This window comes from Oreochromis niloticus, unplaced genomic scaffold (genome assembly GCF_001858045.2).
Source record: "Oreochromis niloticus isolate F11D_XX unplaced genomic scaffold, O_niloticus_UMD_NMBU tig00000768_pilon, whole genome shotgun sequence".
Classification (NCBI taxonomy): Eukaryota; Metazoa; Chordata; class Actinopteri; order Cichliformes; family Cichlidae; genus Oreochromis; species Oreochromis niloticus.
The window spans coordinates 415308-487396 of record NW_020327243.1 but is presented as its reverse complement, the minus strand read 5'-3'; the positions used below and the strand labels follow the sequence as shown (position 1 = coordinate 487396).

The 72089-nt window shown below is 41.4% G+C and overlaps 3 protein-coding genes and 1 long non-coding RNA gene across 4 annotated transcripts in view; 2 read left to right on the top strand and 2 right to left on the bottom strand.

Annotated features, from left to right (window-relative positions):
* The first annotated feature begins 16897 nt into the window (after positions 1-16897).
* On the top strand, positions 16898-17936 carry LOC112844701 (neoverrucotoxin subunit beta-like). The gene is made up of 2 exons (XM_025904329.1): positions 16898-17143; positions 17292-17936. Exons 1-2 carry the CDS (start codon positions 17065-17067, stop codon positions 17744-17746), a joined length of 534 nt encoding a protein of 177 aa, XP_025760114.1. The 5' UTR covers positions 16898-17064; the 3' UTR covers positions 17747-17936.
* An 18831-nt stretch (positions 17937-36767) lies between these two features.
* LOC106096991 (protein NLRC3-like) lies at positions 36768-56307 on the bottom strand. The gene is made up of 7 exons (XM_019352117.2): positions 56272-56307; positions 56135-56201; positions 54201-55998; positions 51239-51412; positions 42910-43080; positions 37455-37501; positions 36768-37306 (listed from the first exon to the last, which is right to left on the bottom strand). The coding sequence occupies exons 1-7, from the start codon at positions 56272-56274 to the stop codon at positions 36768-36770; spliced, it is 2799 nt and encodes a 932-aa protein (XP_019207662.2). The 5' UTR covers positions 56275-56307.
* Positions 56305-59234, bottom strand: LOC106096995 (uncharacterized). Its single transcript, XR_001223331.1, has 3 exons — positions 59156-59234; positions 58972-59076; positions 56305-56335 (listed from the first exon to the last, which is right to left on the bottom strand). It is a non-coding gene; the product is annotated as an uncharacterized LOC106096995 (long non-coding RNA).
* A 10856-nt stretch (positions 59235-70090) lies between these two features.
* The window catches only part of LOC106096992 (uncharacterized), a 4633-nt gene continuing 2634 nt past the window's right edge, over positions 70091-72089 (top strand). The window contains exons 1-3 of the mRNA XM_019352124.2: positions 70091-70365; positions 71490-71614; positions 71890-72089. The exon at positions 71890-72089 is cut by the window's right edge and continues 157 nt beyond it. Of these exons, the coding sequence (XP_019207669.1) occupies positions 70326-70365; positions 71490-71614; positions 71890-72089 (365 nt within the window). The 5' untranslated portion in view covers positions 70091-70325. The remainder of the gene's footprint in view (positions 70366-71489; positions 71615-71889) is intronic.

Sequence of the window (72089 nt, the reverse complement as noted above, 5' to 3'; positions counted from 1 at the left end):
TTGTCTGTACCTTTTACCAAAAGACAATCCAGACCCAGTCTGAACATGAGCTCCGATCCTTCAGTCCCTCTGAAAGCTTCATTATTCTCAGGTTGTTAACTTTTCTTAAACTCCAGGAGGTTTGTTCTTTTTTACTAAAGCGTATTGTTCAGATCCCAGACTGTACCCACATCGTTTTCTGATGTTTGTAATTTAATGTCTGGTTTTTGTCTCACCTTCAATGCACACTCTTCCTTTTTTAATATAAATCTCTGCTATGGCTGTCCTATTTTCATCCAGTATGACGTGAAAATCTTTTGTTTCATAACTGAAATTTCCACTCAGGTTCTGTTTCTTGTCCATAACCATATATAACTGTAAGGCTTCCATAATCAGGGTTCCCGCAGAATACCAGTGGGTTCTTTATGGGTACTCTGCAGTTTCTTCCCACTGTTCAAACACATGTAGTTAGGTTAACTGGGCGTATATACTGCATGCAGGTGTGAGTGAGAATGGTTATCTGTCTCTCTGTGGGCTTAGTGCAAGAGATGCATGGATCTCTGGTTTACTCTTGATATTTCCTGACAGTAAACATTCTCCATTAAGTCTGCATTTCAGCTCATCCCCTTTATACACACTTTTTAACAGGAACAGTTTTATACAGCTAGGATTTAAAATCCAGTGTTACTCACAGTCCGCAGGTAATGAGCATGATAATTACTGAACAGAGGCATCTTGCTGTGAACTTTGTTTTTTGTAGATCTAAAATGTAAAAATGGATCAGAGAAGATTTTATTTCCAATCATGTTTGTATGACGTTTGCAGTTTATTAGAATTCCTAAACCAGAAGGTGGAAGAGATGGAGATCATGATGACTGGCTGCTGCCCTTCAGTGTGTTTTATGAAATTATCCAGTCGAAAGAAAGTTGATACATTGGTATATTCGTGTTTCTATTAATTTAAAATATTTTTTTTTCTCCCACACTTAATTGTTATAAGTTTTTAAGTTAGTTTGGCATTGTTGTGTATACAGACTTTTACATTACATTGATTATCTGGGTTCATCATATAAAGAGATTTCATTTGATCACAAATATTGTTGGGATTTTTTTCAGGCTGAGCAACTGTAAGCTGTCAGAGAGAGGCTGTGAAGTTTTGTTGTCAGTCATGAGCTCCCAGTCCTGTAGTCTGAGAGAGCTGGACCTGAGTACCAAAAGCGTGAATGACTCATCAGTAAAGCTTCTGTCTGCTGCAGTGGAGAGTCCACACGCAAAACTGAATATTCTGAGGTCAGATCAATTTGTATTCTGTTTAGTTTTGTTTGTTTATTTTTTGTTTTTAATAAACTGACAAAATTAACCAATCAAATGATTTAGCCAGTAAAGGTAAACTCTATCAATTTATTGTTGTAATCATTTCAAGTTAAAGTGCAGTTTTACTAACTTGCTCAACACTAGACAATAAGGATTTTTTAAATTACAGGATTAGTTACTGCACCCTGATTACACTTTAACAACAGTCTGTTCATGTTTGTATTTTTAGACTAAACATCTGTGAACTCTCAGAGGAAAACTGTGAAGCTCTGTCCTCAGTTCTCAGCTCTAAGTCCTCTAGTCTGACAGAGCTGGACCTGAGCATCAAAAACCTGCAGGATTCAGGAGCGAAGATTCTGTCTGCTGGACTACAAAGTTTAAACTGTAAACTGAATACTCTGAGGTCAGATCAATGACATTTTGTTTAAAATTAACCAATTAAATATTTTATCCAAGTTCATTCATTCAGTGTTGTATTTAGTATGTTAAGGTTTCCTTTAAAACTAAAAAGACAGGACTTTATATTATGAAATACATTGACAAACTTTACATGAGTGTTTGCTTTAAAGATTATCTTTTATTTTTCAGACTGAATCACTGTAACTTTGCAGAGAGAAGCTGTGAAGCTCTGTCCTGCGTTATCAACTCCCAGTCCTCTAGTCTGAAAGAGCTGGACCTGAGTAATTCTGACCTGCAGGATTCAGGAGTGAAGCTTCTGTCTGCTGGACTAAAGAGTTTACAGTGTGCAGTGGAAACTCTGAGGTCAGGATTCAAACTTTTCCACATATGATCATTTAAAATGTGAATTACATTATTGCATAAATGGGTAACCTTTATTGGGCTGTAAAGTAAACTTTTATATACATTTGAGTGGATTATTAGACTCTGTAATACTATGCAAAATTTGTCATAGTCAACTGTTTGTTTATTTAAAAATTTACTTCATGTACTGGCTATTTTAGAGATTTAGGGTCACTTTGTGCTCGTAATATATACATTTGATTTTTTGGGGAAATAAAACAACCATTAATTAAATTCTTATGTCCTTAATGATAACACATTTCCATATTTAGGTCACTGGTGGTATTGGTTCATTGTTTGTGTTTTCCTTCCAAAGAAACATCTGGAATTTTACAATACATATTACATAAGCTGTTTTCTCAAAAGGTATTTGTATCTAATTCTCTGAGTCAAAAAATGTTAATTCAGCAGAACTTCAATCCAAATTTTCTGTATTTTGATTCTGTGTTCTGTAGGTTTTTTTACAGAGCTGCTGGTTCATGTATTTGAAATTGATTTGTAGAAGATCTTCCTAAAGATATTGCCACATTTACTATTGCTGTCTGGAAAATAAGACTGTCACTTCATCCATTCCTCAAAAAAACTGAGACAATCTGCTGGAGCTACTCACACAGTTAAGGTGTCAGTGCCTGAGTGTTCTGATTACCACTGGAACCACTGTTGCCTTAACCCTCCCCATTCTTCTCTCAGCCCTCAAACTTCTTATGTTCCTTTTCCTCATGTTGTTATCAGTTGTTATAGCTACATCTATCACTAAAGGCGTCTTCCTCTGATTGTCCATCATTATGGCCATTTGGCTACCTATCACTAGTTACAGTCACTGTAACAGATAGGAACACACACAAAAATAAATCTAGCTATAAAAAAGTAATCAAGCAATCAATCAATCAATCGATCAATCTTTATTTATAAAGCACTTTACAATACCCAGAACAGGGCCAAAGTGCTGTACAGTAAATAAGTTAAGAACAATAGAATAAACAAAACAGCAAAAATTGAAACACATACATAAAACATACATAAAAATTAAAAGAGCCCTATATTTTAAAAAAGATGAAAAAGAATACAATCAACTAAAACAACTAAAGTAAAACTAAAACTAAAAACCTCTAAAAAGTCTCATATGGTGTCAAAGGCCAGGGTGAAGAGATGGGTTTTCAGAAGTGACTTAAAAAGAGTCAGAGAAAAGGACTGTCTAATCTCCAAAGGGAGATCAATCTCCTCTAAGTTTACGCTCAGTCCTGGGTACACTCAGGAACAGCTCATCAGCTGACCTGAGAGAGCGGGTGGGCATATAAGGCTGTAACAGCTGAGAGAGATAAGATAAGGCTAGGCCATGGAGGGCTTTAAAAGCAAATAAAATAATTTTAAAATGAATCCTAAAAGGAATGGACAGCCAGTGAAGTGAAGCTAAAATAGGGAAAATGTGCTTAAACTTTCGAGTGCCAGTTAAAAGACGAGCTGTAGCATTTTGCATCCTCTGTACATAAGTAATGTATATAAAGTGCATTACAGTAATCCACCTCAGTGCTAACAAGGTGTGGCTAATTGTCTCAAAGTTCTGCCGTGAAAGAATTGGCTTTGTTTTAGCCAACTGCTTGAGCTGAAAGAAGCTTGATTTTATGACTTCCTTTAACAGACTGTCAGTCTTAAATTCAGAGTCCACTTTGACCCCCAGGTTTGTGACAATTGGCTTATTATACTCAATCAATCACTAAGCCAATCAATCCATTTATTTATGAGCACATTTAAACATTTGAAAACTCATTTAAAAACAACATAGGTTGACCAAAGTGCTGTGTTAAAAAAGTAGAAAGCTTTGCCAAAGTTTGAGCCTTCAGATGGGCTTTAAAGATGTCAATCCTAATTTGAAGAGGCAGATTGTGCAATCGCACAGGCCCGGTCTCCTCTATGTTTTAGTCTGTTTCTAGGAACAGTTTGAAGAGCCTTATCAAATGACCTGAGAGTTCTAATTGGAGTATTTTTAGTTAAAAGACCAGAGAGGTATGACAGAGCTAATCCATTTAGAAACTTAAAAACAAGCAATAAAATCTTAAAATCAATTCTATAACAAACTGGAAGCCAGTGTAAATAATCCAAGCCTGAGGAAATATGGTCATGTCTACGATGAGAGAGCAGAGCCTAGCTGATACTAAAATAAAGACTATGACAGGATGAAATCATCAGGCTTGGATGAAATAAATGCATGAATCATGTTCTCAAATTTGGCAGATGACACAATGTTCTTAGTTTTTGGAAGGGCCCTGAGGTGGAAGAAGCTGGCTTTTACAACAGAGTTTGTTTGTTTCTCAAAGGAAAAACTGCCATCAAATAAACACTCCGAGATATTTTTACAATGGGAGTTCTGGACTTTTCTAGAGGGCTAAGGTCACCCTTAAGAGAAAATGGATAAAGAGACACCAAACCTGACAGAAAAACCTCTATCAGTTAAATATATATAAATAGGATCCAAACCATTCAAGTGCAGTTCCTTTAATACCCACCCAGCTCTCCAGTCTTGATAAGAGATCCCTGTGATCAACTGTATCAAATGACGCACACACATCTAAAAGCACTAAGATGGAAGAGTAATCAGAGTCAGCAATTCATAAAAGATCATTAAAAACTTTTAAAAGCACAGTTTCAGTGCTATGAAGTGCTTTGAAACCAGACTGAAAAGTATCTGAGATGTCATTAATTTCCAGAAAAGCCTGGAGCTGAAGGAAGACATTTTTTTAATATAATAAATGGCACAAAACAAGATTGCTAAGAAAGGTGAAAAGAAAAACAAAGTAAATAATTTAAATATACGCATGTATTTCTATCAGTCAAAAGTCTGGACACACCTTTGCATTTAATGTTTTTTTCTGTATTTTCATGACTGTTTACATTGTAGATTCTCACTGAAGGCATGGAAACTATGAATGAACACATGGAATTATGTAGTAAACAAAAAAGTGAAATAACTCAAAACACGTTTTATATTTTAGATTCTTCAAAATAGCCAAAATAGCCACCTTTTGAATTGACTTGTGTGTGTGTGTGTGTGCATGTGTGTGTGTGTGTGTGTGTGTGTGTGAGAGAGAGAGAGAGAGCATGCGATGTCTTCAGTGATATGTGTTTGTGTGTCTGTGTAGAAAACAGAGGTGAGCATTGATGCTAAAGATCTAATCATCTTGTTAAAGATCTAATCATCTTGTTAAAGATCTAATCATCTTGCACAATGACAATTATATTGATCCACAATTCTCTAACACATGCTGGCCTTTAATTTTGAATATATCAACAACAGTGTTACCAGAGAAGCACCCCCACACCTTCTCCTCAATGCTTCAGAGTGGGAACCATGCATGTAGAGACCATCTGTTCACTTTTTCTGCATCGCACAAAGACACAATGATTGGAACCAATGATCTCAAATTTTGACTCATTAGACCAAAGCACAGATTTCCACCGGTATAATGTCAATCCTGGGTTTTCCTGCCCAAACAAATGTTTTCTGCTTAGTAGTGGTTTCTTACCCACATAGCAGGCAGGTCTGGCCCGGATCCGGTATCAAACTGGCACTGCCGGCTGAATTCTGGCATGATAAGATGTATGCCATCCAGATATGGGCCAGGCCTGGCATAGATGGCACTGTCTATGTGACGGCATGCCATATCTCGCTCGATTGTAGTTTGGTGGCCCAGATCTGGTTTGCCAGATGTGGCACACACATGGGCCAGCACAAGGCAAGTTGTAGACACACTGCTGGCCCTGTGCTGGCCCAGAACAGTTTCAGCTCTGGACCCAGATGTTAGCCTAATGTGTACCTTAATCACGCCATGTAATAACAACATGTGCCAGAACATAATAGTGCAAAAGTAAAATGATGAACCTCTGTTCAGACAGTGAATGGACTGATCCTTATATAACGCTTTTCTATTCTCCCGGATTACTCAAAGTGCCCTACACAACATGCCACATGCACACACTTTGTCTAAACTGAGTACTTCCTAACTACATTCATACACATTCACACTCTTGACATGCAGACTGAAGGAGCTAAGGATCGAACCACTAAACTTCCGATCAGTAGGTGACCTGCTCTACCTCCTGAGCTACAGCCACCCACTGGCAAAGATGAATAAACCCTCACTAGTTTTTGGATAAAGTGTACACTCACAAACCTGTCAAAGCTGCATTTGAAATTTGAAACTATAGCAGTATAGTATTGCAACATGGCATTTGGGTCTTTTAACTAAAATAGGAACATAGTAACATTAACTGTGCCATCATTGCCAGACCAGGCCCACATCTGGTTGGCATACACTCTGCCATGACACCGGTCCGTCAGAAGTGCCAGCTTGATGCCAAATCCAGGCCAGACCTGTTTTCTACTAGCCTGGGCCACATACACCAAACTACAATCGAGCCAGATATGGCATGCCATCACATAAACAGTGCCATCTATTCCAGGCCTGGCCCATATCTGGATGGCATACGTCTTATCATGCCAGAAGTCAGCCAGCAGTGCCGGTTTGATACTGGATCCGGGCCAGACCTGCTTGCTATGTGGGAATCTGAGGTGCTGTTACCTTGTGATTTCTGAGGCTGGTGACTCGGATGAATTTATCCTCAGCAGCACAGGTTTGGTTTACTTTGATTAGCTCTTGCTATAATATGAATTCTAACTCTCTCATCAGTTCAGATGTCACCAAACTATATGATACTCAGATTTAACAGACCTAAGTGGAAAAGTCAGGTTGGTACACAGCTGATAGACCTATTTGACAACAGACAGCCTTTTAATCATTATTTTAAAGGCTGTAGATTGGAGCCAATGCTCTAACAGTCTATAAATGTAACAGGGCTTGGTGCTGATGCTAACAGTGCTAGGTGTGTCAAGCTTTATTTGTACATTTAGCACATTTAGCTCTTTATAACAGCTAGTACTGCTGAGACTTTATATTTTCACAAGCTAACATGAGCCAATGAGTGAAAAGGCTAGCCATGGGAGCTGTATGTTGCTATGAGAGTAATCGTAGATGCCAAGATGGGGCCGGTGTGTATGGGTGGCATTCTTCAACTCTGCTTTCGATTCTGCTTTCGACCTCTCGTTTTTGATCTCTGTTTAATTTTCCTTGTCCTCTTGATCTGCTCTCCAAGTGGCAATGCACTAATTACCTATGACCGGCAAACACTTTTGAATCTTCCATCTTTTCACCACTATGGACCGGATCCATGTTGGAATATAGGAGATGCCACTTTGCCCCGGATGGATTTTTCCACCAGCACACACGTCTTGCCTCTTCCCTTCCTGTACAAGAAACGCATCAGGAAGCTGGGTAAAGGGAGTGGTATTCGTGTACGTGTTAAGCCTTACCTTAAAGCACGGGCTGTGGCTAATCTACATGCTACTATGGATATCCTGCTTCATCCTCCCACTTCCCAGGACCGATGCTCTGTTAGATCGGTCACCCATCGATGGATCCGGCCCGTCGGACAACAGGTTAACTCTGCCTTCCCTATGGCCTACCTGGATAAGGACTTTTCGAGGTGGTGTACACTGCTGCAATTTAGGCTGATTGAGCCGCGCTTCAAGTAGAAACACGGCGCCCTTGACCCAGATGGCGCTACTAAACGTGAGGTTGCTGGTGAAGAAGACTTTTGTTCTGAATGATTTTTTTCCTCACCTCTGGACTGGACGCATTGTTTCTGACGGAGACCTGGATTTCCCCTGGTGAGTCGCTATCCTTCTCTGAGCTACTCCCTCCTGACTGTGGCTTTTTCAGTTCACCCAGAAGATGGAGGTCTTGCCTCGGTTATTAAACATAAACTTAATGTGCGGCATCTACCATCCCTTACCTAGCCCAGTTTTGAAGTTCAAGTTTTGGAACTGGCTGGACCCTCCCTGACATTATGCTTGGTGGTCTACCAACCGCCGAAATACAACAAGACTTTGGTTGCTGACTTTACTGATCTTTTAGGATCTCTCATTTTAAGCTATGGCTGTGCTCTTATTATTGGTGATTTTAATATTCATATTTGCTGCAAGGATGATCTCTTAGCCAAGGATTTTCTCACTCTTTTTGACTCTTTTAGCCTGTTGCAGTGGGTAGACGAACCTACCCATTATAAAGGTCGTACTCTAGATTTGGTTCTTTTGTGTGGCCTGGAGGTTTGTATTAAGAACATTGACAATATTGGGATTTCTGACCATTTTCTAGTTTTGTTTGAAGTTGATCTATGCAAATTAAAGCTTCACTCTGACGGTCCCCGATGCCTGTTGCGCATTATTAACCCTGATACCATGGTCAACTTCTCTGCGGCCTTTGCTGACTCTACAGAATCTGTAATTGACTGTTCTATATCTCTTACGACTGATGATTATGCTAATTAGCTGATATCTACATGCTCTCGTATTCTTGAGGTCATTGCCCCTGTTAAGGTGAAACATCCCAGAAATCATTCTCAAATTTGGTTAAATGACACTACACGTGTCTTACGTTTTGCCTGCCATCAATCCGAGAGGAGACGAAAGAAAGACAGGCTCCAAGTTTCCCTTGACATACTACATATGAGCCACTTGGAATTTCAAAATGCCGCTAAAATAGCTAAAGCAGCTCTATTATTGGACATTATTGCTACCAATGCTCACAACCCCCACATGTTATTTAAAATCTTTAATTCAGTGGTAAATCCTTGTCCCGAGGTGTTGTGGGCGGCCCCCCCAAATCTCTGTGAACAATTTCTATCCAGTATCCTATCCTTAATGAATTTATCATTGTCCTCCGGCTGTGTCCCGACAGTCTTTAAACATGCGGTAGTATAGCCTGTTCTAAAGCAAAGTAACCTTGATCATAATGACCTTGCAAATTACAGGCCCATTTCCAAACTTCCATTTTTGTCTAAAGCATTGGAGAAAATAGTCCTCTTACAGCTGCAGGCCTACTTGGATGCAAAAAGTATCAGTGACAAATTCCAGTCTGGCTTTAAATCGTGCCATAGCACTGAAACAGCGCTGCTGAGAGTCCTAAATGACCTTCTCTTATTTGCTGACTCAGGGTGCTCTATACGGTCTTAGTTTTATTGGACTTGACTTCTGCCTTTGATATGGTGGACCATAATACACTCCTACTGAGGCTTGAACATACAGTAGGCATAAGGGGTAATGTACTTAACTGGTTTAGATTGTATCTATCGGACAGTTCCTACTCCGTCACCATCTGTGGATCTGTGTTGGGTTATATGTTGTTTTCTTTGTATATGCTGCTCTTAGGCTCTATCTTTGAGAAGTGTAATATCTCTTATCACTTTTATGCTGACAATATTCAAATTTATTTTCGGAGTGTAAACGAGTGTAATTGTGGAGTGTTAGAAAACGAGCCTACATGCTGGTAGCACCTTAGCCACAGCTCGGGTGTGGATAAGCTGAAAAAGAATGTTTTCTAGTTTGTAAGAAGGAAAAAAAAGAAAGGACTGAGACAAGAGAGGCTGGGGAGAAACACAGAGCAGCCATGAAAGCTTCTCGAACAGTTTAGACAGTTTAGCATAGAATGTTGTAGTGAGTTAGCTCCCAGCTAACTAGCAGACGGGCTAACAAACCAGCTAACTGGGTAACAAGCTAATTAGTAATCCAGCTAACTGCAGCCACAAGCTGCGACTGCGTCTTTTTAACAAGAGCGTCAGACATTCAGACTGGTTTTCTTTGTGGATGATGATGTATTCTCACAGTGAGCCTTCGTGGTGATGCTGCCATCCACCCACTGCTCCTGGATTCACATCTTCATCATCATTACCATCAGCCCTCACAATACTCCACCTTTGTCAGTTTCATGTTCAGCTGCCCGGGTGGACAGTAATTCTTTCCAAGGGTTATGGTGGGACATTGAGAGCTAAAGTCAAACAGAAGTGAGAAATGAAAGACGGATTCATTTCTAATTTTTCTTGTGATGTGCAGCTTTGTTCAGAGCATTAAGGCCCAGCAAAGATTACTGAGGTCATAGAGTCACTGATGAAACCTGTGTGCTTATAGAGATTGAAACAAGATAAACCAGAATAGAAGGACATTAAAATGAAGTGTCAGCTACACAAAGGCAAATGTATTCATTTGTTGGTGTTAGTTATTTAAATGGAGGATGGAGCCAGACTTTAAGCTGCTGTACTACTTCACTATATCCTGTTCTCCTCATAGAACCTGGATACACAGACAGGCAACAGACAATTGCAAACACTTTTAATCACCATTAATAGCATTATTACAGCAACATTTAATAATGAATTCAAAAATAGTGTATTGTGTACTTATTGTAATAATACTGCAGTATAAGAAGTGCAACATTCAATGTGCAGATGTGAAACAAATCAGGTTGAACTTGGTGTCGAACCAGCTCTGAGTTTCAGTTCAGGAGATAGACACCCTCTCTACTTCGAAGATCAGCTTCAAACTTTCCTTTTTGATAAAGCTTATAGTTAGAGCTGGATCAGGTGACCCTGAACCATCCCTTAGTTATGCTGCTATAAGCTCAGGCTGTGGGTGGACTTCCCATGATGCTCTGCTTTCTTCTCCACCCCCCTCTTTTCACTCCTGATGCTTTTATATGTCACTACTGCATGTCCTTAACTTTTGTCTTCTCTCTCCTTAGTTTGTGTTTTCTTCTTGTCTCTCTGAGCTCATCTCTTCTCTTTCCCCTCACCCTGCAACCAGTCATGGTATATGGTCCTCCTGGAGCCTGTTTTCACTGGGAGGATCTTTGTGTGAAAGGGAGTTCTTCCTTCCCACCATCACCAAGTGCTGCTCACAGTGGATTGTCTGATGTTTGGGGCTTTCTCTCTAATAATGTAGACTGTTACCTTACACTGATGACTGTTGTTGTCTGTTGGGAATTGTCACTTATAACTAAAGTTGCTTTGAATGGATGTAAATGGATAGATGTTATTGTATGTGAAAAAACAGAAAATCATTGTTCACAGATATATTGTTTTTTTGTGTTTCTGCAGTCTGTCAGGCTGTCTGATCACAGAGGAAGGCTGTACTTCTCTGGCCTCAGCTCTGAGCTCCAACCCCTCCCATCTGAGAGAGCTGGACCTGAGTTACAATCATCCAGGAGACTCAGGAATGAAGCCACTGTTGGCTGGACTGAAGGATCCAGGCTGGAGACTGGACACTCTCAGGTAAGGAGAGAATGTCTGATAGAGGAGGAAGAGCTGGAAACATTTCCTGTGTCCTTCACTCACTTTCTGTTTGTTTCCTGCAGATGAGACATTAACAACCAGACATGCAGGAATATTTTCAGGGACAGACACACTAGTCTAGCTGGATAGTACATGGATATTTATGTTGGGGGTGTCCAAGGAGTGTATTTGAACACAAAACAACAGGTTTTAGACATGTTTTCAGGTTGATTGGTGGCTTTTTGAATTGTTACTGGATGGTATTGCTGCTATTGGTTGTTTTCAGATTAGGGATTTCGATTAAGGATTACAAAATTCTGTCTAACCTGTCATCTATTAAGACTTCCAAAATCTACTAATTTATTCATATATAATCCACTCATATGTTTTAATGCACGAGTTAATGTTATTTCTGCGTGCTCATAACTTCCAGTCTGTTCTGTATAGAGATGGACCGATCCGATATTAGGTATCGGTATCGGTCCGATACTGATGTAAATTACTGGATCGGATATCGGCGAGAAATAAAAAATGTAATCCGATCCATTAAATATCAAAAAAGCACCTCACAAAACTTGCGACACGGTGTAACTAACCATAGCAGACGGAGCAGTGTGCTCACGTGATAGAGCGGCTGTGTGTATTTGTAGCCTCGCTAGCAATCCGGCATTTCATCTCCGAGGAAGTTATCCCAGAGAGAAGTAAAGCAAGTGTGTAAGTTCATCTCTGAATGTTTGTAAAAGCGTACCTGCGTTAAGCTTAACCACCGATATATGGAGCGTCTGCCTCTTCTCTCTCTCTCCCTCGCCTGCCGCTACTTCATGAAACTCCTTAATGATCAGCTGATCGGCTTTTCTGTCGTGAGTCCCCACTTTGCACCACAAGATGGAAAACAGCAGCTGAACAACAGCAGCGCGTTTAAGCTTCATAAGCTGTTCTTAGAATTTATTTAATATTACTTTCTACACCAGGATCCTTCTCTACGTAGCTGACGGCTGGTAACTGTGCAGGGGCGGATCTAGCAAAGTTTAGCCAGGGGGGCCATAGGGCATTAACAGGGAAAAGGGGGCACAAAGACTTTTCTTTCTTATTCTCATTTAAAATGTCTAGCTTTTAATAAATAATTATCTGAATCTTACACCCAAAGTTCTCTTTTTTTTCTCTTTTTTTGCTGGGAGTTTGCAACCCTATTAGTTAGGTTGCTTAATATTTCTGCTAAGTACTCTTTAAAATACCAGAATAGGGAGGATGCAGTAGGTTTAAGTTTATTAGATTGATCAGTATTGCTGAACTATGAAATATTTTGGGTGCAGTGTATTTTTTACATACAGGTATAACAGAATAGCTTTAGTGTTGTTGTTTATTTGAACTTGAGTATGAACTTATACAAAATGCAGCAAGATATTAAAAAAACAGTTTTATTGATTAAAAACACACTATATCGGATTAATATCGGTATCGGCAGATATCCAAATTTATGATATCGGTATCGGTATCGGACATAAAAAAGTGGTATCGTGACATCTCTAGTTCTGTATGGACTTTATTAGGTCGCAGGTGTACTGTACCTGAGATAGTGGCCACTCTGTACCTAATAAAGTGCCAGCCACGTCCACAGTCACAATGACAGTCAGTGACATTGATAGAAGGATGAACAGGTTTAGTTGGGTTGAAGATAGTGATGTTCGAATCACGAACGAATCGTTCAATACTCTAGAATCACTTTACTGACTCATGCATCATGATTCACAAGCCCAACTGACTCACTGACTCTGTTAGCAAACTAATTTGATTAGTAGAAATATATCAAGCATAAAATTAAAATTGTCAGGGACAAACAACAGCCAGTTTCTTAACAAAAACATTTCTGCTCTGAACTGGAAGAAAAAACCCTGAGTAGAAGCTCACATCACGACAATAGCTCCTTGGTTCACAGTAACATCGCTCAGCTAACAGGCTAACAGCACATTTGAGCTACTCACCCCCTCCCTCCTGTGCTGAATTGTAGCAAAAACGAATCACTCAGGACACACTCACCCCCTCCCTCCTGGCTCACAGCTTCTTCTTCTTCTTGGTTGGCAACCAATGTTAAGGCGCATTACCCCCCCGTCTCACAGCTCAGTGAACATTTAAATATATATATATAAATATTAGGGCTGCAACGATACACAAAATTCACGATTCGGTTCGGTTTGGTGTCACAGTTCGATATTTTTTCGATCCAAAAAATGTTCATGTCTTTTTATTTTGTCATTTATTAAAATTTAAAAAAAATATTAAAAGTTAAAATATATACTTTAACTCAAAAGTACAATTTTTAAAATTAATGTTGCTGAAAGAACAAAATAATAATAAAAAAAAATCTATCTGATTGAGAAATCACTCATCTTTGGAAAAGAGAGTTTATTACAGAGAAATGGCTCTTTCCAAAATAAAAGCTATACTATACGCTTCTTCTGGAGTATATTCTCAGCAGCATATTAAACATATCAGGTCCCCATAAGGAGAATCATGTGCTAACAGCTGTCTAAATGACTCGGGTAAAGTTTGTAGCATGCGTGCTTGTTGTTTTTGTCTGCTTCCACTTGTCTTTGCACTAGGATGATGTCGGCGTAAATGTGCAGTAATATTCGTTGTGTTCCCACTAGTGCTGTCAGCGTTAATCTCGTTAAAATGACTTTAACACCATAACATGGCAAATCTCCATTAACAAGTTACCGTGGATCACCCCGTGCGTGGGGCTGGACGGTGTCAACACGTTAACAAGCTAACTGCGCTAACACACTAGTTCCCACCAATTGAGCATTGCGTGGCACATCTGACATACTGTTTTACTTTTGTCCATGACGCGCTTACCATCAGGGTCATGCTTCACATGAAAACCAAGATAGCTCCAAACGCCAGATTTGAACAAGGGTGGGGGAGGTTCAATTTTGGGTAGCATTTAGGCAGTTTCCATGTTGCAATGAGCTTCTTTCTTGCTAGCTTGCGCTGCGCTCAGTCAATCTGCACTCGACAGTGCAGCCTTGGCGGAGTAGTCAAACGCAGATCCACTGAGCGCTCAACACAGACAACATCGTCAGAAGAAAAGCTGATAAAATAAATAAAAACATTTGTATTGTTTGATACATATGCGTACCGAAGAGAAAGCACTGTATCGAACAGGTACAGTGCTTTCTGTTGATCACACACACACTACACCCTTTTTGGCTCCTACCTCAAAGCCCACTGTGCGGTGTCGATCTTATGTGCTGTACAATAATGTTTAATATTTAGTATTTACTGTTATATTCACATATAACATTGTGATGTTGTTTATTCTATTACTCTCGTTTTCTTCTGCTTGTTTTCTTCTTTCTTTCTCAACAGGAGATCCAGGTGATCGATATATGTATTTTTTGTCTGCTTATTCTGTGTTTTTGTTTTTTGCCCTTTTTCCCCGTCCCTCTTCTCAGCTGTTTTTCTTTCCCTCTTTCTTTTTACACTTTCTTTCCCCCAGTCAAGTCTGTCCTGTATTCAGCAAGTAAAAATAAAATAAACAAAGATGAAGATCAAGGTGCACCTGGTGAAAGTGGGGTGCAGGGGCTTTGTTACCAGTACAACAGCAAAACTTCTAAGAGAGGTTGTGATCAGAGGACAGGTGTAACAGCATGCTTTAAGAGAATTAGGTAACACTGCTCAGAGGACCAGTCACTGGCTGTGGCTACAGAGGGTTGACATTACTTGGACAGCTAAGGCAGTCAAATAACCGCAAGACACACGCCCAGGATTGATCAGTCCATGGTGGGCCTGCTTCAATAGAGGGCGTCAAAAGGGTAGAAAACCTAACATTAGAAATTTTGCTGGTTGACTGATACAGCTGTCTCAGGGCCTCCTGGGAGCTGTGCAGTTAACCTCATGGTAGTGAAACCTAAAGGAGGAATGAAAAAAAGAAAAGGAAAAATGTTCTGCTCTTCTCCCCTATGCTCTTCTTTGGAGACAGTGGGGAGGTAAACCATATAGCCCGATCCGGCGGGGAGGTGCGGGATGCCAGATCCTCTTTCTGGCTCTCCTCTCTGCTCTCTCCTATTTTGTCACTTTTATCTCACCTATTCTAACCCTTTGAAGAAGTTAAGCTCCGTAAATGTTAAAGAGGTAAGTATTACTTCTCAGTTGCAGTGATAGATACAAGAAATGATAGGGAAGGGATATGAATTTTTTTAAAAAGAACTCTGCTAGCATTATGGTCAGGTTTTTCACGGGCTCAAACACAAACGGAAAGCAGACGATGAAGCATCACCAAATATGTGTACAAACCCACTTCCTTCCAAGCCAACAGAACATTTGATGAAGTATATCTTGCACTTGGCTTCACCTGCACAATGGTGGGTAATGAGGAGAAAATAAATCAATTTTATTGCAATTCCATGTGAAAGACCAATACAAAGTGGTGTACACGTGAGAAGTGGAACGACAATCATACAGGATTCCAAACATTTTTTACAAATAACTGAAAAGTGGGGTGTGCGTAATTATTCAGCCCCCTGAGTTAATACTGTATGATTTTGAACCACCTTTTGCTGCAATTACAGCTGCCAGTCTTTTAGGGTATGTCTCTACCAGCTTTGCACATCTACAGACTGAAATTCTTGCCCATTCTTCTTTGCAAAACCGCTCCAGCTCAGGCAGATTAGATGGACAGCGTTTGTGAGCAGCAGTTTTCAGATCTTGCCACAGATTCTCGATTGGATTTAGATCTGGACTTTGACTGGGCCATTCTAACACATGGATATGTTTTGTTTTAAACCATTCCATTGTTGCCCTGGCTTTATGTTTAGGCTCATTGACCTGTTGGAAGGTGAACCTCCGCCCCAGTCTCAAGTCTTTTGCAGACTCCAAGAGGTTTTCTTCCAAGATTGCCCTGTATTTGGCTCCATCCATCTTCCCATCAGCTCTGACCAGCTTCCCTGTCCCTGCTGAAGAGAAGCACCCCCAGAGCATGATGCTGCCACCACCATATTTGACAGTGGGGATGGTGTGTTCAGAGTGATGAGCAGTGTTAGTTTTCTGCCACACATAGCGTTTTGCATTTTGGTCTCATCTGACCAGAGCACCTTCTTCCACATGTTTGCTGTGTCCCCCACATGGCTTGTGACAAACTGCAAACAGGACTTCTTATGGTTTTCTGTTAACAATGGCTTTCTTCTTGCCACTCTTCCATAAAGGCCAACTTTGTGCAGTGCACGACTAATAGTTGTCCTGTGGACAGATTCCCCCACCTGAGCTGTAGATTTCTGATCAGCGCTCTTCTTGCTCCTGACCTTAAGCCTGCTTTAAATTTGTCAATAACTTTATCCCTGACCTGTCTGGTGTGTTCTTTGGACTTCATGGTGTTGTTGCTCCCAATATTCTCTTAGACAACCTCTGAGGCCGTCACAGAGCAGCCGTATTTGTACTGACATTAGATTACACACAGGTGCACTCTATTTAGTCATTAGCTCTCATCAGGCAACGTCTATGACTGACTGCACTCAGACCAAAGGGGGCTGAATAATTACGCACACCCCACTTTGCAGTTATTTATTTGTAAAAAATGTTTGGAATCATGTATGATTTTAGTTCCACTTCTCACATGTACACCACTTTGTATTGGTCTTTCACGTGGAATTCCAATAAAACTGATTCATGTTTGCAGCTGTAATGTGACAAAATGTGGAAAAGTTCAAGGGGGCCGAATACTTTTGCAAGCCACTGTATTTGTGAAAATGTTGGCCTGTTCCTTTATCAGTAGCTAACAGTCTCATGTGTGTGAGAGCCATGTAATGTCCATGTGTGCATGCTGACTGCTCTGACCCCTCCTCCTTTCAGGGTGGAGCCTGCTGGAGTCCGATGGTTGAGACCAGGTCTGAGGAAGTGTAAGTGTGTTTTTAATGGGATTCATGAAAACAAAGCAGCACACATTCAACCATCTTCATCATGTCAGGAGTCATCATCAAAGTGTCAATCAATGAACAGATGATGGATCAATAACTGCAGCTGGATTGTGTTTGTTCTCTCCATCAGATTCCTGTCAACTCACAATCGACACAAACACAGTACACAGAAATTTCAAACTATCTGACAACAACAGGATGGTGGCACGTGTGGAGGAGGTTCAGTCCTATAGCAATCATCCAGAAAGATTTGATTACTGGCCTCAGCTGCTGTGTAGAAATGGTCTGACTGGTCGCTGTTACTGGGAGGTCGAGTGGAGAGGAAGAGCTTATATATCAGTGAGTTACAGAAGAATCGGGAGGAAAGGAAACAGTGATGACTGTGTGGAGGGACTGATCAGTCCTGGAGTCTGTACTGCTCTGATGATGGTCCTCGTTCTGTCTGGCACGATAACAGAGAAACATCCATCTCCTCCTCCTCCTCCTCCTCCTCCTCCTCCTCCTCTGTCTCTAACAGAGCAGCAGTGTATGTGGACTGTCCTGCTGGCACTCTGTCCTTCTACAGAGTCTCCTCTGACACTCTGATCCACCTCCACACCTTCAACACCACATTCACTGAAGATATTTATCCTGGATTTTGGGTCTGTCCTGGTTCCTCAGTGTCCCTGTGCTGAGTGTAAAGAGTGTCTCCTGTTAGAGAAACACTCTGACTGATGAACAGATAGTTCAGTCTGTACATGTCTGTCTCTTTCACTCACAAACACGTTTTCACATTCATGGATTCAATCAGTTGATGTTTGAAACTCTTCTAAATGATTCCTTGTAAACTTCTTCCTCTTCAGTCACAAACAAACAGGAAGTGATGTCACATGTGTTCCTGTCCACACAGCAGAATGAGTCTATTGCTGACAGTGATGTACAAACAGAGTGAGCATTTCTGAGGCCCAAAATAAACTGAGTAGTTCACTGAATGAACACTGTGAGCTCAGTTCCTTCATCATTAGTATGGATTATATATGTATATGTATTATATTAGTATCATATATATCAGCTGCTGCTGGTTTCAGTCATTGTGCAAATGTGCTGTTTGTAAGGTTGTAAAGCTGCAGTCAGCTGAGACTGAAGAAGTCACCTGATCAGTGAGCAAACGTTTCTGAAAACGTCCAGATGAACAGAATCAACCTTTTGGGATCAGCCAGCAATGCAGCATCATTGTTGTTCAGGTTCAGAGGTTTGCAGGAATGAACTGATGACCAGAAACAGCTGCAGAGTCCAATAAAATACCAGTTGGAGTTCAGCTGCATTTAAAGAAGTCAAAGAAAAGTAAGGATGGCAAAGGGCGATGTTTTCTTCCAAAGAACTGAAAACATGGTCGACGCCTCATTAGAAGAATAATCTGGACATTTGTGAGGAACTCTAACCAAGAAAGCAACACAAGAAAGCAACGTCACACAGATCCAACAGACAGTTTCCATGACTGGAAGTGTTCAGTGTAAAAATGCTACATTGCATTATTGCATCCTCTCACCACAGGAGGCGCTGTTGGCACCACTGATTGCTGATCAGCTGTTCTCTGATGATCTGATTGATCCTGTGAATAACGGGACTCACTGAACTCTGTGACACAGTGAAGATTACAGAGTTTAACATCTGACTGACGTCACACAGACAGAAGGATGAACCAGTGAGGCACAGAACACAGTTACTGGAGATACTGGATCAGCTCCATGTGAACCTCTGATGGAGAAGCTGCTGACCCAGAGAAACATCAGGACATGACAGGCAGCTGCACTGATCTAACAACATGTAGCAGAGCTGATCTATGTTAGAGGATCTATCACAGCAGCTGAAAGTCCAACACTGGATACCAGCTGAGCCTGTGCTGAGTGTTACAGGAAAAGAAACACTGACACTGGTAGACACAGTGATGCTGACTGGGGCACAGAGCTGAATGATGCAGCATCAGGACACTGTTTCAGTCTGACTGACAGAGAAACCTGTAGCTGCATCTACATGTGAGGCAGAGGCCACACAAGCAGGTTTCTATGTTTCACAGTGACTGAGATCTTCAGTGGGGGTGGACATGCTCCTGTACAGACCTCTGAGGAGAACCAAGGTGCAGTCAAAGAGTCCAGTCTGTCCTCACAGATGTCAACATGTGGTTTCATCAGGTCTGCTGTCAGCTAGCAGGCTCACATCAGAATCACTGTTCCTGAAAAACACAGTCTGTGTGACATCATCAGTCAGCTGATCGTCCCAGATCTGAATGGTTTCTGTCTCTACTGAGGAAGTCAGAGAATCTCACTGAGGTGTGGATCAGGTCTGAGTGACCTGTGGAGGGACAGCTTTAAACAGTCCACAGGTCTCACGTCCTGCTCAGTCTGGTAGCAGATACCTCGTATTGTTCCAGATGTGCTGACATCACCAGCAGCAGCAGCAGCACAGCTGTGTGATACGATGAATCTCGGTTATTGATCCAACACACAGTAAATACAAAGATCAGGATTTATGAGAGTAATCATTATGAGTCTGAACACATGATCACTGAATGTTAGTCTCCACAATAATAAGCTAACACAAGCAAACACAGCTTTCAGCTCTTATTTTGAAACTTCTTTAGAGAGCTGTGATGTGAGCGTGCCTGGCTCTGAGGCACTTGGGTCAGCCTCTGTTGTTTAGAAGTGTTACAGACTGTGAATGACACAGACCTGTCAGTTTCATGTTTGTCTGTAACACAGCTCAGGGCTCCATGCTGAACGCATCCATCCAGTGTTATTGATCCAGGACTAATACCAGCATTGGGATCAATACTACACAATCACATGTGTCCACGTGATGGATTTGACCAGCTTTATTCATTAATGATCAATCAACTTATTTACTGCATCTGAGTCCAGCTTCATTTAAATGATCCAACCATGAAAATGACATCAGTCCTACAGAAGCACTTAATGCTAACAGGAAGTCATTGATTAAGGTGGAATAACACAGAGACACAACCACTCACAGTTAACCTGACCCCACTAACTGCATGTGTTTGGACTGTGGGAGGAAGCCGGAGTACCGGAGAGGACGCACACAAACACGGGAGAACATGAAGCACTGAAACAAAGATGGTGGATTTGACCTCAGGACCAGGCGCGTAATTTCCAGGGGGGGTTACAGGGGTCATGACCCCCCAATAATCAGATCCAGCCAATATAATTTCATCATTCCAGTTTATAAAATTATGAATTATCTTGATTTTCTTTAATCGTTTCAATTATTATCAGCAAAATAGTTTCATGTTTAATCATCTAGTAATGTAACCCCGCCTCCTCCGCTGCATACTTGGTATTACCCAACCAGCTTTCTCTACCAAACCTTCACTGTTTGCTGTATGTTTGTTAGCGCAGTCGCTGGTGCCAGAGACTGCCAGTGACTTCAGTCTGAGGGTTTGAAGTTTCCATGTCTGTGTGATGTGTGGTGTGAAGGCTGCTGGTTAAACTGGGACTCACTGTTTAAAGCACTGAGTGCTCATAGAGAGATGCTCCATGAGTCCCAGTACAGACTACAAACATGGTGGAAACTTAGCTTTGATATCCACACACTCTGCACGTCTGTGAGTAACTGTGATGAAGATGTGCAGAGATCTGTGTACAAACAGGAGGAAGACTGTAAAGACTCTGTGCTTCTAACAGCCTCTGTTAACATATGTGAGGCTGTTTGTTGTTGTTGCCATGGAGCTTTTCACTGTTTGGGTCAGCAGGTCATGTGATCAGGTTTGTTCTGCTCGACGATGGTTCAGTGTCAGGGTTTGTTTGCATTCATCAATAAATATCTAAATAAATCAAAGACTCCATGTTTGTTCTTTCATCATGTGACCTCTGCTCATCCATCTCTGTGTATCAGGATACATTTAGTTCATAATACACAGAAAAATCAGAGTTATTACCTGTAATAAATGTGAAAGTAAAGATTCCTGCAGTGATAACCAGGCAGGACTGAAACACATCACAGCTGTCACCACGGTAACAGCACCGTCCATCCACAGGTGAGGGGAGGAGCAAAAAGAGGGACTTTCACCATTTTATACTAAAAACACTCAACTAATGTTTCTAATATGAAACAAATAAGCCCACATTAATGTGAGCATTTATTAAATAATAGTAATGATGATTTCCTCCTGATCTCATTTCCATAGCAGAGAAAACTGTGGTGTACATTGAGGTGGAGGGTGTGGTCTATGGCTCAGGTGTAGAGTGAGGGTGGGGTGCACCACAGCAGCATGCTGGGACTGCTGAGGGTGGAGGAGGGAGTGATGATGACATCAGAGCTGCAGCAGTCAGCAGCACAGAGACCAGTGAACACACAGTCTGTTCATCTTTGCATAGATACAATATATAGCACAATATTGAATGACAGAGACACGCTGTGTGAGCTTCCACAGATACACTGACGTCAGTATCCAGAGTCCTCCTGCTGCTCCCCCCTCAGAGCCCCGTGATCAGCACCAACACATTCAGTTAGATGACAGAGTCCAGCTGCAGCTAGAATCAGCTCTGTGAACAACAGCACAGCGTCAGTGTTTCACACTCAGTGAAAGGAGGAAACACCAGAAGAACACCATGTGTGCTACGTTTCCCAGGACACACTACAAACTGCACAAATACAGAGCAGCACGTGGAAGGACCTGGAGCTGCATTTAAAGAGAAAAGACAGCGTGATGTCCTGTATGGACAGGTGGAAGGAACCAAGTCCTCAGCTGAAACACTCGTGTTTGTCCACAGACAGGAAACACAGCAGGAAACAAAGAAGCTCATGGATAACACACTTCCTGTCAGTCAGAATGAGGCTGGAGCCAAACACAGAAAGGTGTTTTTGTCCAGATGAGCCCAGAGAAGAAACACGAGTGTTCACAGACATCAGAAGCTCAGAGAGGTGAAACATGAGGTTGGAGTCCTCGTCAGCATCCAGAAGAGCTGCTGTGAAACCCTGAGTACTCATGACAGACTCTGATGGCACAAACACATCATGATTCAAACATGAAGACAAACATGGAGCTCCTGATCCTCCTGCATGAGAACAAGCTGACATGAGCGCTGTGTCTGAGAGTGTCTCCCTGTCACAGTGACAAGAACACAGCTGCTGCTCACAGTCATTAAACTGACCTGAGGTCAGCTGCTAGCACGTCTCTGTGCTCCTTACATATGAACCCAACCAAAAAACACATTTTAATGTCCCTCAGATTTTTCTCCCAGATGAATAAATATAAAAATGACACAAACTGACTGCAGCTACTTTTTGTCCTTTCTGTCAGAAACCTTCATGTGACTCATGAGAGACACGTTTCAGCTGTTTGTGACAGATCAGAGGCCAACAAGTCATTTATAACACTTTCCATCATTGTTTAGCACAAACACATGTTGACACAGCAGCGGGGCCGCAGTGAGAGTCAGAGCCAGGAGATAAAAACTCCTGTTTGACCACAGCCTCAGTTTGTTCCTGCACTTCAAACACTTCCTGTTGTTGACTGGGTGGAGTCAGGAAGCCAGCGAGGTCCTGCAGGACTGAGACTGCAGACTGGGACGTGCTCTGTGATGGAGATCAACAGCATCACTGACTGTTTCTGTGAGGACACCATCATCCCAGCAGGGCTGTTTCCCAACAACAAGCCTGGACCATCAGAGACCTGAAGCTGCTGCTGAATGAAAGAAGAGGATCTTCAGGTCTGGAACAAGGACGAGCTGAGAGTGTTAATAACGTTACTAATGTTCAGCTACACTTTACTAGGTCACATCTGTGACACACGTCACTTAAATAAAGAAGCAAATATTGGCTCTGTTTTATCTGCTGGGCCCAAAAGTGACTCCCCGTATTTAAACTGCTATGAATAACTTGTTGGTCTATAATATGTGAAACATGTGTCAAATGTCTCCATCATGAAAGATATCAGGTCATCTTGAGCCACAAAAACATTCCTATCATGAGGTAGAAGCTGGAATCAGTTTGTTGCAGAGGGACGTTTATATATCCCATATTTATCCAGTTAAAGTCACATTGAAATTCAAACATGTCTTTTCAAGAGTCGTCTGTCCAAGAGGAGCAGAAACAAATATAACAACAGTTATTTAAGCTGTTTTAAAGGCCACAAAGGAGCAGATTGGTTATAATGCAGCTGCTTCAGAGGAATAAAGATGAAACACTGTTTTTATTTCATGTGTAACACCTTTCAATAATGTGTTGACTAAAGTCTATTGACCAGTATAAGTAAAGACATCACACACACACACATGGAAACACTGAAACCTGTTTTTGGTGCAGCAGCGGTCCCAGCTGCTCGCCTTTATCTAGACTGGGTCGGCTGCTTATCTCAATATAATCAATGTTTAAAGTTCTCAGTGTTTCTGTGTTGCTTCGTATAGGATCTCCCAGCATCATCACTGTGCTGTCCAATCATTGTGTGCTAGGTTACCCTTATAGTGCGATGTGTGTTTGCACAAAGAGAAGCATGTGTGTCAAATATAAATAAGCACAGAACAGAAAAAGCTGCCAGTTTCTTCTATTTAGAGTCAAGTTAGTGTTTTGTGTCTTTGTTTGAGGCCTAATGTCAAGCAGAGGTGTGTGTAACTGGACTGCTCTGTTATATGTGTGAAATGTGTGCTTCAGCATCATCTTCGTCACTGCTGATTCCTTTGTGTCATCATGTGTTGAGAAGAGAGAACAGTTATAACGGAGGAGCAACAGGAAGCCCTGAAATCTGCATCAACAAGGAAGTGTTGGCTCACCAGTGATCCCAGCAGAGCCACTGGTTTGGCTCCAGTTGTTCTAGATTCAATGATGTTGTTCCTACAGATACATGTTAGCATCTTTATTGTAGTAAAGTCTTGTAATGTGAAGCTAGAAACAAGGCAGGAAACAGCTCCATGATCTGATCTTAATGATGTTGTTTTTATTTCTGTCTTTCAGAACTGGATTGAAACTATCAAAGGTCTAAAAACAGCCTCAACCCTCCCAAAGACAAACTTTACACACGTCATCTTTCAGCTACAATCTTTGTTGCAGGGATCTTCTGCCAAACAAGGCTGAGAGAAGATTTCTTACAGCTGTCATGTTGATGCTGTTTCAATCTTTGGGCAAACACACTCATATATTAGGGCTGATATCAGGGCTGCACAAGTTCTTTGTGATCATGAATAATAGAAGTGTGCCTGTCGAAGATCATGTTTCTACATGATTATATGTCCTGTTATTGTTCTGTATTATATTCAGCTTCACTGGCTGCACATTCTGTCTACATTTCTCTGTATGTGCTGTGTTTGTCTTTCATATTTCTCCATATTGACACAAACAGTGAACAGCAGTAGATCTACTCTTCATCTGTTTTAGGCCCAGTGAAAGATCTGAAGCAGAAATGGTGTCATTAGGAGAAGAAGAACGGCGAGGAGGCAGCAGCTCTTAAAGATGAAACACAGCAACTTAGCCCTGAGCTCAGAGAGCTTCACATGAAAAAGCTCCTCAAGCAGATCATGTCAGAGGTTTGTCATCAACAGGAGGAACTGTTCATATCATAGAATGAAGGATGCTTGTCAGCTGGATGAAGAAGGTTATTTAATGGCAAACGTTCACATTGAAGTCAAATTGTTGTGGTGTTGAACAGATTCATGGACTGATTGTCTCCAGAATGTTAGAAGAGCTTCAATGAATCATTAGAAACAACTTACAGCTGCACAGTTGTGTCAAACACATCTTTGTGTCATTGTGGGATTTTTGTGTTTCTACATGTGACACACGTCTAAAACATGCACACAATTTGAAGACAAACAGGGATCATTTGTTCCCACAGCCAGATGCTGAGAGCCATTTCCTTGTAGTCCTGTGTCTATATATATGTACCATTAGATGTTATTGGAATGATTGTCAGCTTTGATAGTTTCATGTATGTTTAGCTGGACGGCTGTTTGATCCTCCACATGTTTAAAGGTGTCCAGTCCTGAGACACTGGGGGTGGAAACAGCTGTGATGTCATTGGACTGTCACAAAGACAGAAGTGCATGAAGTGAGCAGCCAAGGAGCCGCTGATGTTTTGGATTCAACAGCATTTGAAAGGTTGACACAGACACATTTGCACATAGAAAGCTGAATTTGTCATATGCCACAGTGAACTCACTGTTCAGTGTTTTTCAGGAAGCTTCTTAACTGCCTCTGCTGCCAAACAAGCAGCTGATGTCCTTGAGAAGAAGCTGAAGAAGTCTTCAACAACAAATACAGGAAGTGGACTTTCAAATACTAGATTCACTTTAGACTCACACAAGAAATGACTCAACTAGCTGTGTTTGATTGACTCCTTTGACTCTATGAAAGCTCAGTGTGTGTCTGTACACAGACTGTTGTGTTGGACTATTATTCAGTTGTCTGCTGAATGTTTTCAAATGTCTGCATCTCAGTGTAGATGAGGCTGGGGGTCATGGGAGGCCACCATAGCAGTCTCTTCAACATCATGACATCATCATAAATGCTGCTGGACTGTCTGATGGGCTGACGGTGAAAAAGCCGTCGGGAAGGAAACAGAAGACATTTCAGAGGCTGCAGCAGATTTCTTTGATTTGGGGCCTCTTTCAGCTTTATTGGACAGAGCAGTGAAGATAAGTGACAGCAAAGCAGAGGGAGAGAGAAAGGGGGCGTGGTCAGAATCAAAGCCAGGCCAGCTGCTCTCCACCTCGTGGCACATGGTCACCTGCTCATCCTAGTGAGCTCCACCAGCAGCCCTTTCACACAGTTTACACTGTCAAACACTGTGTGTGGACCTCAGCTAACAATAGGCTACATTTAAGTCTGGACTACATGCTTTTATATTGAGGCAGATTTTTACCTGTTTTTATTCCATCAGCAGCTCAACATCATGAGCAGCTTTGACATAAAGACATCAAACTCAAGCTGACTTTAAACTGGATCTACTTTTAATACAGGGGCTCAAAAACAACCAACATCTTTATTATATATCAGGACAGAAAGTCATTTCATCTCAAATGGAAAACAGCTTTATTTGGAATAATCAGCACTATCAACTGGTTTGGGATCTCCACCAGTTTCATGTCTTTACAGCTTCTCCAACAAAGTTCCTGTAAAATCAGCATCTTTATTGGTTTGATAGTGATTGATTATTCAGTCCCAATCTGCTGTCATCTAAAGAACAAAATGATGTTTCTATGAGTAACAGGAAAACACAATCCTACACACGCCCAATTTAAATGGAGCTACCAGCCCAGTATATGTAGCCCACAGTAGATGGAGTTATCAAGCTGCACTGACAAACATCAGGACTCATGTGATCCCTAAATGTGGACCTTTCACACATGGATCCAAGTGCAGATTCAACTCTGCATTACATTTGACTTCAGCTGTTACACACTTTCATTTTCTAGCTGTGTCACTTCCTGCTTTTTGGATCAGATAGTTTATCCATGTCCACAAATGTTTGGCTGCATATTTGTATCATCTATATTTTCCAGTCTTCATACAGCCGATATTTCATGTGGACTCCAATCTGCCACCTGCCATCACGTTTTCAGGGTTCATTCAGTGTTGAAATGTAGGACAAACAGCAGCACATGTTCTCTAAATGTTTGCAGTCATGTTTAAATGAAGCTGATACTACATGAGACATTTTCCACATTTATTGTCTTTGAACAGAGAATAATAAAGTTATCAAAAATATACAGGCTTTTGCAAATACAAACTTTCTGTAGTTTGTAGCCAACCTGAGTTGGAAACAGCTGAGTGCCACAACTCATGCAGCACTCAGCTGTTTCCAATTATCTGCCATCTTGTGAGGGCTATTTAACTGCAGAGTCGGGGGAGACTCGGCGTGGGATTCACCAAGCCTGGTAGTTGCTTTGAGTTTTGTGTGGTATGAGGACTGCGAAGAAAAGTGAACTAACCTTTGCTGCACTTACCTCCTTAAGATAAAGGATGGGGAGGAGAACACTGGGGAAGGAAGTCAGGAGCACTGATTCACTTTGAAGGAAGAGACAGACGCACTATCACAAACATCTTAGGACACAGGGAGGAACACACAAATGACGGCTTGCACATTGAACTGTTGTTTGAATCCTTTTTTCATTGTAAATAAACGCACTGTCTATTTATTCCACAAGCTCTGATTTTGGGTCCCTCATTCTACTCACCGTTACACTATGAGGGTCTGAGCATCTACAGACTGAGCATCACTGAGGGTCTATCCGGTCTTTAAGTGATGATGTGATGAACCCTGCTTCGGGGCCCAAACTACCCTGCGTTTAGTAAGGCTTTTGTGTTTTTAACATGTTTTAAGGCTTTGTATCTTGTTCTATTTAATCTCAAAAAGCCCCTAAAAACAGTCAGTGATCACTGTCGGCCTCTCTCTCTTTTTATCACCACTATTTATTTCAAAGCTCAGTTTTTAAAACCTTACGATGTAACTACAGCCCAGCCAATTCAGCAGTATATTAATGACTAACCTCGTATTGTGGATGGATTACCTCAGTTGTTCTCCTGACTGAAGGTTTGTCCATTTAAAGCATCCTGCTATGCGATTTCATTTGTCCCTAACCATCAGGAACCCTCATGTTAACTCTTATCGAATGGAAAAAAGTTGGGGTTCATCTTCCAGTTTCACTGTTTATAGCTGTGTCGCTAGCGATTGTGTAGCACATCGTTGTATACCAGCTAGCCAAACTTTAGTAACCCTACATACCTTAGTGCTGTTCACTTTCCTTCCTTCATTTATGTTGGAAGTGATAGCAGAGTTATACGTCTTAATTTATTTCAGAAATCTCTCAGTCAAAACATGCTATATTATATTTAGATGGAAACTAGCGAGCTAACTCCCTGCTAACTTCTAACTCAGTTAAATGTCATAAATTCCGTTTTCATGGATGCCTGACTTTATTGTTACACCTGGTAGAGCAGCCACAGTGATCATTTTATTGCAGATGAAAGAATTTAGAAAGTTTTTCAACTCTCAGTGATGCTGCAGTGATCATTTGGCTTAGAGACCTGTAGCGGAGTTTGGGCCCAGACACAGATAATGACGTCAGACTTAAAGACAGGATTTAAAGAAAAACATAAATGACAGGCACTCTGCTGGCAGTGGATCAGCATCTTAAATTCATCCACTGTGGCCAGTTCCTTAAGTTTTCATTGAGTTTATAGCTGATTCCAGGATGGAGGGAGCAATCATGGCCTCTGGCATCAGGACTCAGAACGCAAAGTGAAAAGATCTTTTTGCATTTTGTCTTAGAGGTTAGCCAATGATGTCAGTTCAGTTTAGTTTGATTATAAACTGAGGCTGGGGTGTTGCATAATGGCTAATACTGTTTGTGTCAGTCATTATTGCAAATTTATCTCCAAAAGTTGATTCTGTTCATCTGGACGTAGCGTTTTCAGTGGGAGAAACGTTTCGTCACTCATCCAAGTGACTTCTTCAGTCTCAGCTGACTGCAGGTTTCCCCAATCTTATAAACAGAACATTTGCATAATGACTGAAACCAGCCCACTGAGGGAACAATGGGCTGTGAGGTCAGTTCCTTAATCATAATTATGCAAATTCTCATGACCATTGATCAAAGCCTGGTTTAGTTTAGCAGGCCATGGGTGTCAGCTTAGAACACATAATATAGAACATGTCAGAGTCAGAGTGTCATTAACTGTTTTCAGTGGCACAGATGGAGGTTTATCGGAGGAGGTGACTTGGCTTTTCTCCACTCACATTGAACAGGGTTCCTGCAGCTTGTTGAATTCAAAAGTCTAAAGTGAAATAAACTATCATGCCAGTTTAAGCTTTTAATACCTTTCTTGATATCCTTCACTGTTTTATTGTATTTGACCTGTCTCGTAAGTTTGCCGTATTTAGTTTGTCTTTGTTGATGCTGCAGCTGTCACAGCCGTGATGTGTCAGCCCAGTTTCTTTTGGACCTAAAGGATGATTTTCTACCACAACGCACGTTTTTCCATTTAAATGGAGGCTCAAGGTGGCAAGCAGCAGACCGGAAACAAGCCGGCTCCGGTATACAACTCACGCCGCTGTCAGACATCAGCGGCATCGGGTTTCCTGTCTGACAACAGTGTAGTAGCTGAGGAAGGCCGAGGTTCACGCTCAGCTGGCGCTCCTCTATGAGAGTCCCCAGTTCAAGGGCTGCTGGGAGCACTGGTTTGATACCAGGCTGTTCTACAGCAGGACAACCTCAAGGAGACTTACTCTGAGACTGGGACTGTTAAACATCCTCATCATTTTCACCTTTGCAACTTTTGCAAAACTCTGCAGCTCGTGTGCTGACGAAGACCAGAGGACGGGCCCACATTACACCGGTTTTACAATCGCTGCATTGGCTCCCCGTGTGTTTCAGGATCGATTTTAAAGTTCTTTTATTGGTTTTTAAATGTCTTAATGGTCTTGGGCCTTCTTATCTTTCAGATCTGCTTTTACCATATGAACCCTCGCGGACCCTGAGGTCCTCTGGTACTGGCCTTTTGATTGTCCCTAAAGTCAGGACACATACTCACGGAGAGGCAGCTTTTCAGTGGTATGGTCCTCGACTGTGGAACAGCCTGCCGGAGGAGCTCAGGGCCGCAGAGAACATACATGTTTTTAAGAACAGGCTCAAGACCCACCTTTTTAATTTAGCTTTTAACTAACGTTTATTTATTTTATGCTTATTTATTCTATTCTGTTATTCTATTTATATTAATTTAGTTTTATCTAATATTTATTGATTGTATTCTTATTCATTTTTTATCTTCTTACTCTGTTTATACTTATATTTATATTGTATCCCATTCTTATTTATTTTATCTTTTTATCCTGTTTATATTCTTATTAGGTCATATCTCCAGTGTTTCCTCGGAGGGGGCTCTCTGCACCGGGGCTGTGATCGACCGTGGCTGCTGGGGCTCTGTGGATCCTCTCAGCCTGGCTGGGGGGCTTCTTTGCCTCCCTCCTGCTGTGTGCCCAGCCTGGAGGCTGCGGTCTGTGACCGGCTCCCGGTGCAGACAGCTCCCTGTGATAGTGTTTCCTCACTTGGCTAATGCGTACCCAGCCCAATTTTACTCTTTAAGTGTGTGTGTGTGTGTGTGTGTGTAGGGGGGGGGGGGATGTGTGTATCCATGACCTTTCTGTTAATGAGAGTGTGGGGAATGAGTGGGAGGGTGGGGTGGGGTGGGCTGCTTTTAACCATGTAAAGCACTTTGTGCTACAGTTTTTTTTGTATGAAAAGTGCTTTATAAATAAAGATTGATTGATTGATTGATTGAATCATCAATCCCATGACAGCGGCGGAAGCTCAGAGGTGCTTCTCCACCTTAAAGAGAAGCAGACGTTCCTGTGAGATGCAGGACAGGAACGTCTGAACGCCCTCGGCATGCTGTCATGGAGAGGAACTACCTCCTTCCTACCTCCTTACACCTTTACTTTCTCGTCTTTCCTTTACTTCCTCATCATCTTCTCTGTCCTCCCTTTCTCCTTTTTTACTTCATCTTCTCTCCTTTCCTCCCTCACTGTATCTCACCTCCTCCTTTAATCCTGCTTCCTTCCATCACTCCCTTGTCTCCTCCTCCCTTGTCCTCCTCTCCTTCCTCTGTCTTCCTCGATGAGATGAGCCCATTTTTCATGTTTATTGTGAACATAAAATATTAGATTTAGGTGTTTAGTAAATTATTTCATTTCACTGACACTTTTTCATCTCAAATTTTTACATTTTTGCTACATTTTAATTAAAGTTTGAAAATAACTTTCAATGCCGTGTTTTATTTTGAAATTTTTTTTTGAAATGATTTATTTCAAAATTTCCAGCCAATTATGGAATGGTCATCCAGGGAAGGTTGTTTGGTTATATCTGTTCATTTGTCCCGGAGAGACTCCGCCCTTCCCTGTTTACTAATTTGACACACCTGACAGGTGACAGTAGGTGGTGATTTGAAGAGAGTGCTCGGAGACGCAGGAGCGCGGCGTTGGTGCGGGTTGGTCTGCCAGTATGTGGCGAGGACATACAACCGCCAGTGCGTGGAGAGGCAGTGAGAGCTGTGCTGCTGCTGGAATAGCTCGAGGCCAGAGGACGCTGCGGTGGGGGGTTAGTTGGCAGTGGGACAGCACCCTACCCCCTATGGTGAGACCATGGTGCTAGTGTGCCACAGAAAAGCGGCGGCAGAGTTAGGAGGCTCTACCCATCCGGCCACTCCGTAGCGGAGAGACTGACAGGACAGCCGGGTCCCCGCCGGGATTTTGTTGTGTTTTATTTGTTTTTATTGTGTGTTCTCCCTGGCCAGGGTTGTTTAAATTTTCAACATTTTTTAACTTTTAAACTTTTAAACCCTTTCTGTATAATAAATTATATCTTAGTAATACAGTTTGTTTTATCGTTCTATTCCCTTGGCTGCTCCACTGCTCAGACCGCTTTTGGAGGGTTTCCCTCCTGGTGAACCACTATTACATAACATTATTAAATAAATGTTAAATACTTGCTTTGTTGTTGGTTTAGTAAAGTTCAGTATGTGTATTTCTATAAAAAAAACACTGTTTTTCTTCACTTTCTTTATAAATCTTTTAAAATTGAATGAAGTTGTTGGAAACGTCTCCACGTCAGGCTACGATGACATTGTCCACGCCATCGCTGGGTGGAGGCTAGTCTGGTGGTTCTCCATGGAAACCGAGGCATTTGTCAGGGGAATGAAGCTGCACACAACAATAAGAGTATAAAGCAGAAAACAGGTGATTGACTTTATTAAAGTGGTTTCATTCATTCAGATGTAAATTTGGGATTTCTTTGTTTTGACAAACAAAATTTGACTCTGTGAACTTTTTGAATTGACAGATCAGATGAAAAGTGAAACGTATAAAAAGCTCTTTAATTCTGCTCATTTTGCTGTGAAACAAATGTTCAGAATATTGATAAATGTCTTTTGATGGCTCTGGCCTTTAATGATAATTTGATGATAAACATGAATATGAGCAATGATTGGTTCTTCCTTTCTGCTGAGAATCATCAACATCATAATAAATGTTGCTTTCCTCACTAGGCCCTTACCAGGTCAATAATAAATGGATTTGCTGAGCTCAGCACTTCCTGCTTTGATGAAAGATAAACATGAAGCTGGATTTCATGTGGAGGAGACTCTGAATGGGCCTCAGGATCGATAAATGTCCTCAGTTTCTTTCAGACACTCATGAATATTATACATCTATACTCTGCTGCAGCCTACAGCTCACTGATGACAGAGACAGCTGACTTTAAATACAAATCCAGAAATAATGTTACCAGTGAGACAGTGCAGGCATTCACAGATATGGCAGAAAATTGTAAATTCTGAATGGTGAAAATAGCACAAAAGCTGTGGGCAAAAAACATACAGAAGCAACCAGAATAACTAGAAAAAGTTGCATGTCCTGTGAAAAGGCTGGATGAATGCAATATAGCAGAAATTGTCTTAAGAAAACAGAAGAACAATCTGAAATGAAAAAGCACAAAGGCAACAGGTAGTAGTCCAACCTGCCCTATCCAGTTTAAAAAGCCCTGCTCAAATCAGCGAGTTAAACCAGCATGCAGAAAAGGCAAAAGTGTCTGCTGAAGAAAGTTGCTGAAAACGTAAAAACTTTCCAGAATTGTAATAAATCAGCAAAAATATTGAACAGACAAAACAGTCAGCTAAAAAAGCTGAACATATATATATATATGTATATTAGGGGTGCAACAATACATGTATCGATATTGAACCGTTCGATACAGTGCTTTCGGTTCGGTACGCATGTGTATCGAACAATACAATTTTTTAAATTTATTTTATCAACTTTTCTTCTGACGGTTGTAAGGAAGGAAGTATTATTTTTATGTTATTTTTTATTATTTTCATTTGTTATTTTATGTTCATTGATTTTATCTCTATTAGTTTGTTATTATGCATCTTGTTATTACTGTTGCATCATAATCAATCAAAAGAACCACTGTTGAGTTGAATCTATAAGTCTAAATGCTTTTCAATGCTTCTATAATCTTAAATGTTTCTGTGCATACTGCAGGGACAGGAAAGATACTCTGTGCCAAAAGGGAGACAGGAAGTTACATGCTTTGCAGAAGGGAAACCGAAACCAGAGTTTGAGTGCAAGTTATTCTGAGGAGTAGTTTGGATGATGTCATTATCTTTTATACTTTTATATCTTTTGATAGAGGTTCTTGATTAAAACATTTATTCAGTAAAGTACGTATACATATTTTCGGTTCGGTTATTACATATATGAGAGCGGCTTCTGTCTCTCTGTCTGGTGAGAGTTCAGGAGAAGGTAAGAGGCGAGACAGAGTGCAGCTGCGGTTATGACATAACCACACACATACATACACATAGTAGTAGGCTCATTTTGTGGTAAAGAGGTCAGATTGTAAGGAGATTTGAGCAGGATGTTTTATTATGCATTTATATCTCTGATTAAGCTTTGATTAAGTTTTAAGTAGTGGTATTAGATTGAAACATTTGTTTTATACATTTTACACAGAAGTCAAGATCATTATACACAGGATGGCCTTAGCCTGGTTGCCTAGGCCGAGGTCAACTAAGGTGCAGAGATCACACATGCACACCCTGTGGTTGCAAAGACCCACACATACACACACATACGGTTAGGGTGTAGGTGAAAGTTGAGCATGCTTCCTGTGACTGATGAAGAGGCAGATGCACGATGCGAGAGCTGAGCTGGCTTACGGAAAACCACCGGGGAGAGGATGGAGGCCAGTGTACTTTGATGGTGTCTCAAGTTGTCAAATAGAACATTTGTGGTTTTGAAACTGATATAATGATGCAATGAGGGGGCGTCACTAAATATACTCTGATGCATATAAAACTGTATTTTGATGTTTGGAGGATGAGATTTTGATGCTGTCTGCGTACAGGGTCAGCTCATTCTCCCATGCGTGTCTTTTTCATTGAAAATCATCGTCCAACTTTACCTTTTGGACCAGTGTGGTTACTTGCATTCCGCCTGTATTTACTTCCCTATATTTTTTAACCTTAACACGGTGCTGTCTGTGTTGAGCGCTCAGTGGATCTGCGTTCAACTACTCTGCCTAGGCTGCACTGTCGAGTGCAGATCCACTGAACGCAGCACAAGCTAGCAAAACCGAAGCTAAGCTCGTTGCAACATGGCAACTGCCTCAATGCTACCCGAAATTGAACCTCCCCCACCCCCATTCAGATCTGGCCTTTGGAACTATTTTGGTCTTCATGTGAAGTATGACCCTGAAGGTAAGCGCGTCATGGACAAAAGTAAAACAGTATGTCAGATGTGACACGCAATGCTCAATTGGTGGGAACTAGTGCGTTAGCGCAGTTAGCTTGTTAACGTGTTGACGCCGTCCAGCCCCACGCACGGGGCGATCCGCGGTAACTCGTTAACAGAGATTTGCTGCGTTATGGCGTTAATGTAATTTTAACGAGATTAACGCGGACAGCACTAGTGGGAACACAACGAATATGACTGCACATTTACTCCGACATCATCCTAGTGCAAAGACAAGTGGAAGCAGACAAAAACAACAAGCACGCATGCTACAAACTTTACCCGAGTCATTTAGACAGCCATTAGCACATGATTCTCCTCATGGGGACCTGATATGTTTAATATGCTGCTGAGAGTATACCCCAGAAGAAGCGTATAGTATAGCTTTTATTTTGGAAAGAGCCATTTCTCTGTAATAAATTCTCTTTTCCAAAGATGAGTGATTTCTTGATCAGATAGATTTATTTTTTTATTATTTTGTTGTTTCAGCAACATTACATTTAAAAACTGTACTTTTGAGTTAAAATATATATTTGTAATTTTAATAAATGACAAATTAAAAAGACGAAAATTTTTTTGTATCGAAAAAATATCGAACAGTGACAATTAATTATAAAAAATGAATAAATCATGCTTCTGTGGGAATTGAACCAGATCCTTTAGCTTCCAAAGCACCTTCACCACCCACTAAGCTAAAGGATATAACAAGTGTCAAGAGGAGAAATATTTTACTGCTATTATTTGCTGCTATTAGTATAATCATCATTACCATTTCATTATTAATAATGATGTTGCATGCAGATGCATTTAGATGTTCAAATATATTGGTATTATATTAGTCTTTATTACAGGTCCAAGAAGAACCACTTTAAACTGTTGAGTTGAATTTATAATCTTAAATGTTTATATGCAGACTGCATGGTGAAAGAAAAGGCCCCCACGTAGAGTAACTCTGTGCCAAAATGAGACAGGAAACACTTCTGCAAGGCATGCTTCTGCAAAAGTGAAACTGAAAACAGAGTCTGAGTGTAAGCCAAGAGCAGGGTGTTTTATTGTGCATTAATATCTCTGATTAAGCTTTAAGTAGTTGTATTAGATTGAAACATTTGTTTTATACATTTTACATATAAGTCAAGATCGGCACACACAGGATGGCCTTAGCCTGGTTGCTTAAGCTGAGGTCAATTAAGGTGCAGCGTGTATGTACAGACATACACACATACACACACATAGTTTCAGTTGTGCTGGCCTTCTGTCTAGTGGAAAGGTTACAAGGTCTAGCTGGGGAGCTGAGAGGTGAAACAAAGGGCAGCAGAAGCTGACACATACATATACATATAAGTAGACTCATTTATATAGGTAAGAGTTTAATCATGTTTTGCTATAACTGCAAAGTGGGGGTGCGTACGTGTTAGTCTGTTCCAGGAAGTACACCAGATGTCCCAGAGATAAGCGACAGCGAAGACGAGCTGAGGGGAAGCACCGAGCCGAAGACGATGTTCTCTGGACTGTGTCAAGGGTTGACAGAACATTTGTGGTTTTGGATTGACGTATGCTGTATTGTGTCTGAGAGGGGGGGGGGAGCAGTATCACCCCCAACCCTATAAAGCCTTTGTTTGACTATTGTACGATAGTTCAACACTGCACAGTGGTTGGACTCACACGTGTTCATTAAAATGTCGTCTAACTGCACCAGCCCGGATCTGTGGTTATTTTGGATTCCCCTCAATATCTGAACCTTAACACAAGATAAGGTAACCTGTCTGGCCAAAGACATGCCGAGCAGAGTGAGTGGCAGGAGGGGTCATGAAACACACTCCTCTACATTTAGAATTTAGACACAGAGCACAGTAAAAAAAATGCCATTTCTTGCTGTTGCAAAATGCTATGTAACTCGAAAGGCACATGGGGTGATAGACATCATTATTTTACTGTAAGAATCAACAGGCTTTGTTGAATAATCAGAGAAGTGTTCAGGTCTTTCTGAAAATCCTGAAAAACAGATTCATTTCTAGAGTGTGAAATCTGAGAGAAGGACAGAGTTCCTGCTCTGAAAAAAACACAATTTGTGGCGCAACAGTAAAGGCAATCAGAAATGTTTTTTAACCTTGAGCGTTAGCAGTGTCTGAAGATATATTGGCACAGGGCTTATGTCTCTGCAGCCCATGGTTTCGGAGCTATGACGAGTTGAAAATCCCTCCCATTACAGAATTTCAGCACTTTTCATGACGTCTCCATAGACTTTGAATGGTGGAGTATTCTGACCTGACTGAACTATCTGTTCAAAAGTCAGTGTTTCTCTAACAGGAGACACTCTTTACACTCAACTCAGCACAGGGACACTGAGGCACCAGAACTGACTGCAAACCCAGGATAAAGAGTTTGAGTGAATGTGGTGTTGAAGGTGTGGAGGTGGATCAGAGTGTCAGAGGAGACTCTGTAGAAGGACAGAGTGCCAGCAGGACAGTCCACATACACTGCTACTCTATTAGAGACAGAGGAGGAGGAGGAGGAGGAGGAGATAGGTGTTTCTCTGTAATTGTGAAGGACAGAACGAGGACCATCATCATCAGAGCAGTCCAGACTCCAGGACTGATAATTCCCTCCAAACCAACAGTCATCACTTTCTCCTTTCCTTCTGATTCTTCTGTAACTCACTGATATATAAACGTGTCCTCTCCACTCGACCTCCCAGTAACAGCGACCAGTCAGACCATTTCTACACAGCAGCTGAGGATGAACATCAAATCTGTCTGGATGATCAGGATATGACTGAACCTCCTCCACATGTGTCACCTTCCTGTTGTTGTCAGACAGTTGGAGCTTTGTGTTCACTGTGTTTGTGTCGATTGTGAGTTGACAGGAATCTGATGGAGAGAACAAACACAATCCAGCTGCAGTTATTGATCCATCATCTGTTCATTGATTGACACTTTGATGATGACTCCTGACATGATGAAGATGGTTGAATGTGTGCTGCTTTGTTTTCATGAATCCCATTAAAAACACACTTACACTTCCTCAGACCTGGTCTCAACCATCGGACTCCAGCAGGCTCCACCCTGAAAGGAGGAGGGGTCAGAGCAGCACAGTCAGCATGCACACATGGACATTACATGGCTCTCACACACACACTGTTACACACTGATGAAGGAACAGTCCAACATTTTCACAAATACACTTCAGTCCATACGTGGATCAAACTGCTGACGATTTGGGCTGATCCTGCATCTGTCAATGCACACACAATATGACTGATTCAAACTGTGACCTTTATCTTTATATTCCTCTTCTTTTTAGCTGGAGACAACACCTCCCTGCCATACAGCACACAGCATACATAGCACACAGCAGCATGGGCTGGGTGAGTCAGTTTTTTTGGCAGTGCCTGGTGCTCATCCTCTGGGTGGAGTCATCATTGTTCCTCCCAAGGTTCCCACCTGTAGCTGATTAGACTGGTTGTATTTAAGACCACTGTTCACAACTAACCTTTGCCAGATCATCTGCTAACTTCTTTGGTCCTTGGAAAGCCTCATCCTGGCCATAACCATGCTCACCTGGATGCTGATCTCCTTTACTGCAACGCAACCAGTAATAATAATTATGGATTGCATTTATATAGCACTTTTCTAGACACTCAAAGCACTATACAATTCCACTATTCAATCACACACTGGTGGAGACAAACCACAGTTGTAGCCACAGCTGCCCTGCGGGAGACTGACAGAAGGGAGGCTGCCATGTCACGCCATCCGCATAGGTGGTAGGGTGAAGTGTCTTGCCCAAGGGCACAACGACCAGGACAGACAGAGCTGAGGATCAAACCGGCAACCTTCCGGTTACAAGATGAGCTTCCTAACCCCCTGAACAAAGGTCACTTAGTAATGATACGTTGTATGCTCTCCAGCCTTACCTGCCTTACCATTTGGAATCTTTAATCTATTTGTCACTGGACTCACCCAAGCTCTGCCAGTCACGGCGATGTACACACAATAACAGCCCCTCTTGCTCTGTTTTTCAGTTTGCACTTGCTCAGATCTCTGTGGACCTGTGTTGCAGTGTGTTGCTTCCGCTCTCAGGGGGTTGTCATTATGTGTGTGTATATGGATGAGCAAACACTGAAATACTTTTTTTTCATGCAGCAATTAATTTTGTTTGCTCAACTTTAGCTTTTCTTCGCTGAAAATAATTTGCTCCTCAAAATTCAACACTTGTACTTGTAAAAATTTTCTACATCTGCTCCAATTTTTTTTTTACGTGTGCTCAGAATAATGGCCCCAAAATAATGCCATATAGGTCTACTTTTAATGAAACTCTCAACATGACTTATCCATTATCATTAATGTTCCTGGAAACATACTCCTTGGAGACCCCCTACATAAATATCCATGTACTATCCAGCTAGACTAGTGTGTCTGTCCTTGAAAATATTCCTGCATGTGTGATTGTTCATGTGTCATCTGCAGGAAACAAACAGGAAGTGAGTGAAGGACACAGGAAATGTTTCCAGCTCTTCCTCCTCTATCAGACATTCTCTCCATACCTGAGAGTGTCCAGTCTCCAGCCTGGATCCTTCAGTCCAGCCGACAGCAGCTTCATTCCTGAGTCTCCTGGATGATTGTAGCTCAGGTCCAGCTCTCTCAGATGGGAGGGGTTGGAGCTCAGAGCTGAGGCCAGAGAAGTACAACCTTCCTCTGTGATCAGACAGCCTGACAGACTGCAGACACATAAAATAACAATCCATCTGTCAACAATGATTTTCTCTTTGTCACAATAGCATCTATCCATTTACATCTTTCAAATGTAATTAACCTTATAAGTGACAATTCTCAAGAGAAAACAACAGTCTGTACATATAGACGTGTGGCAAAAACAAAGACATAGAAATGTCTCGCAAAATTACGTAAGCACGTGGAATCGCATATTCACTTTGATGGCATCTACACAGAAAAATATGTCCTCTACTGAAATCCAGCATAAAATAAATTCCAAAACAAAAGTTTAACCCTCAGGGTCAAAATAACATGACCAATTTAAGATGACACAGGAACAAGATGCAGCAACTCAGACTCTCAATTTCAACTTGGTTTAAAACTATATACCACTTTGTAAATTGTGTTGACAGGCCACGTAAAACCAGAGTAATGAACAAAAATACATGCAACATTTTGTTTTTTTGTTTTTTTTTTTTCAGAATAAAACAGTGGTGTTTACAGCGGGAAGAAACATTAAAAACTGTGTTTTCTAAGGGCAGCGCTGGGAAATACTACGCTTGTGAGCAAAAAAACCACAAAAAAACCCCACCCCTTCCCTTTCCTATTGGTATAAAATTGTACAATGCCAACCAATCAAAAAATTGTATGGCAACCTATATAAAAAACGCCTGAGGCCTTGGCTGCATTTTTAGGTAAATAGTAACATTTTACGTTGTTGTTCGCAAAACTTCTGCATAATTTTTTAAAAATGTACAATTTATATTTACATTTCACGTTATGAAAATTATTTGTTAAACATGTTTGTGGTTTTTACAGTAAAAATTATCACTTATTTTCTAATCAGATTTTTTAATTTAAATCAATTGTGCAAATACAGTATGTCTGTCAGGGCTCTGTGTGCGGCAGGCGGAGGTAAGGATCCAAACGCAGGACTCGTGACGCCAAATTTCAACAGAAAACCACATCTTTATTGCTGGCAAAGCACAAAACATGAACAGAACAACGAACACTGAGAACAGGAAACACACAGGCATGCTCTGATGGTACGGCACAACACTGACCACAGGAAAACACAGGGCTAATATACACAGGGTGGTAATCAGGGAATGGGCAACAGGAGGGAGACACAGCTGGGAGAGATTGGACTAACGAGACAGGGGGAGCAAAGCTGCACACACTAACACAAGACATAGACAACAATAAAACAGGAAACATGAATCACTAAACAAAGACGCAGACACGACACTGAGCTAAACCGTCGATAATAACAAAATACAACCCGAACCTTAATCATAATGCAGAAACATACCAGAATAACTGAAACACAGATTCATCATAAAAACCAACAAAGCACCAGAGAAACATAAAGAACAATCCATCATTCAAAAATAAACCAAAACATAACAACTCAAAATACTGGGTCAAACTGACCCAGAACCGTGACAATGTCAAAAGGAAAACAGAACTGTAAAATCTGACATGTGAGCTTGTGATGAAGAGAATGATACCAAACAAGACAAGGTAAACAGTTTTTAAAAGTGAAATAAAGAGGTAAGATCAAAAACAGCCATTTAAAGCCTGGACACAAGAGGGTTAATCATGCTCTGAGCAAAATTCACTGAGCCAACAGCAACAGAACACCGTAATTACGCTTAACATTTGAACAACATTAGCATAAATTCTATCTTCCATTTGCTGTCTTGTATCCAGGAGTTTAATAGTGTAAGGTAACACACTACAATATTAGAGAGAAAGCATATGACATATAAAAGCATCAGGAGTGAAAAGAGGGGAGTGGAGAAGAAAGCAGAGCATCATGGGAAGTCTACCAACAGCCTGAGCCTATAGCAGCATAACTAAGGGATGGTTCAGGGTCACCTCATCCAGCTCTAACTATAAGCTTTATCAAAAAGGAAGTTTGAAGCTGATCTTCAAAGTAGAGAGGGTGTCTGTCTCCCGAACTCAAACTGGGAGCTGCTTCCACACCAAGTCCAACATAGCCAGGCTTTCTTTGTGTTTGCTGCTTTAACAAAACCTCAAACCCCAGTCAGAGATGATGAGCATCATCACAGTGATGATCTTTTCTCTGTTAACCCAGGCTTTATTTTTCAGGATCTGTGCACGCTCACAGAACAAGGAGACCTTTAAACATCATTTCACTCATTTCATTAAATGGATGGACTGAGCACGGCCTACAGATGAACTGGTGCTAGAGAGATATAAGGATTTCTCATTGGTCAAGCAAACACAAACTATGGAGTTGTTTGCATGCTGAACTTTGCACTGCTGATGAGTACTATAATGAAACTTCAATGTACAGAAAAATGTGCATCTTAAATAATCAGAGCTTCTTCAAAGCCCAATTATCAGATGGTATTTTCTTCTCTTTCAAATATTGCATGCAAAAAGGAGAGATGGTCACAGAGTCTTCTATTTGTAAACACATATGTGTGACTTATTTAAATATTGTCTTTCTGAGACTTACAAATAAATATACTACAATCTCAAAGATCCTCCAGCCCACAACCTTTACTCAGAAATTGATAATGAGCTTTTTTAGTAAATTTAGCAGCTTTTTGACATCTAAATGTCTTTGTGTTGCTGCAGACAATATTAAATCTAATCATGAATGCTACTTTAAATCTTCTTTAAATGTCAAACCTTATTTATCACATGGAGTTCTCCTATAAATGACCACACAGATATTCCCAGAGTTTCACTCTTCTGTTTTCCTAAGTCGGTATCAGCTCTAATTACCACCTATTCAAAGGTGATAGGAGTGACTTTTGGAACATACCCAATGACTAAGAGGAAAGAGAGAGCAATTTATACACCCGAGGAAAGAAGGAAACTAAACACAGAAGGGTAAAGTGATAGCTGAAATTTATATAGGCTGTAACCAATTTGAAGGCAATTACATCAAAATAAGCTATGAAGGTTGTCCACATTCGAAGGCTCCTCCAAATGTGACCTATAAATACACTGTGTAACACCATGCTAGCTACTGTTTTTGGTAAGCTCAAGTGCTCTTTACACATAAGCAACTTGTTAAAATGATGTCTGTACACAGTCTCATCTCATTCAGATGTTAACACTAAACTTTCTCATTTCAGAGTGTGAAGAACTGAGTCAAGATGATTACAATGATAGGTATTAGTCGATGTCATGGTCTAGAGACCGAGTTTTTTGTGCTTGTTGGTTATATATTATTTAATTATTGTTATTCATCCTGTTGGTTCTCTTTACTGTTTTCTGGTTTTGTTATATCCTTAGTTCCTAGGCTTTTATTAATTTGCCTTCCCCGTGTTCCACATCTAGTCTCTCTTGATTCCAAGTTCGCTCTGTCTCCTCCTTTATTTATATATCTGTTTTAGCTACTACAACAGATTATTTCCAATTACTGGAATAAATGAAATACTTGTTATTTTATATCATCATACATCACAATTTATCAGAATGAAGCTTCCCCAGTTATTTTGTTCTTCAATTATTATTGTTGTTTAAAATTTAAATCTAATATTTGCAAACTTCAGTTTTTGAGAACAGACCACTGGATTTAGTAATTTTGTTTTAACAAAAAAGGAAGACAAAAACATAAAATGTTAATGCAAAGAATTTTTAGATAATAATTTAGAGTCTGACAAAGCAACCAAAAGTGAATAAAAGTTCCCTTGACAATTCTATGAAGGTTAAATTTCTATGCAATAATATCATTCTGACCTAAATCGTCATCAGTGAAAACTCGGAACCCTGACCTGAGATTTTCCAGTGTACAGTTACTCTTCACTCCAGTAGACAGAAGCTTCACTCCTGAATCTTGCAAGTCAGAGTTACTCATGTCCAGCTTACTCAGACTACAGGTCTGAGACCCGAGCACTGAGGATAGGGCTTCACAGCTTCTCTCGGAGAATTTACAGTGGCTCAGTCTGAAAAATAAAAGGCAAACAATCAAACAAACAGTGCTCTAAAAGGGTATTTAGGATGCCATGAGGAGTAAAGCTTTTAACCCCCAATGCCCCCAGTACTGGTGGTAGGAGAGCGAACATCTGGCCACCATGCTAGGTCTGTTGTGTACATATAGACATGTGTGGCATCCACAGTTAAGCACAGAAAAATATGTCCTCTACTGAAAGCCAGCATGTAATAGATTCCAAAACTAAAAGTTTAGTTCTTTAATACCTACCATAGAACCAAGTCCGCCAAGGCTTACCTTTATATTTTTACATGCTCTGGTCCCATTTTTGGGAGCATTTCAATTGCTATACATCCGTTAGAGCCCAAATATTAATAATATGTATGCATTCAGTCCATTGTAACTACATAGCAAAAAAGTGCAAAAACTACAAAAAAATTGAAAATCGTTTTTCTTTGTTTTTTTTTTGTTTTTACATATGTTTTTAGTTAGGTAAATTTAAGAGGTTTATCCCTCAAAACTGTAAATACAAAAAAGTTGCACAATATAGTTTCCACCAACAGGAAATGTAATTTGAGTTTCTTCATTGTTTTATTTATGAAATACACAAATTTTTATATACTGCAGGAAAAACGAAAATAAATATTATAATGCAAAGAAAACTAACCAGAAAAGCATACAGTCAAACATGACCTTTAAAAACACTAGTATAGGCTTGTTACGTACAGAAGGTAAAAAGCTACATTTTCCACAAAACTGACATCTCTTCCGGTTTCTGCCAGGCAAAGCTTTATGTGGAAGGAGCCTAGGACGGTGACCTAAGACAAGCTGACGGCATAAGATGTAAGTACAACTCCTCTGGTTTCATATGCAAAAAAAAAAAAAAAAAAAATGTTGCGCTAGCTTATGTGGTTGCAGTTCTATAGGCATTTAAAAAACAGTTACGCAAAACGTAGTGTTCCTGCTATGACCGGTCTTAAAGGTTTATTCATGCTCCGAACAAAATTAACTGAACCAACAGCAAAAGAAGACTGTAATTATGCTTAACATTTGAACAGCATTAGCATACATTCTATATTCCATTTGCTGCCTTGTATCCAATACATATTTCCATCCCTATGGGCGATCGTGGCTGATGGGCGATCGTGGCTCAAGAGTTGGGAGTTCGCCTTGTAATTGGAAGGTTGCTGGTTCGAGCCCCGGCTTGGACAGTCCTGGTTGTTGTGTCCTTGGGCAAGACACTTTACCTTACCGCCTACTGGTGTTGGCCAGAGGGGCCGATGGCGCGATATGGCAGCCTCGCTTCTGTCAGTCTGCCCAGGGCAGCTGTGGCTACAACTGTAGCTTGCCTCCACCAGTGAGTGAATGAATAGTGGCATTGTAAAGCGCTTTGGGTGCCTTGAAAAGTGCTATATAAATCCAATCCATTATTATTTACCCAGTACATTAACTGAATAACTCCATCTCCCACAATGCCTCAGCAGAGTTTCCAGTCAAAATTGATCATTTTCTGCCTGGTTACAGACATTTCATTAGATGATGGCAAATTAGAATTTGGTTTCTTTTATTATTATATACCTTGTTGTTTTATATTTCACAATTACCTTATATTTATCATACATTTATGTTGGTGTGTGTCGGGACACCACTAGCCAGTAAAGAACTGTCTCTCCTTAATCACAGTGTGAAGGAGAGCTCTTTCTCTCTACATGTTTATCTGTCTTGCTCGCCTCTACAGGCCTGTCTGACAAGACAAGACGTAGTTGCCTATGAATTTTCTCTATATTACAGTGAGAAGTTAAATGGAATGGCTCTTATATCGCACTTTACTACGCTTCTGAGCGCGTTATACAACTTGCACATTCACCGAAACATACTTTTTCTAAGTGCTTTCTAGCTAACATTCACACTCGGATGAATGCATCGGAGAGAAATTTAGGGTCAGTATCTTGCCCAAGGATATTTAGCATGCAAACTAGGGTAACCTAGGAATTGAATCACCAACCTGCTGATTAGTAGATGACCTGCTCTACCGCCTGAGCTACAGCCACCCCAGTTCATGCCATACATGGTGTAAGATGACCTCAGGGCTGGACTTAAGACAAATAGAGGGAAACAAATTCAAAAACTGCAGTCTTCCACCAAGTTTTTCACCAATCACATTAACATTCTGTTTTTATGACACACAATAAAAGTGTTTACTCCTTGGGCATGGCATCCTTTGTATCTCTGAGCAGTGGGAGACAGAGGTCGGTGGCACCAAGAAAAACTAATTTGAAATTCTAATCGTTTGAATTTTGAAAACTTATAATTGAGCATATGTGTCTTCTCTGAAATGTGTCTGATTTGACAGAAAGATGTAGGATACGAAAGGCAGAGGGGAAGAGGGACCGTGTGAAAGGACACTTTAAAAAAACAAAACAAAACAAAAAAAAGAAACAGGATCCCAGATCACCTGTTGAGAGAAAAAAAAAGAAAAAGAGAAAACAAGCAAAAAAGCAGAGAAATATAATTAACACAGCTTCATCGCATTAATCTAGCTAAGTATAAATAACAGTGAATACTAAATATTAAATGTTGTTATGCACGACGCAGGACCAACAGCGCACCATGTGCTATGAGGTAGCAGCCAGGAAAGATGTCTATGAACAGTGAATACTCATGTGCACACCTGTGTGGATCAGTGCACTTGTATTCAAAAGGTTTCTCCATGAAACGATCTGCTAGAGCAGGGGTCGGCAACCTGCGGCTCCGGAGCCTCATGCGGCTCTTTAGTCCTTATAGTGCGGCTCCGCGTGGTTTGGGAAAATAAATTAGAAGTATTTAGCTGAAGTGTAATTTATTTATGTTAGTTCTTTTTTAACTTGTAGTTCTAAATTGGAAGATTATTGTGATATTGAAATATAAAAATACAATTATATTCTATTATTTTTTCATTACTCAAAATAAGAGTCACACTCGTGAAGCCGGTGTACCCGCCGAAACGCCGTGCATTTATCTAGACTTTCAACCCCAGGTAGGCCAATTATGGATCTTCGGATCCACATTATGTCAGCAGCTCCACCGTGAACTATGTTAAAAACAAACACCGCTCACGCCTCACAGATGACAGCTTACAGTCCTGCGTAAAGATGAAAGTGACTTCGTACAGCCCCGATTTGCAGACGCTGTGTGCAGAGGTTCAGGAGCAGAAGTTCCATTGTAAACATATCACGGCAGACCCGACGATGTTTGTATGAACATGCTTTTCAGCATCTCTTTATGACCACTTTTCACACACAGCTGCTGTACGCATACAGCTGGCTGTAGCTTTTCAGCTCACAGCCCAACACATACCAACACAACAGCATAGATAGCACAGACGCTAAGGCAGCGAGGCGTGATTGCGGGTGCCGCTCACGTGCGTCCGCCTCCCCTGCAGCGGCGCTGCAGACCACGCCTCGCCACACACATTAACCAGGTAAAGTACATATTTAGGCAGAATTTTGCAAATATCTATTTTTCATCTTTCAGCAGCATAGAGTTTTTTTTCCAATTATTTTTTAAAAGTCAGGTCAAGGCTCCAAAAGCCCAAAGGCGATATAAGGGTGGCGGCTCACAACAGTTTTTGTTTGCTACATGGATCATTTTAGTTTAGCTGGGTGTCTTTTCTTTTGTTATATTTCTTTAAGAGTTCAAAATGTGTTAATTATATGAATAAAATGTAATTTTCTCATTAGTACTTCAAGGATTTCATAAGCAACACACCTTAGTTGTTCACACAAAGCATAAAGGTAAAAAACAATATATACAGTGTTATCTTCATTTTAGATGTCAAAAAGTATTTGCGGCTCCCAGTGAAATCGCACTGAGACCTGGGGGATGTTACCCTTTCCCCCCGGCTGGAGACAAACAGACCACCCCAAGCTCCGCAGCAGCAGGGTTGCCCCATGTCCCAGACCCCAATTGAATGGCCAACACCTCCGCCCAGCTCCACCACCCTGATGGCTAAGAGAAAACATGGTTGTGTGAAGACCCCATACCTCCCTCCTCCCGCCCATGTGCAGTGTTGCTGCATGTTGTTCTAAAGTGCATTTAAAACACAGGAGGGCGTGGTGTTGCTGGCCAGAGAGCAGTAGGTGTCAGCATGCCCCCTCCCGAGAACCCTCAATGTCTACATGCATTTAAAATTGAGAGGTGGGCACTGGCGCCAGAGGTGAGATTGAATACATAGCCGTGCTCTGGACGCCGTATGACATGCCCGCCCCCAAGGTCCTATATATATGTGTTATGAGAGTGTGAGTAATGTGGATTTCTAAGTTGTGGAATAAAGTTGAGGCGCATGTGGCCATAAGGGGACAGAGTGGGGGGAATGCCTCCCCTGCACCCTGGCAACACACCTACACCCTGAGGCTCTGCATGTGTGGGTGGGTTTGGTGGAGCGGGAAGAGGGAGGCAGTCGAGGATGGGGAGGGAAGGAAGGGAGAGGCATGCAGCCCTCCCTGGGGCCAGCTCCCCCGCTGATTCTAGTAGGGACCCACCCCCAGGAAACAACCAAGGCAAGGGGGCCCAGGCCCATCCAGACTGGGGCCCGGGGCAGCAGCACCGCCAAGCCCCACAGGACCCGGGGCAGCCCAACCAACTCCACCACAGAGGAAACTGTACCCACCCCATCATTCAATCATCTCCCAGGCTACACAAGACAATCAACACCCAGGTTAACTCTATTCTCCACCTCTTCTGTGTCTCTCCCCCACCTGCGAGGATGAAACATCCTCCCTGCCAGTTAGCCAAATGCAGCAGAGGCCCCCTGCGCCAGGGCTAAGCCACTATGCACCCACCCGCCCACAGCCTAGTCGACACACCAACAAGGACCAAAGCACCCAATGCCCAGCCAGAGCCCCAACACAGAGTCGGAGAGCCCGCATTTAATATTTCCAGATTGTAGTAGGGTAGAAGAAGATTAATGTAATTACCTCAGAAAGGTTCGTTTGTGGATTTTGGAGAAAAAGCAACACAGCATCCGCATAGAGACTGGTTTTATGTTATACTTTCTTGCATTTTATGCCTTTAATTTTTGTAGCCTGTCCAATTGCTGCTGCTAGTGGTTCAGTAAACATTGCAAAGAGTGAAGGAAAGAGTGGGCATCCCTGCCTGGTGCCCCTCAGGAGACAGAAGCTGGAGGATGTTTGGTCATTTGTTCTGACACAAGCTGTTGGGGCATTATATAATATTTTTAGACCGTTTCCAAAACCAAATTTGTATAAAGTTGCAAATAAAAATTTCCTGTCAACTCTGTTAAATGCTTTTTCTACATCTAGAGATAATATTGAGGTTTCGATGTTTTTACTGCATGAGTAGTCTATTAAATTAAGCAATCTATGTGTGTTGTTGATGAGAGCCTACCTTTGATGAAACCGGTTTGTTCAGGATGAATTAAAAAGGGGGGTTATCTTTAATCTTTTTGAGAGAGCTTTTTGCTTGTTTGCTATGTCTTGACTAAAACCTCTCTAACTTCTGTTTCACTTCAGCAACATCACTCTTTTGCAGTGATAATGCCCATATGTTAATTCATGATTTTACTGTTTTATTTATTTTATTGGCGCAGTGAAAAAAAAAATGTTGGGGAAAAATTCCATCCTCAGTTACTTTGACACCTTAGCATCTGCAGTAATATTTAAGTCTCACAAGTGTTAGCTTTATTTTGATACCAAATTGCTTACACAGAGTTTGTAATTGGAAAAACAATTTGGGGAATGCCATTTTTAAGCAGGAACCTCAGAAATGACCCTGTCCTTTAGATTAAATAACATTTAATCCTGTTTTTCAGGAATTCTTACTAGCACACTAAGATCAACAAATAAATTAACCTTAATTTTTTAAAAGTTGATTTAATTAAATAATTTATTCAACTAAAGACAAACAAAATATCATTTTATCTGACCTCAGAATATTGACATTACAGTGTGGACTCTTTAGTAGTGATGGGATTTCCGGCTCTTTTTAGATAACCGACTCTTTCGGCTCGGCTCACTAAAAAGAACCGGCTCTTCAGGTTGTTTTGTCGACTGTCGATCGAGGACGCTGAAGATATCTACCTATTCGGAACCATGATAACAGGGTTGTTGCTGATCGGAGCTGGCTTGGCCCTGGCTTATCGGAGAATTAAGAAAGTGGAACTGGCTGTTCAACACCCCCTTCCCCAAAGCTGCCCGCTGGGATTGAAACGATGGGACGAGGCGCGACTTCTCAGAATGGGCTCACTGAGTGCAGCATGGTTAAGATCTTGGAGAAGCTTACGGCTGCCGTGAATACTCAGAATAAGACCTCTGAGCGTACATTGGATTCCATCAAGGCGAAGTTCACTGCAGTCGTGAGGTCTCAGAATCTGCTCTTTGAGCACAAGAATGACAAGACCACGGAGCGCAAGTTTGATAACATCATGGAGAAGCTCGTGGCTCTCCAACGGGAGATTGAGAGTCCAGTGTGTTAGAACAGCTTTGAAATTCTCATGAGTAAAACCATCATCATAATGCGGCTATCCCTTCAGCGCCAGCTGTGGGCTCAAGGCTGGAGCTGAACAACAACACCCTGATAACGACTGTGTTGAGACTGTTCCTTCCCATTCCATGCAAGGCCACCTGGGTTGGCTGGAAGACTGTTTACTTAGCCTGGCAGGGTGAAGGACACTGTCTCAGCTGAACTATGGACACGCACACACATACATATACACTGATAAGCACTCACTCATACATGCACATGCACGAAACACGTACACTGATACGCCCTCACTATCACCCTCCTTACCCCGGATCCAATGCCTCCTACCATGCTTACCTCCCATCCGCTGTGGACACTGGATCAGCTGGAGGCGCAATCAAAGATTGCAGTGGTCCCAGATCAGCTGTACAGACTGGAATACTCTCCCATGTTGCTTGTCTGTGTTTATTGTGCTATGGTGTGTTGATATCTGTGCATTCCTGTATTATCCTTTTTGTGTTACACATTTTGATGTTTTTTTCCCCTTGCTACCTGGCCTGACCTGTCTCCCCAATGTGATGTTTGTGTATTGCATGTACGGTCAGAAAGATCTGTCATCTCGGTTGTGGGCAACTGCAACTGACAAATAAAGGCTATCTCATCTCATCTCATCATCATCAATTGAAAGTATATGTGTATTGTTTGTGTATTTATACACAAGCACTCATATATTTTCAAATAATTAAAAAAAAAGTTCATTTACCTGTTACTACCACACACCAAATCCAGTCGTTGGTACTTGCTGGCTTGTGTAGCCACTAGGTAACAAAAGCTCAACGCTACGCCTAGCATTCTGGAGCACTTCTGTTGTCTTTTGTACGTGTTTTGGAGTTTTTACGTGCTTCTGAGTTTTTACGTGTTTTGGAGCTTGTACGTGCTTTGGGGTTTGTATGTCCTTTGTCTCTAGGGGTCACCGTAAATATACTTTTATTTATTCAGTCCACATAAAATGTAATAAATAAATCATATAATACAAAAACCAACTATTTACAGTTCAACTTTTAACTATTTAAATTTTCAGCTTTTTCCTTTTAAACAAATTTAAAGTGAAACAACACAAAACACTGTAAACCACAACACAATTAAATATAAATTAAAATATGAAAACAAAAAGAAGATGCATATTCTCTGTCATATGGGCCTGCATGAATAAACTTTCTGAATCCTTTATCATCTGCAACTGAAAATAGTTGTGGTTGATAACTATACCTTTCTAATGTGACGTTGTTGTCCCTGGCTCTCTTTCTCTCTCTCTCCCTCCCGCTCTGTTCCTGTGCTACTATGAGTGTAAATACCACCCCTCCCCCCTCTACCTAGCGCAAAGCACAAGGCTCGTGTGCGGAATGAAGCGGAAAAAAGTGTGAGAGAGAGAGAGGGTGAGAGAAAGAAAAAAGACCCCACGGCTCGCGATAGGGAGCCGTGGGATCAAAGATCCGGCTTTAAGAGCCATTTCGTTCACGACCGACACATCACTACTCTTTAGAAAGAAACATAAAATGTGAATGCAAAGAATCTTTAGATAATAATTTAGAGTCTGATAAAACAACCAGAGGTGAATAAAAGTTTCCTTGACAATTCTATGAAGGTTCAATTTTTATGCAATAATATCATACTGACTTAAATCATCATCAGTGAAAGCTCTGAACCCTGACCTGAGATTTTCCAGTGTACAGTTTAGACTCTTCACTCCAACAGACAGAAGTTGCACTTTTGAATCCTGCAGATCAGAGTTACTCAGGTCCAGCTCTCTCAAACTAGATGACTGGGATATAACAATTGTAGACAGAGCTTCAAGGCTGCCCTCTGAGAGGTTACAGAGACTCAATCTGAAAAAAAAAGGATAAAATTGTTAAATTTTAGTTTGTGTACTGTGGCACTTCTACATGTAGCAATAATTATTTCTGTTTTTAAGGAGTCCTTATTGTCGGATGTTTCATAGCTCAGAAATATGGCGGTTTATTGTAGTATACAACAAACAGATAAAGTCATCTTTATTAACTAATATCTTAAAGTGTCAATTAACAATAACAGCATATCATTTGATCTAACCTAAGTGTTTCCAGTGTACAATATGGGCTCTGAAGTCCTGTAGACAGAAGTTTCACACCTGAATCCGGCAGGCTGTTTATACTCAGGTTCAGCTCTCTCAGGCTAGAGGACTGGGAGCTGAGAACTGAGGAGAGTGCTTCGCAACCTCTGTCTGAAAGGTCAGAGACATTCAGTCTGAGGGGGAAAAAAGGATTGTTTTGAGTTTGATTTGAAAAAAAAAATGCGTTTGCTTAGTGAAAACACAATTGCAGTGGGGTAAAAAAGAAAAAAAAGACTTTACCACTTCCTGATTTCCCATTTTTTTTCTTTTTTATATTTATCACACTTAAATGTTTCAGATAATAAACATATTTAAATAGTAGATAAGGATAACACACAAGTAAACATAAAATGCAGGTTATGAATAAAGTTGTTTATTATTAATTAAGGGGAAAAATCCAAAACTCTATGGCCCTGTGTAAAATGTGATTGCCCCTAAACCTTATAACTAGTTCGGACACCCTCAGAAGCAATAACTGACCTGATGTCACAGACATATAGTACCTTTAGTTACTTTCTTAGTTTTGTGAATTTTGGTGCTAAATACAGCTCAATATAATTCTTCTTTATTGCATGTGAGACATCAGTGCAGCACCTCAGTACCTTCTGTATCTTAAACTGTTTTTAGCTTGTAAGTCCAACCTCCCTAAATGCACTCTGTCAGTCTCGACTGATTTGAGGGAGCATTCTGAAGGGCAGCATTCAGTCTGTGTAAGTTCCTCTTGGTCCACTTTCTGATTTTGAAACTGTCAAAACAGCCAATAAGTGTATTAAAAATATAATTCCTTGGTCATTATTGGAAATTCCCAGATTCAGTTGTACATTTTAGAGCCTGATTCTGGAATATGACAGTGAACACCAGGGACAAGAGCATTTTCCACTACTGTCAACTCCAGCACAGGATCCATAGTCCCAGGGAAGGCCATCTGGAGAACAGCCAAGGATTCAGAGTCAACTATTTCCATCTCAGGATGCAGAAGTTTGAAACTAGATAGCAAAAACTAACTAATTTTCTTGTCAGTGTGTCATTCCCTGTTTCCTGTGTGACTCCATCATGTGTATGTCTCTTAAGTTATGCCCATGTCTCCCTCAACCTAGTCTTACTTTCCAGTTTACATTTTCCCCTCATTTTATCATTCTGTGTCTCCCTTGTCTCTGTTGTACTTCGTAGTGTTTCATATTTTACCTTGACAGTGTCGCATGCTGTGTTCAATGTGTTTAGTTTTATTCCTTTGTGTATTCAGGTCAACTTGTGCCAGCTGTGTTCCTTGTGTTATGGCACTCTCTCTTGTGTGCTTATGCTGTATTTGTTTTCCACTGTCAGGTTGTCTGTTTCTTCTGTGTTTCTCACGTCATAGAGTAGTTTCCTAATTCAGGTCTCATGTTCTGGTTTTGCTGTGTTTTAGTTTTGCTTTAGTTTGCCTAGTTTAGTCAGTTAGTCTAGTTTGCCTTTTATTAATGTTAACTTTCCAGCCTCAATAAATGGCTCGCTTTCTGTTCATACTCACTAATGCTTCAAGTGTGGGTATTTCGGTCCTCCCTTCTCTCCACCCATTCCTACAAGACTGCCTAAAGAATTTTTTATTTAGTCTTGCTCTTAGAAATATTAAATTAATGTAAGAAATTATAATTGGATATGGGTTTTTTTTGACTCAAGTATACAATACCAGATTTCAGTTTAAAAAGGGAAATTGTATGCTTAATTACACTAAAACTATGAGTTTTGCAAAAAACAACAACAACTGATGAGATGTATTTTTAAAATATTTGCCCCAGTTTCAGTGAGTAAAAGACACAAAAAATCCTATGCAGTTTTTTGGTTGCAGACCTGTGTAATTGGCTATGTATCTCAGGCTTTCAAGAGTAGTTGTCAAACAGCTAACAGATCATCTGCAGAGGAATGGCTTATTTGAAGAGTTTCAGTCAGGTTTCAGAGCTCATCACAGCACAGAAACAGCTTTAGTGAAGGTTACAAATGATCTTCTTATGGCCTCTGACAGTGGACTCATCTCTGTGCTTGTCCTGCTAGACCTCAGTGCTGCGTTCGATACTGTTGACCATAATAACCTATTAGAGCGATTAGAACATGCTGTAGGTATTACAGGTACTGTACTGTAGTGGTTTGTATCATATCTATCTAATAGACTCCAATTTGTACATGTAAATGGAGAGTCCTCTTCACACACTAAGGTCAATTATGGTGTTCCACAGGGTTCAGTGCTGGTACCAATTCTGTTTACATTATACATGCTTCTCTTAGGCAGCATCATTAGAAGACATAGCATACATTTTCACTGCTATGCAGATGACACCCAGCTCTATCTATCCATGAAGCCAGATAACACACACCAATTAGTTAAACTGCAAGAATGTCCTAAAGACATAAAGACCTGGATGGCTGCTAACTTTCTGCTTCTTAATTCAGATAAAACTGAGGTTATTGTAATTTGCCCCGATTTTTTGGCCAGGATATGTCAGTTCAAAGCACATATTAAAATGCAAAAGACTGATCACACATTTACTCACAGAGCTTTGTTGGAGGCTTTGACCACTGGCAGCAACCTCAGAAGAGCCTTCTCTGAAGCAGAGTATTTATTCAGGTCAAACTCATCCAGATCTTTTTCCTGTGACAGTAAAATGAAGGCCAGAGCTGACCACTGAGCAGGAGAGAGAATACCACCAATGAGACTTCCTGAACTCAGGGACTGTTGGATCTCCTCCACTAGAGAACAATCATTCAGTTCATTCAGACAATGGAACAGATTGATGCTTTTCTCTGCAGACAGATTCTCATCAAGTTTCTTCTTGATGTACTGGACAGTTTCCTGATTGGTCTGTGAGCTACTTCCTGTCTGTGTCAGCAGACCTCGTAGGAGAGTCTGACTGGTCTGTAGTGAAAGACCCAGGAGGAAGCGGAGGAACAAGTCCAGATGTCCATTTGGACTCCATAAGGCCTTGTTTACAGCACTCTGGTAGAAGAGTTTCTCTGCAGATTTTCTTGTTTCAGACTTCTGGGAGGTTGTTTGTTGTTCTTCCAGCAGATTGAGTCCAGAGTTGATGAAGGTCAGATGGACATGAAGAGCAGCCACAAACTCCTGCACACTCAGATGGATGAAGCAGAACACCTTGTCCTGGTACAGCCCTCTCTCCTCTTTAAAGATCTGTGTGAACACTCCTGAGTACACTGAGGCTGCTCTGATATCGATGCCACACTCTGTCAGGTCTGATTCATAGAAGATCAGGTTTCCTTTCTGCAGCTGATCAAAAGCCAGTTTTCCCAGAGACTCCATCATCTTCCTGCTCTCTGGACTCCAGTGTGGATCTGTCTCAGCTCCTCCATCATACTTGACCTTCTTCACTTTGGCCTGGACCACCAGGAAGTGGATGTACATGTCAGTCAGGGTCTTGGGCAGCTGTCCTCCCTCTCTGGTTTCCAGCATGTCCTCCAGAACTGTAGCAGTGATCCAGCAGAAGACTGGGATGTGGCACATGATGTGGAGGCTTCGTGATGTCTTGATGTGGGAGATGATCCTGCTGGCCTGCTCCTCATCTCTGAATCTCTTCCTGAAGTACTCCTCCTTCTGTGGGTCAGTGAACCCTCTGATCTCTGTCACCCCGCCAACACATTCAGGAGGGATCTGATTGGCTGCTGCAGGTCGTGTGGTTATCCAGAGGCGAGCAGAGGGAAGCAGTTTCCCCCTGATGAGGTTTATCAGCAGCACATCCACTGAGGTGGACCTTCTAGAGTCAGTCAGGATCTTTGTTTTGTGGAAGTCCAGAGGAAGTCGACACTCATCCAGACCATCAAAGATGAACACAACCTGGAAGTCTTCAAAGCTGCAGATTCCTGCTTCTTTGGTTTCAGTAAAGAAGTGATGAACAAGTTCCACCAAGCTGAACTTTTCCTCTTTCAGCACATTCAGCTCTCTGAAAGTGAATGGAAATATGAACTGGATGTCCTGGTTGGCTTTGTCTTCAGCCCAGTCCAGGGTGTATTTCTGTGTTAAGACTGTTTTCCCAATGCCAGCCACTCCCTTTGTCAGCACTGTTCTGATTGGTTCATCTCTTCCAGGTGAGGCTTTAAAGATGTCTTCTTGTCTGATGGTTGTTTCTGGTCTGTCTGGTTTCCTGGATGCTGTTTCAATCAGTCTGACCTCATGTTCATCATTGACCTCTGCAGTCCCTCCCTCTGTGATGTAGAGCTCTGTGTAGATCTGATTCAGAAGGGTTGGGTTTCCTGCTTTAGCGATGCCCTCAAACACACACTGGAACTTCTTCTTCAGGGTGGATTTAAGGTTACGATGACAAACTTCAGGAAAATGTTCTGGAAAAAGAATGCAAAACATTATGTCTCATCTCCTTAAGAAATGGATGTTTGGCGACATGTTAATCCATCTCTTAAGACAATAGCAAATGTTCCAGTCATAAAACAGCTTAAATCTGTAAAGAAATCCTCTTACTGCTCTCCAGATGGTTAGCCAGCTCCTCCTGTTTTATTCTCCTCAAGAACACTGACAATCCACTGGTCTACAAAGAGCAGCATTGAGATGACTATGAACACAATATATGTAAAAATAGTTGTTTTACATGTACAGACCATAAATATGGAGTCCAGGTGTGTTTGATGCTGCTGGGAAACCTCTGAGCTCTTCTGGTCCACTCTGTGGAGGAAGTATGATTAATTAGATCAAGCAAAGGGTAAAGATCCAGTCAGTGATATTTCTGACAAACATAGTGACTAGTCCTACTATTCCAACTAGATCCAACAATTCGGCTTTGAGATTGAGTCCCACAGTTTCTGCTCAGGGTCAGTACTCAGAACTTTTTCTGAATCAGTAGAATTTTTTAAAGCTTGAAACTTGAAAGGCATCAATGGGCAGTATCCTCCACTGAGAAGCAGATTAGAGGCCACGATCAAGGTGGCACTGAGGGAAGTTTAATCCCAACATTATCCAGCTATCAGAGTTGTAGAAAGGTGCGATGGCCCCTACCTATGGCCTTGGAAACTGGCAAGCACAGACTCACAGCCTTGGCCAGCCACTTAGCTTAAAGAACTATACCAGAGAAATGGAAGGGAGAAGAATAAACCAGCTGTTCTCCACGGAACTATACAGTGAAATATATCAGTGGCTAGTGGATCTACGAGCAGACCATTTGCAACTTCCCTGAACAGGGACCAGTAACCATGACAGTGGCAGAATCCAAGAACGGGTATGCACAGTTGGAAAGCATCAGGTATTAACACGATTCACGGCTATTGGTTGAAGAAGCTGACTGCACTTCATGAGTATGGCAGCATAAATGAACCAGCTACTAATTGATGAAACACACCCAGAGTGGCTAACTGAAGGCCGGACAGTCCTGATCTCAAATGATCCCCGGAAGGGACAGGTTTCATCCAACTACCAGCCCTTAACCTGGCTCAGTGTCATGGGCTGGGACCCAGCATTTTGTGTTCATTTTGTACCATCATCATGCACTATTGCAGACATGCTAAGTTCCTGTTGTTTTATTATTAGTTAGGATTTGAGTTGCCTTGTATTTTGATATTCTTTTATGTTAGTTGTGTAAAGCTCCTCAGTTGCTATCTTAATCCTTGAGTATCTTGATCCTTTCATTCCATCACCCCTTGTGTAAAGTCTCCCTTGTTCATGTTGTCAGTATTAGGTCTCATGTTTCCTGTTTTATTTTCGAGGAGTCTTCTGTGCCTTTGCGTCATTGAGTTCATGAGTCTCAGGCTGTATCCCAATACATCGACCGCATGCTCTGGAGTACACATTTTGAGACCTATTACATCACAGCGACGTGACGACGGCTGTCCCAATCCGAAGTGTACTCCAAATGCGTACTCCAAATGCGCCGTCGATTTCCCCAAATTTGAAGTGTGGTCTGGAGTACACTTCGTGGTCCCATATATCCCACAATTCATAGCGTGGTGGTGGGTGTGGATAATTTTGCCGAAAAATACGGCTGAAGCGGAGCGGCCGAAGAGTAAACTTTCAAAAGTAAGTACTGAATATTATGTCACTTATTTATATGCAAATGTTTAACAATGAAAAACATTACTGGCACATGTGGCCAACATTACTGTTGGCCACATGTCGACAAAGTTATGTCACATTAGTGATGTTTGTACTTTCAGCGTTTACTTGGTTTTAAAGCCTTTACTTTCAAATATACGCCATTCAATAGTCGACCTTAATCTTACAGACGTGATGATTTTATGGATAATTAAAGTCAGTCATATATCCACAAACACAACAAGCTGAAAGTCAGTGATGCTGCTCGGTTTGCAGTCCTGAATATGACGGCACAAGCAGGATTCACTGCACTGTTAATGTTAGCTATGTTATATTGCTGCCTCTGTTCGGTGGTGTCGAGCCAAACGGACTTTAACGTGTGTTTGAACGAGCTGACGGTTCACTCGTTAAGCTGAAAGAAAGATGCTTTAATCACAGGAGTCACACATGTGTCCACTGTACCATCTGGGAACTCTTCTTGTTTAGCACTCGTAATAACACAAACACTAAATCCTCCTTCTCTGTGCTGTTTTGTAGCAGTGTATACACCTGAGACTGTCACCTGTCTGTCTGTCCTGCACTCTCTCTCTGTTTCTTTCTCTCTGATTGTGGAATAAAAGTATGAACATGTATTTATAAGTTACACTTGTGTTTGAATCCTGCAGCTTATCACACATTTGATTTCCATGTTTCCACATGTGTTTTATGCAGTTTATATTCAACAACATCAAGCAGTTAAATCACAGAGTTCCAGTTACCAACAGCTCACCTCACTGCAGCAGACAGAGGCTGGACTTTAAAATCTCTTTACCTTTAGACCCGTCATTCTTTATGGACGCACATCTGGGTCTAGGTTTGGGTCAGATTGTCTGGGTCTAGAAAATCTGATCTCTGATGGATCCTTATAGAATATCAAATATTGTTGTAATCTAGAAAAGTCTGCCCATATAAACAACTTCTAGTGTAAAAGTGTTTAGAGGGGGTCATTTACTGATCGGAAGGTTGGAGGTTCGATCACTGGCTCCCAGAGTCTGTATGGCAAATATCCTTGGGCAAGATACTAACCCCATGTTGCTTTCCGATGCAACCATTGAAGTCTGAATATGTGTGAACGTTAGTTAGTAAAGACTTAAAGAATAGAAGAAAGTGTTTGTGTTAATCAGCAAATTGGCATGTTTTATAAAGCGCTTTGAGTCTGTGACAGTAGAAAAGTGCTATAGAAGAATCAGTCCATATACCTTTATTTACATTTATGACATTTAATGGAGATAACCTACTTTTCATGAGAGGAAGGTTTTTGTTTGAAATTAACACCCACTTCCTTTGAATCACTGCTCTTTATGGATACACAACTGGCTCCAGGTTCAACACTCTGACAAGTGCTAAAAGAAAGACAAAAGTAAAAAAGTTTAAATCATAAAAAGTGTCATGACACATAAAGAGCTAATATCATTCACTCACTCATTATCAGATGACTGTCTTTGTTCAGGTTTATTACTGACATCTTTCACTGGGTCACTCTTTAAGGACACACAGCTGGAATCTGAATCAGGTTCTGGTCCAGGCTGGTTCCTGTGAATAATGATGGAGCAGTGATGTGAGTGCTGAGCTGTGACATGGAGAAGAGTCATGGACAGTTAGAGATGGTCATCTCACCTCTGAGCTTTGGTCTGGCTCTCATGTTCCCCACACAGAGTGCTTTTAGAGGGAGGGACTCCCTCCTCTCTGTCCTCACACTGATCCATGCTGCTCAATTCAGCTCACACACACTTTCTACCTTCACCTGCAGAGGAAACACAAATCATTCATGTGCACATCAACTGAAATCCTCCTTTCCATCATGTGTGCTGTCCAAATATCAGCTACTTCTTTCCTGCTTCATCTCAGTGTCAGCTGAATGCAGTCAGACAGCAGTGTGAGGCAGAGGAAGCTGCCATCAGCTGCTCTACTATCAGTCCACTAGATGGAGCCTGAAGCACACACGATGCATTCACTGACACACACTGATTCACTGTGACTGGAAGCTTCAGTCAGTCCAACACGTGTGAACAACATTTTAAACATTTCAGCTGTACCATGATTCAAAGAGGATCACCAGAGTTAAAAGCTTCACACTAATTATTCCTGCTGAGTTTGCAGAGAACTGCACACACACTGATTTACTGTTTTGGGAACTAGAAAACATTCTTGTCATAAACTGGCTTTGTAACGCAGGCAGGATAAAACCCAAATGCAGACTCTTAGGGGAGACGTTAACTCAAAAATACAGCTTCATTTGCTGAACCGAAAAAAATATTATAAAAACTAAAGTGGGAGGTTTCAGGAACAGTAAAGGTCTATGAAAACGCACAAAGAAGAACACAGCCATGAGGAACGAGGGAGAACACAACACTGGAAAGAGGGGACAGAGGGGTTAAATATACAATATAATGATGAGGGAACCAGAGAACCAAAATGAAACACATTGAACAAGGAATGCAAGACTTTCACAATAAAACAGTAAACAAAGGAACACATGACTTTTACAATAAAACACGAAACAAAGGAACTAAGCTAATATAACTAACGTTAAAGGTCAAAGAAAAAAATGAGGTGATGCTGCTGGGAGTTACGTCACAGACTAGCAGCATTTAGTTACTCAGCATATATTTAATCCTTACTATCTGCTCCTGTCACCTGTGTTGACCTCTGACAACAACAACATTTAGCAAACAGTTTATTAGCTTTGGTGAAATTATGAACAGGCATCAGCGCGGTCACCTATACTGTCCTTTAGTGCTGGAGCAGCAGGAACACCAGGGCCCATTCTCAATTCTCAAGTACTGTAACAGCAGTGTACTTGATGAAATCGTCGTCATGGAGTTTTTACTGCCATCCCCGCTTAATTTAAATGTAATTTATATTTACAATGTGTGAGGAAATGAGGGGTTGTTTTTCTGCCATTTTATTATCATTTTATTTTATTGCATTTACCATTATATAACAAACATTTTCAGTCATGCATATATCAGACTTATTGAAATTACATTTTTAAGTTTGTGTGAATCTCATGTTATCCTTTATTTACAGGCGCAGTGATAATCATTTTCATATACATGCATTGTATTTTCTGTGCTTGCCAATGAGAGGGGCTCGATCAATTAGTGGAGGGTCGGAAACTTTGTTCGGCGCGAGGACCGAACAATCTATTGTGTTTAGGATCTTGAGCTATAGAGAGAACACGCCTACAAAACACATATACCATGTTATTCACCATTATCCTTTATTCATTTATATCCATCCATCCATCCATCCATCCATCCTCATCCGCTTTATCCGAAGTCGGGTCGCGGGGGCAGCAGCCTAAGCAGAGAAGCCCAGACCTCCCTCTCCCCAGCCACCTCCTCCAGCTCATCCGGGGGAACACCAAGGCGTTCCCAGGCCAGCCGAGAGATATAATCTCTCCAGCGCGTCCTGGGTCTGCCCCGGGGCCTCCTCCCGGTGGGACATGCCCGGAACACCTCACCCAGGAGGCGCCCAGGGGGCATCCTTGTCAGATGCCCGAACCACCTCAACTGGCTCCTTTCGATGTGGAGGAGCAGCGGCTCTACTCTGAGCCCCTCCCGGATGGCCGAACTTCTCACCCTATCTCTAAGGGAGAGGCCAGCCACCCTTCGGAGGAAGCTCATTTCTGCCGCTTGTATCCGCGATCTCGTTCTTTCGGTCACTACCCACAGCTCGTGGCCATAGGTGAGGGTAGGGACGTAGATCGACCGGTAAATTGAGAGCCTCGCTTTTACACTCAGCTCCCTCTTCACCACGACGGACCGGTGCAGCGTCCGCATCACTGCAGCCGCAGCACCAATCCGTCTGTCGATCTCCGGCTCCCTTCTCCCATCACTCGCGAACAAGACCCCGAGATACTTAAACTCCTCCACTTGGGGCAGGAACTCATCCCCGACCCGGAGTGGGCACTCCACCCTTTTCCGGCTGAGAACCATGGCCTCAGATTTGGAGGTGCTGATCCTCATTCCCGCTGCTTCACACTCGGCTGCGAACCGTTCCAGTGCGAGCTGGAGGCCTTCACCCGATGAAGCCAACAGAATCATCCGCAAAAAGCAGAGATGAGATTCTGAGGCCACCGAAGTGAAAGCCCTCCGCCACTTGGCTGCGCCTAGAAATCCTGTCCATAAAAATTATGAACAGAATCGGTGATAAAGGGCAGCCCTGGCGGAGCCCATCACCCACCGGAAACGAGTCCGACTTATTGCCGGCAATGCGAACCAAACTCTTACAATGGTTGTATAGGGATCGAATGGCCCGTAGCAAAGGGCCAGACACCCCATACTCCCGCAACACCTCCCACAGGACACCCCGAGGGACACGGTCGAATGCCTTCTCCAAGTCCACAAAACACATGTAGACTGGTTGGGCAAACTCCCATGCACCCTCAAGTATCCTTGAGAGGATAAAGAGCTGGTCCAGTGTTCCGCGACCAGGACGAAAACCGCATTGTTCCTCCTGTATCCGAGGTTCGACTAACGGACGAACTCTCCTTTCCAGCACCCTGGCATAGACTTTCCCAGGGAGGCTGAGGAGTGTGATCCCCCTGTAGTTGGAACACACCCTCCGGTCTCCCTTCTTAAAGATGGGGACCACCACCCCGGTCTGCCAATCCAGGGGTACTGCCCCTGATCTCCACGCAACATTGTAGAGGCGTGTCAACCAGGACAGCCCTACAACGTCCAGAGCCTTCAGGAACTCGGGGCGGACCTCATCAACACCAGGGGCTCTGCCACCGAGGAGTTGTTTAACTGCCTCAGTGACCTCGACCCCAGAAATTGGCGGGTCATTCCCCTCATCCCCAGACTCTGCTTCCTCCTCGGAAGACGTGTCAGTGGGATTAAGGAGGTCCTCGAAGTATTCCTTCCACCGTCTGACAATTTTCTCAGTCGACGTCAGCAGCGCACCGCCAGCACTATACACAGTGCAGGTAGAGCACCGCTTTCCCCTCCTGAGACGCCTGACGGTTTGCCAGAATCTCTTCGAGGCAGTCCGAAAGTCTTTTTCCATGGCCTCTCCGAACTCCTCCCACACCCGAGTTTTTGCTTCAGCCACTGCCCGAGCCGCATTCCGCTTGGCCTGTCGATACCTGTCAGCTGCCTCTGGAGTCCCACAGGCTAACCAAGCCCGATAGGACTCCTTCTTCAGCCTGGTGGCTCCCTTCACCTCTGGTGTCCACCATTTGGTTCGGGGATTACCACCACGGCAGGCACCAACCACCTTGCGGCCGCAGCTCAATGCAGCAGCTTCGGCAATGGAGACGCTGAACATGGTCCATTCGGACTCAATGTCCCCAGTCTCCCTCGGAATGTTGTTGAAGCTCTGTCGGAGGTGTGCGTTGAAGATCTCGCGGACTGGGGCCTCTGCTAGACGTTCCCAGCACACCCTCACTACGCGTTTAGGTGCACCGGGTCTGTCCAGCGTCCTCCCCCGCCACCTGATCCAACTCACCACCAGGTGGTGATCAGTTGACAGCTCAGCCCCTCTCTTTACCCGAGTGTCCAGAACATATGGTCGCAGGTCTGGTGATACGATTACAAAATTCATTTATATTCTTTTATTAAAGTTTTAAGTAGTGGCATTTGATTGAAACATTTGTTTAACACATTTCACATATGAGTCAAGATTATTACACACATGACAATGGCCTCGGTCTGGTTGCATAAGCAGGAGGGCAGAGACAGTTCAAGTGAGGTTGACTAACACAAATGTTCACACGCACACACATACAGTCAGAGAGTTTGTTTTGGAGGTGAAAGTTTTAGTATGTTTTACTAGATCCGCATGTTTATGTCTGTGTAGACGTGACACTGTCTATACGCAGGGGTGAGGTGTTCCAGACGCTCTGCTTGAGTCGAGGTCAGGGGACTGCACCTGCAGCGGATGACCTCGAGTGTTCTTTTAGACTGTGTGAAAAGATAACTGAGCGTTTGTGGTTTTAATTTGACGTACACATGTATTGAATCATTGACGTAGAAAGGGCGTCGGTAAATATACCTTGACAAAGAATAAAACTATTGTTGTGAGGTTGTGGGGGCAGAGATTAAGGCTGTCTGCGTACAGACGACATCTCTCCACACGTGTGCTTTAATAAATCGCTTGACTTAACCTCCTGAGTTGATGTGGTCATTCTCCTCCATCATTCCTCTCAACTTTGAACCCTAACAAATGGAAATTACACATGATGTAGTAGATTTAAAAAAAAAAAAAAAAAAAAAAAAACTTAATTTAAACAAATATCTTAAGCACTTTTGTAAAATTCGCTTTTATGTATGATCTGTTTTATAATGTCTAATAAGCTTCATACAGTTAAGCAGAATCACTACTTGACAGAAACACAAGCTTGGTCTCATTGATAAAAATAGTATCCATGTATGCCTGAATAAAAACAAACAGATGAAGTGTTAGAAAGCTTTTATTTTTATTTTATTAAGATTTCAGTATTAACTAGAAAGCGAAAATTTCAGAAGAAATTTTAAGTGTGCCTATGCCGCTGCTAATCAGTGTAGTTTGCCATTCATACGGCTACAGACAGCAAAACTCAGAAGAGCAGCCATTCTCCACCATGAACTACGGTAAAAACAAACACCGCTCACGCTTCACAGATGATAGCTTACAGTTTTGTGTAAAGATGAAGTTACTTCGTACAGCGCCGATTTGCAGATGCTGTGCACACAGGTTCATGAGCAGACGTCCCATTGTACCACGGCAGACCCAACAATGTTTGCACGAACACGCTTTGAAGCATTACGTTATGGACCACTTTTCACACATGGTTGGTTTACCCACACAGCCGTCTGTAGCTTTTCAACTTACAGCCCGACACACACCCTAAAAACAGCCGAGAGAGCACAGACTACGCCCGAGAGTCGTGATTGCAGATGCCGCTCAGGTGGGTCCACTTCCCCTGCAGCGACACTGCAGACCACGCCCCGCCACACACATCAAACACGTAAAATAAATATTTTTGCACTTTTGCATTCACTTTTTGTTTTTTGTTATTTTTACACAGTGTTCTGAATGATGAACAATGGTCTACAGCCAATCTTGTGTATTATTATACAAACTTTCGTTGTAAGATTCAGATAACTATTTAATAAAAGCTAAATATTTTATATGAGAGTAAGAAAGAAAAGTATATCTTTGTGTCCACCTTTCTCTGTTAATGCCCTACCTGGCCCCCCTGGCAAAAGCTTTGCTAGATCCGCCCCTGCACAGTTACCAGCTGTCAGCTACACAAAAAAGGAGCTTGGTCTTTATTTGTCTCTCAGAAACAGTTCATAACTTCCCTTCAACTCATTCATGTCACCTAAAGGGTAAACCTGTTTCTCCATCACCTGTTCAGCTCTGATGATTCAGTAAGGACATCTGGTTTGGACCAGCCATTTTTACAGCTGTGGCTCCAGCAAACATCAGCTGATACTAGAAATTAAAAGCAAATGAATTCTAACAACAGCTGATCAAGCTTAAACGTGCAGCTGTTGTTTAGCGCGATAAACAAACAAGAGCGAAAAGCCGATCATTGATCAGTTTCATGATTGAAGTTGAAACAGGCAGAGAATGACAGGGGAGGCTTCGTAACGACAGAGTAAATCGTAATATTTTCTCTGAATGTGGGACGATTCCGTTTGTACGGCAACTCTACGAACTAACCCTTATGAATAAAATAAAGTCCAACGTCAGTAACTTAGCGCGCACACAGCTGTCTATAAACTCCTGTCGTGCTAGCTAGCATGCAGTACAATTGTAAAAAGCCAGCACAACGAAAATAAACTACACCTAAACTCGGTTTATATCTGACCCAAATAGAGTGCAGTTCATAACTTCTTACCTGAAATTCAGTTCACCTCACGCTCCTGCCTTCGCTTTCCCTGATCCACGATTGACCTCCGCGTTAGCAACCACCGGTTGATCAGCGGTCGCCTGCCCCGCCTCGTATGTCTCGTTCGCGGCATGTCCTTTCTGTCACACACCGGTGGATAGCTGCCCTCTGTTGTAGCTCCGGCTAGCCACCACCAAACAACTCAGTTATTTTTTCCACATCGACCAGCATCATCGGCCCATATGAACGAAAAATAAGTCCAGCTAAAACACAGACCCTTGTCGAGCGATCGGGTGATGAAACGACAGTCAGCGCCTCACTGTAAGCCAAGCCTGGGTGCTTTTCCATGAAGGGTCGCTAGCGGCGCTAGCTAGCTATGCTAGCGGCGCTAGCTAGCCAGTCGGCTATCAGCAACACGTAAGAGATCTGTCGCTAATATGGGATGTCTTGATAAAACGAGCAGATATTTGAAGTTTACACACCTACATTCTCGCCTGAAAATATCTTAAAAGTTTACTTTGTGACCTAGAAACACGAATAAAAGACATATAAAATGAAGTGGTGTCCGCCATTGTTTACTCTGTAGAGGCGTGCTATGAATTGTGGGATATGGAGTTTTCCACCTACCAGAAACCCTTTAGGCCGTAGTACTCCCAGTATACCAGTAGAGAGAGCCAAGACACCACAAATGAAGTCTGTTTCTATGGGGCCAAAAGTAGAATCTTTCTCAGGAGCCTAGAAATTGGCCCAAATTTGCACTAAAATCTAAATATTTCAAAAACTATAAAAGTTATAAACACCAAAAGTCATACCATACTAGTCCAGCTCCAGCCGCACAAAATGATCTAACATATGTAACCCTATTGTCAAAACTGTGCGGCAGAGAAGCGCGGGAAAATTTTCACTAAAATATTAATATTTAAAAAACTATAATAGTCATAAACACCAAAAGTCATAGCACACCATTCCAGATCCAGCCGCACAAAATGAGGTAACATATAGGAAGCTTCTCTGAAAACTGCGGGTCGAGTTACGTGCCGAAATTTAGGCGGAAGATGGAGAATAATAATAATAATAATAACTAGAAAAAATTTGCATTTCCTGCGAAAATGCTGTGTGGATGCCTTAACGCTGAAGCTGTCTGCTGAAAAGCTGAAAAAGATGAAAAGTTGCAAAAAGTTGTATGGTGGTGAAAAAAAAATGTCGCCCTGAGCTGGATTCGAACCTGGCCTGGCCAGGCTCAAGGGAGCTATTCATCTCACTAACCCAAACTCATTCCCACAAAGAAGAGGTGGACAGACTGACAATTCTGCTGAAATCAGCAGAAGCTGCTGAGAATTGTGCTGATAAGAGGTGAAAAGGCTGAAAATTTTTTAGAAAAGAATTGAATCAGCAGAATTTCTGCAGAAAAGAGGGAAAGAAGCAGAACGTTGCGCTGAAAAGAGGTGAATGAGCAGAATTTCTGCTGAAAAGAGGCAGAACAACCTGGTTCTGCTCAAATTCACCAATCAGAGGTACTGCCTCTGTCTGCTTCATCAGGCTGTGTACTTGTCTGTATTTCTGCCATGGAGCGTTAAGAAGAATCTGAGGTCCATATTAGAAAAACTGCTAAAATGGGGTGAAAAAAATGACAATTTTGCTGAAAAGGGGTGAAGAAGCTACACTGCAAAAAACGATTTTCAAGAAAGTAAAAAAACCCTTGTTTATGGACATTTTTTCTTATTTTTTGTCTAAAAAGAAAATATATTCTTAACAAGCAAGTTTTGCACAAGAAAAGAAATCTTATTCTAGGAAAATATGTCTAACTTTTCCTTAAAAGGATATTTCAGCTCATCTTGAGCTTTATTTACCAGTTACAAGGTATGAAAACGGTTTGGTTGAAATTCCAGAATAAAAACAAGATTATTTTTCTCATTTCAAGAGTAAGGCCACTTAAACAGCTGCTCAGTTTAAGAAATGTATTTATTGACACTAAAGTGTAATATAATTGCTGTCAAGTTTGACACAACATGCAGTACATGAACAAAAGCTGGAACTAAAAGCACATGATAAACATGAAATACAGGCCCATTTGAAAAACAGAAACAGCATAACTCATTCACTTTAGGCCAGGTCAAACAGATTAATAGATCAGCATCAGACAAGTATCAGTACACATATCTTCACTATGGCAATGCTACAATCGCATTCAACTGTCAGATTTGATAGAAAAATCAACAACAAAACTGTCCAAAACAATAACCTGATAATACAGTTCATGCATGTATAGCAGTGTACCTTTTATAAAACATCTGTTGAACTCATGTGTAGTCCAATTACATCACACAGGTAATATTTCATGACTGCATATGTCATATCTTTGTGTGTGAAACTGTAATATGGAGTGAAATCTATAAGATTATCAGCAGATATCAGTTCCGTTGCTTGTGCCATGTTTGGAATCTCTATCTTATATGACATGTAATCTCTGTCATAACAAATGGTATTGTGCTGCTGGAATTCAAAACACTACAATGATGAATTGATCACATAGATATTTTTCACAAGCCCAAATATAGGTAAACCACTACAACCAACAGCACAAACAATTAATGACCTATCCCTTATGTATTTGTTACCATTTAGATTAAGCCATTTAACAGTCACTGCATGGTTTACTTCATCATTTCCAAGGAAGGCCCTCATTTTTTCTTTTAAGTATGACATGTTGCTTACTTCTGAGGTTGGTCCTAATGTCTCTTGCAGTCAATACAAGAGCTGTTGCTTGTCTGGTAAGAACATCGTGGCAGGAGTCATCCTTCAGAAAAGAGAAATAAATATAGGAGTATAATAAACTGGTAAAATGTTTTGTCAAAAGAAGTTGTTATTGTTCAGTAGTGATAGACTCACCATAGATTGGGATGATGCTACTCCATCTGCGAACCCGCTTGGACAAGCTGCTGAAATGTTTGGAGTCGAGGTATCATTGTTGGTCTGGGATGGAACAAGGGGCCTTTGCGAGATATGGGCACCATCATCGAAGCCAGAGTACAATGTCATATTACTGTCAAAAGTACCAAAATGTTCCGGGCACACACTGTCTGGATCATGCTGTATTGTGTTTTGCTCAATCACTGCATCTTCTCCTGAGTTCAATCTGGTGTCTACAGACGCATCCATTGTTGGCTGGCTTGTTGGCTGGCTTTCGACCACTGGATCAGTCCTGTAGGCCCACATGTTACTCAGACCTCTGTTCACTGCTGATGAGGGTTCCCTCCTAGAACTGCAATTGAGATTAATTGATTAATTGACTAGTTAAAGATATTAATTACAAGCTACACTGATAATTTCTAAATAATTCTATTCTGCATTTGATAATTTACTCTAAAATATGTATGTTTTCAGACTGAGTTTAATAAATTGTTACTAATTTAATGCTGATTGATATTTGACAGCTTAACTGTAGTTTAAAAGCTTTAAAAATCCTCAAAAACCTAAACCTGGAAAGCTAAACTCAAGAACACAGGAAACATGGAAAATGTTGCAAAAACCTTACAACCTGGAGCAAGGAGCATGAGACATGAAAACCTGAGGGAGGGAACACAGATGACACAGAGGAGAAAATGCAGACGATCCGACAAAGAACAGAGGGAAGCACACACTAAATATACACACACACAGGGAAACGAGGAATCGGCAGACAGGTACGAAACACAGCTGACACTAATCAGATGAGAAGAGACCCGGGGGAAGAGCAACAGAATACACTGATGCAGGGCATGGGACTATCAAAGTAAAACAGGAATAAACATGAACATCAAACCAGGGACACTCGACTCAAGACAAGGGAGGCACAGAGAACACCTAAACACTGGAAATAATTAACAAATAACCAGGAAACTAACTGAAACAACGAATATTAATAAACACAAACAACCAAGGAGACTGGACCATGCCCATCGGTTTATTTAAAACAAAAGTTAAAAAAAAATTTTTTTTTAAATGCTGTTTTCTCTATTAGGAGAAATTAAACACTCCGAAAATTCTTTATAAATAGATAGCATTGTTGTGGATCATAAGGAATTAGCATTAACATATCTACTGTTAAGCTGTAAAAACAAGTAGGAATCTAACATGAATACTTTATATGATTATTTACAAAGATATCAAAGTATATAGTCAGTCTCACCTTACAGATTTTTGCGTCCTAGTCGATCCGCTGCATCGTCCATTGCCAAGGTGGTCAGAGTGTGTTCGACGAATGTGATACCAAAATGAATTGTAAACACGATATTCTTTGACACATCCATCTATGCCACAAACTACACGGAAATCTGGACTATGGCTATGTGCAGAATTAATATGACTCAGTAAGGATTTGAGGGTCAGACCCACAAAAACGAAGCAGATAACACAGCGCCAAATCATTTTGTTTCACTGGTCTGTGAACCGTTTTTCCCATAAAGCCAAGATGACCTGAATTATTCCATTAAGGGGTAGGAATGGCTATCCTAATTCGGTGCCTTATAACAGCTGTAGTAAGTAATAGTACCGACATGTCAGTATTTACTGAATATAATCTAACAAAATAGTCAAATCTTTAAATATATAGAATTTTATAGATATAAAAGAGCAAACTAAACCATTTCTGTACACAACCCCATACTCCTAAGTTGGTACAGTCCAGCTTCGCGCCTCTAGCTTCGCGCCTCAAATTTGGATTGCAGGATTAGTAATATTTTGGGGTCCGGGATACAGTGGTAGAGTGTGAAGAAATTAAGGTACGCTATGGAGAAACTGGACGAAATAACAATTGCCACCCTGAAAGGTATGTGACTGTTTTGTTTTTTCTATGTTTTGTGTTTTGCTATGTTGCATGTTAAGTCGCTAGCATGGCAGGCTATACCCGGTTGTTAGCTTAGCTTGTGTGGTTAGCTTAGTTGCATTAGCATATTTAAATATGATAGTGCTATTACACTACGTCCACACGTACACGGGTATTTTTGAAAACGGAGAATTTCCGTTTTCGTTTTAAAAAATAATCCCGTCCACACGTAAACGCAGAAATGAAGGAAAACGCTGCTAGGAACATGCCAAAGCAACAGGTGGCGATATATTCCTAACCGTGTAGAAATGTTGGCCAATCAGAAGTCTAGAAGCCTCGGTGGGAAATAGTAAACAAAGATGGGGCATAGAAGCAGAACCCAGTCGTATGTGTGGAGGGACAGTAACTGTGTGTGTATATGTAAGCATTTAAACACTGCAGAGAGTACAATTAACAGTAACAGTATTGTAGAAATTCATTTCACCGAAACAATAACGCGGCGCACAGTGTGACGTCAAAAAAGGCGCACACCTTTGACGCTGAGTTTTCTCCGTTTTTCTTGTCCACACTTAAATGCAAAAACGGAGTTTTCGAAAATATCCACCCTGGCAAGCGTTTTTAGAAATCTCCGTTTTCAGTGACCGAAAACGCTGTTTACGTGTGGACGAAAGGTGCAAACGCATAGAAAAATCTGCGTTTTTAAAAATACCCGGGTACGTGTGGACGTAGCCTGAGTTTCAGTGTCTGTGAATTTATTCAACAAGTGTGCAAAGTGCCATAATTTAATGCCAGTTTTACAGAAATTGTGGTAGTTTCAAATTTACATTAGTGAAGTTATTTCATTATATACTTTAGCACAGGAAGTTTTAAAAAAAAGACATTTATATGTATACACTTATATAATTGATGTATCACAAATATAATACTTTTTCCAGTCAATGGGAGGAAGGTAATTTAGAACCTGTGGAGCAGTCAGGAGGGAATATAATGGAATAGAGTATTGTTTGTAAATGGTAAATATTAAATAATGTTTCTTATGTATCCTGTGTGTTACCCAAGCAAAGCTGTCAGCTGGCTTGCACATGAGGATAATGCAATGTAGTGATAATTGGAAACTCCTATTGCAGAAGCAAATGTTGGAGAAGACCTGCTCTCATCACTTTCACGAGATGACATCAAAGATCTGTTTCCTGGTCCTGAACATTTCCTCAGGCGTCGGGCACTATGGCTTGCAGTGCACAAATGTGAAGAAGTAAGTTCTGTCCTATGGTTGTGTGACAAAACTGAGAACACACCAGTTTGTTTTATGCAGTTTCAAGTAATTCCACCAATACTCACTTAACAGATAGACAGTAGAATCTTCTTTAGTTTTGATTTAAATCAAGTGGCCTACACATTTATTAAATATACATATTTTTTATTGTTCAACACTTTACTGATATTTTGTTGTACTTTCTTTCATGTTTAGAGACCTAAAGTTCTTGTGCAATTTTATGTGAAATTAGCCCTATGTACACTGTATTTTAGAACAAGACTGCTGCTGAAAAAACGCTAACAACTACTGGAGATGGTGACTTCTCCAGAGAGGAACCCAGCACTTCTAGGTTTGTGACTATGTCCAACCCAGAGTACATAGTCTTCACAGACAGTGAACTTGAGCAAGCTCGACATTCCTACTTTGAAAAGAAGCGGCTGGGGACAGAGTGTGCTGAACCTTTGTCAAAGGA

What these genes read in the sequence shown, in the direction of transcription:
- LOC112844701 (XM_025904329.1), top strand. Translation starts at nt 17,065, where the DNA reads ATGCTGACTGCTCTGACCCCTCCTCCTTTCAGGGTGGAGCCTGCTGGA. An exon ending in GAGACCAGGTCTGAGGAAGT is followed by an intron (nt 17,144 to 17,291) that starts GTAAGTGTGTTT and finishes TCTCTCCATCAG; the next exon opens with ATTCCTGTCAACTCACAATC.
- LOC106096991 (XM_019352117.2), bottom strand. An exon ending in AAAGCCTCCAACAAAGCTCT is followed by an intron (nt 51,413 to 54,200) that starts GTGAGTAAATGT and finishes TTTTTTTTTCAG; the next exon opens with ATTGAGTCTCTGTAACCTCT. An exon ending in GAGACCAGGTCTGAGGAAGT is followed by an intron (nt 37,307 to 37,454) that starts GTAAGTGTGTTT and finishes TCTCTCCATCAG; the next exon opens with ATTCCTGTCAACTCACAATC.